Here is a 72089-nt window from a genome sequence, read left to right on the forward strand (position 1 = left end):
GGGAAAAATTCCTGAATAGAACAGTAATGGCTTGTGCTGTAAGATCGAGAATTGACAAGTGGGACCTCATGAAACTACAAAGCTTCTGCAAGGCTAAAGACACCATCAATAAGACAAAAAAACCACCAACAGATTGGGAAAGGATCTTCACCTATCCTAAATCAGATAAGGGACTAATATCCAATATATATAAAGAACTCAAGAAGGTAGACTCCAGAAAGTCAAATAACCCCATTAAAAATGGGGCTCAGAACTGAACAAAGAATTCTCACCTGAGGAATACCGAATGGCAGAGAAGCACCTGAAAAAATGTTCAACATCCTTAATCATCAGGGAAATGCAAATCAAAACAACCCTGAGATTCCACCTCACACCAGTCAGAATGGCTAAGATCAAAAATTCAGGTGACAGCAGATGCTGGCAAGGATGTGGAGAAAGAGGAACACTCCTCCATTGTTGGTGGTATTGTAAGCTTGTACAACCACTCTGGAAATCAGTTTGGCGGTTCCTCAGAAAATTGGACATAGTACTACCGGAGGATCCAGCAATACCTCTCCTGGGCATATATCCAGAAGATGTCCCAACCGGTAAAAAGGGCACATGCTCCAATATGTTCATAACAGCCCTATTTATAATAGCCAGAAGCTGGAAAGAACCCAGATGTCCCTCAACAGAGGAATGGATACAGAAATTATGGTACATTTACATAATGGAGTACTACTCAGCTATTAAAAAGAATGAATTTATGAAATTCCTAGCCAAATGGATGGACCTGGAGGGCATCATCTTGAGTGAAGTAACACAATCACAAAAGAACTCACACAATATGTATTCACTGATAAGTGGATATTAGCCCAAAACTTAGGATACCCAAGATATGAGATACAATTTGCTAAACGCATGAAACTCAAGAAGAATGAAGACCAAAGTGTGGACACTGTGCCCCTTCTTAGAATTGGGAACAAAACACCCAGGGAAGGAGTTACAGAGACAAAGTTCGTAGCTGTGATGAAAGGATGGACCATTTAGAGACTGCCGTATCCAGGGATCCATCCCATAAGCAGCTTCTAAACGCTGACACCATTGCATACACTAGCAAGATTTTGCTGAAAGGACCCAAATATAGCTGTCTCTTGTGAGACGATGCCAGGGCCTAGCAAACACAGGAGTGGATGTTCACAGTCAGCTATTGGATGTATCACAGGGCTCCCAATGGAGAAGCTAGAGAAAGTACCCAAGGAGCTAAAGGGATCTGCAACCCTATTGTTGGAACAACATGATGTACTAACCAGAACCCTGGAGCTCTTGTCTCTAGCTGCATATGTATCGAAAGATGACCTAGTTGGCCATCAATGGAAAGAGAGGCCCATTGGACTTGCAAACTTTATATGCCCCCAATATAGGGGAATGCCAGGGCCAAAAGAATGGGAATGGGTGGGTAGGGAAGTGTGGGGCGCTATGGGGGACTTTTGGGATAACATTGGAAATGTAATCGAGGAAAATATGTATAAAAATATTAAAAATTAAAAAAAAATCTATTAAAAAAAAGAAAAAGAAGGAACCAAATAGTATTTAAAAAAAAAAAAAAAAAAGAATGTGGTGTAACCAGTACAAGGTCCATCTTAAAGGATATTCACTGTCCCCAATAAGATGTCAGCACAGGAGAAGAGTTAGTTAAAGGTGTTTGCATCTGTTTCCCTCGGTGTTGGATCAAATCACCACAAATGTATTGACTTATCCCAACACAAACTTGTGATTTTCCAGTCCCGGAAGTCAGAGATCCCAAAACATGTCTCACTGGGCTCATCAAGGGGTAAGCAGGTTGTGTCTCTTCAGCAGGCTGTCAAAGCTGCCTATACTTATTTGCCTTATTTGACACTTGATTCCAGTTGTCAAGTCAGCAGCTCTGTACCTCCAACCCTTTTCAACTCTTGTCTTGCTTCCTTCCTTCATTAATAAGTACTTTGATTGTGCCCATCAGCCAATTTAGGATAATCTAGTCATCTTCACATTCTTAATTTAACAATTGTCTGTTCCCCAGAAAATACTCATATTCCAGAGACCAACATGTGGCTTCCTCTGAGGGTGCCCACTATCATATTTACTGGGTACAATAAAATATCAAGCAGATTACGTTTGAGGACTGGATAGCATCTGATGTTGTAGCTCACTTAGAGTTTCTGACTAGCACGCATGAGACTTTAGGTTCCATTCACATATACCTAATCCCAGCACTCAAGAGGTTTACCCAGAGAGGTGAGAAGTTCAAGGGCATTCTTGACTACATAGTGAGCTGGAGGTCAGCATTGGGTACTTGAAACCCTGTTTTCAAAGCTAGAAAAGAAGGGAGAGGGCTTCAGAATGTGAAAACAATTGTTTAAGGAGTGAGGGAAGTAGCAATTTTGGAGAGCTAGTTTAAAGAAAGGACTCTGTGATCTGTTAACATATATTAAGATGGAAACATTTCATGTGGCTAGTTATAATAAAGACATCAATTATATTTCTGTCTGTGATATTCACGGTGACCACTGAGACCATGAAGTCAGTTCCAAGAGCCAGTGAGACAGACTACTGAGGGCTGTTCAGGAGACCCTTCTCAACAAAACCCCTCTACTGCTGCTAGTGAGCCTCATAGCTGAACACCTTTGTCTCCAAAGTAGAGAAACAGCTAGAAAGGGACCGTTTCTGTTATAGTAAAAGGCTGGAGTCAGTGCTTTGCTCAAATATTATTTATCAGTGAAATCCACTTAGAATGGATTGTACTGCCTGGAAGAAGACAGTCCATAAACATGCAAGCCTGAGGCACCATTCACTGGCAGCAGATGCCTGCTTTGTTTTGTGGAAAAACCCAGCTAATTATGCTGAAATGGTAAAATTATTATGTGAATTAAAAAATATATAATGCGCCCAGTTGGAGGACAGTGACCTGCCCTGCAGGGAGCGCCATCTTGGCTCCGGGACTCCGCCGAGCTTAGTCTGTACAGGTCAGAGTGGGGACCACGGGGGCAGACGGCTTCTGGGACAGGCGGGAGCCACAGAGCTGCTGAGGCAGCACCCTTTTGGGGCCGCAGACATCCGGCACCCTCCTAGCTGGAAGACAGTGATCTGCCCTGCACAGGAGCCCTCTGCCTCAGGAGCAGGGAGCACATCTTGGATCCAGGACTCCACTGAACTTAGAAACTTAGTCTGCACAGCTGAGAGTGTGCACCACAGAAGCCTACAGCTTCTGTGACCTGCCAAAGCAACACAGCATCTGGGAAAGGTCCTGTTTTCCTCCTTCTTCTTTGGCCAGGAGGAGGTCCAAACGCCAGATATCTGTACACCTTCCCTTTAAGAGGAAAGCTTGTCAGCAGGGAGTGCTCTAACCACTGAAACTCAGAGGAGAGAGCCTGTCTCCCAGGTCTGCTGACAGAGGATACTCAGAATCACCAGAAGAACAACCTCTGAACAGAGACAACTATAACAACCCCAGAGATTACCAGATGGCGAGAGGTAAAGGTAAGAATCTTACTAACAGAAACCAAGACCACTCACCATCATCAGGACCCAGCACTCCCACTTCGCCCAGTCCAGGGCACCCCAACACACCTGAAAAACTAGACCTGGATTTAAAAGCATATCTCATGATGATGGTAGAGGACATCAAGAAGAACTTTAAAGAACTACAGGAGAACATGGCTAAAGAGTTACAAGTCCTTAAAGAAAAACAGGAAAACACAACCAAACTGGTAGAAGTCCTTAAAGAGAAACAGGAAAACACATCCAATCAGATGATGGAAATGAACAAAACCATACTAGACCTAAAAAGGGAAGTAGACACAATAAAGAAAACCCAAAATGAGGCAACACTGGAGATAGAAACCCTAGGAAAGAAATCTGGAACCATAGATGCAAGCATCAGCAACAGAATACAAGAGATGGAAGAGAGAATCTCAGGTGCAGAAGATTCCATACAGAACATCGGCACAACAATCAAGGAAAATGTAAAATGCAAAAAGATCCTAACTCAAAACATCCAGGAAATACAGGACACAATGAGAAGACCAAACCTACAGATAATAGGAGTGGATGAGAATGAAGATTTTCAACTCAAAGGACCAGCAAACATCTTCAACAAAATTATAGAAGAAAACTTCCCAAATCTAAAGAAAGAGATGCCCATGAACATACAAGAAGCCTACAGAACTCCAAATAGGCTGGACCAGAAAAGAAATACCTCCCGACACATAATAATCAGAACAACAAATGCACTAAATAAAGATAGAATACTAAAAGCAGTAAGAGAAAAAGGCCAAGTGACATATAAAGGCAAGCCTATCAGAATTATACCAGATTTTTCACCAGAGACTATGAAAGCCAGAAGATCCTGGACAGATGTTATACAGACACTAAAAGAACACAAATTCCAGCCCAGGCTACTATACCCAGCCAAACTCTCAATTAACATAGATGGAGAAACCAAAGTATTCCACGACAAAACCAAATTCACACATTATCTCTCCACGAATCCAGCCCTCCAAAGGATAATAACAGAAAAAAACCAATACAAGGACAGGAACCACGCCCTAGAAACAACAAGATGGTAATCCCTCAACAAACCGAAAAGAAAACAGCCACAAGAACAGAATGCCAACTTTAACAACAAAAATAACAGGAAACAACAATTACTTTTCCTTAATATCTCTTAATATCAATGGACTCAACTCCCCGATAAAAAGACATAGACTAACAAACTGGCTACACAAACAAGACCCAACATTTTGCTGCTTACAAGAAACTCATCTCAGAGAAAAAGATAGACACTACCTCAGAATGAAAGGCTGGAAAACAATTTTCCAAGCAAATGGTCTGAAGAAACAAGCTGGAGTAGCCATTCTAATATCAGATAAGATTGACTTCCAACCCAAAGTCATCAAAAAAGACAGGGAGGGGCACTTCATACTCATCAAAGGTAAAATCCTCCAAGAGGAACTATCAATCCTGAATATCTATGCTCCAAATACAAAGGCAGCCTCATTCATTAAAGAAACTTTAGTAAATCTCAAAGCACACATTGCACCTCATACAATAATAGTGGGAGACTTCAACACACCACTTTCACCAATGGACAGATCATGGAAACAGAAACTAAACAGGGACACAGTGAAACTAACAGAAGTTATGGATCAAATGGATCTGGCAGATATCTACAGAACATTTTACCCTAAAACAAAAGGATACACCTTCTTCTCAGCACCTCATGGTACCTTCTCCAAAATTGACCATGCAATTGGGCACAAAACAGGACTCAACAGATACAAAAACATTGAAATTGTCCCATGCATCCTATCAAATCACCATGGACTAAGGCTGATCATCAATAACCAAATAAATAATAGAAAGACAACATTCACATGGAAACTGAACAACACTCTTCTCAATGATACCTTGGTCAAGGAAGGAATAAAGAAAGAAATCAAGGACTTTTTAGAGTTCAATGAAAATGAAGCCACAACATACCCAAACTTATGGGACGCAATGAAAGCATTTCTAAGAGGAAAACTCATAGCTCTGAGTGCCTCCAAAAAGAAACTAGAAAGAGCACACATTAGCAGCTTGACAACACACCTAAAAGCACTAGAACAAAAGGAAGCAAATTCACCCAAGAGGAGTAGACGGCAGGAAATAATCAAACTCAGGGGCGAAATCAATCAAGTGGAAACAAGAAGAACTATTCAAAGAATCAACCAATCAAGGAGCTGGTTCTTTGAGAAAATCAACAAGATAGATAAACCCTTAGCCAGACTAACTAGAGGGCACAGGGAAAGTATTCTAATTAACAAAATCAGAAATGAAAAAGGAGACATAACAACAGATCCTGAAGACATCCAAAACACCATCAGATCCTTCTACCAAAGGCTATACTCAACAAAACTGGAGAACCTGGATGAAATGGACAAGTTCCTAGACAGATACCAGGTACCAAAGTTGAACCAAGATCAGGTTAATGATCTAAACAACCCTATATCCCCCAAAGAAATAGAAGCAGTCATTAATAGTCTCCCAACCAAAAAAAGCCCAGGACCAGATGGGTTTAGTGCAGAGTTCTATCAGACCTTCAAAGAAGATCTAATCCCAGTTCTTCACAAACTATTCCACAAAATAGAAACAGAAGGTACTCTACCCAACTCATTCTATGAAGCCACAATTACTCTGATACCTAAACCACAAAAAGACCCAACAAAGATAGAAAACTTCAGACCAATATCCCTTATGAATATTGATGCAAAAATACTCAATAAAGTTCTTGCTAACCGAATCCAAGAACACATCAAAACAATCATCCATCCTGACCAAGTAGGTTTCATCCCAGGGATGCAGGGATGGTTCAATATACGGAAATCCATCAACGTAATCCAGTATATAAACAAACTCAAAGACAAAAACCACATGGTCATCTCGTTAGATGCAGAAAAAGCATTTGACAAGATCCAACACCCATTCATGATAAAAGTCTTGGAAATATCAGGAATTCAAGGCCCATACCTAAACATGATAAAAGCAATATACAGCAAACCAGTAGCCAACATCAAAGTAAATGGTGAGAAGCTTGAAGCAATCCCTCTAAAATCAGGGACTAGACAAGGCTGTCCACTTTCTCCATACCTATTCAACATAGTACTTGAAGTCCTAGCCAGAGCAATTCGACAACAAAAGGAGATCAAAGGGATACAAATTGGAAAAGATGAAGTCAAAATATCACTTTTTGCAGATGATATGATAGTATATATAAGTGACCCTAAAAATTCCACCAGAGAACTCCTAAACCTGATAAACAGCTTCGGTGACGTAGCTGGATATAAAATTAACTCAAACAAATCAATGGCCTTTCTCTACACAAAGAATAAACAGGCTGAGAAAGAAATTAGGGAAACAACACCCTTCTCAATAGTCACAAATAACATAAAATATCTTGGCGTGACTCTAACTAAGGAAGTGAAAGATCTGTATAATAAGAACTTCAAGTCTCTGAAGAAAGAAATTCTAGAAGATCTCAGAAAATGGAAAGATCTTCCATGCTCATGGATTGGCAGGATCAACATTTTAAAAATGGCTATCTTGCCAAAAGCAATCTACAGATTCAATGCAATCCCCATCAAAATTCCAACTCAATTCTTCAACGAATTAGAAAGTGCAATCTGCAAATTCATCTGGAATAACAAAAAACCTAGGATAGCAAAAACTCTTCTCAAGGATAAAAGAACCTCTGGTGGAATCACCATGCCGGACCTAAAGCTTTACTACAGAGCAATTGTGATAAAAACTGCATGGTACTGGTATAGTGACAGACAAATAGACCAATGGAATAGAATTGAAGACCCAGAAATGAACCCACACACCTACGGTCACTTGATCTTCGACAAGGGAGCTAAAAACATCCAGTGGAAGAAAGACAGCATTTTCAACAAATGGTGCTGGCACAACTGGTTGTTATCATGTAGAAGAATGCGAATCGATCCATTCCTATCTCCTTGTACTAAGGTCAAGTCTAAGTGGCTCAAGGAACTTCACATAAAACCAGAGACACTGAAACTTATAGAGGAGAAAGTGGGGAAAAGCCTTGAAGATATGGGCACAGGGGGAAAATTCTTGAATAGAACAGCAATGGCTTGTGCTGTAAGATCGAGAATTGACAAGTGGGACCTCATGAAACTGCAAAGCTTCTGCAAGGCAAAAGACACCATCAATAAGACAAAAAAACCACCAACAGATTGGGAAAGGATCTTTACCTATCCTAAATCAGATAAGGGTCTAATATCCAATATATATAAGGAACTCAAGAAGGTGGACTCCAGAAAGTCAAATAACCCCATTAAAAAATGGGGCTCAGAATTGAACAAAGAATTCTCACCTGAAGAATACCAAATGGCAGAGAAGCACCTGAAAAAATGTTCAACATCCTTAATCATCAGGGAAATGCAAATCAAAACAACCCTGAGATTCCACCTCACACCAGTCAGAATGGCTAAGATCAAAAATTCAGGTGACAGCAGATGCTGGCGGGGATGTGGAGAAAGAGGAACACTCCTCCATTGTTGGTGGGATTGCAAGCTTGTACAACCACTCTGGAAATCAGTCTGGTGGTTCCTCAGAAAATTGGACATAGTACTACCGGAGGATCCAGCAATACCTCTCCTGGGCATATATCCAGAAGATGTCCCAACCGGTAAGAAGGACACATGCTCCACTATGTTCATAGCAGCCCTATTTATAATAGCCAGAAGCTGGAAAGAACCCAGATGTCCCTCAACAGAGGAATGGATACAGAAATTATGGTACATTTACACAATGGAGTACTACTCAGCTATTAAAAAGAATGAATTTATGAAATTCCTAGCCAAATGGATGGACCTGGAGGGCATCATCTTGAGTGAGGTAACACAATCACAAAGGAACTCACATAATATGTATTCACTGATAAGTGGATATTAGCCCAAAACTTAGGATACCCAAGATATAAGATACAATTTGCTAAACGCATGAAACTCAAGAAGAATGAAGACCAAAATGTGGACACTGTGCCCCTTCTTAGAATTGGGAACAAAACACCCAGGGAAGGAGTTACAGAGACAAAGTTCGGAGCTGTGATGAAAGGATGGACCATCTAGAGACTGCCGTATCCAGGGATCCATCCCATAATCAGCTTCTAAACGCTGACACCATTGCATACACTAGCAAGATTTTGCTGAAAGGACCCAAAGATAGCTGTCTCTTGTGAGACTATGCAGGGGCCTAGCAAACACAGGAGTGGATGCTCACAGTCAGCTATTGGATGGATCACAGGGCTCCCAATGGAGAAGCTAGAGAAAGTACCCAAGGAGCTAAAGGGATCTGCAACCCTATAGTTGGAACAACATGATGAACTAACCAGTACCCCGGAGCTCTTGTCTCTAGCTGCATATGTATCGAAAGATGGCCTAGTCGGCCATCACTGGAAAGAGAGGCCCATTGGACTTGCAAACTTTATATGCCCCAATATAGGGGAATGCCAGGGCCAAAAGAATGGGAATGGGAGGGTAGGGAAGTGGGGGGCGGTATGGGGGACTTTTGGGATAGCATTGGAAATGTAATTGAGGAAAATATGTAATAAAAAAAAACAGTGAAAAAAAAAAAGAAAGAAAACATACAGTGTGTGAATGGAAAAAAATATATATATATATATAATGCACCTAAACTACTTACTACAAATCTTGGAACTCTGATGTCTCTTTCCCACTCGTTTTAAAGCAGGGTGTGCTTGTTCTTTCAGGGTTTTTTTTTTTTTTTGGTGGTTTTTTGAGACAGGGTTTCTCTGTGTAGCTCTGGCTGTCCTGGAACTCACTTTGTAGACCAGGCTGGCCTCGAACTCAGAAATCCGCCTGCCTCTGCCTCCCGAGTGCTGGGATTAAAGGCGTGCGCCACCACGCCCGGCTCTTTCAGAGTTTTAAGGGTGATGTCTCCTCCTCTCTTCCTGTCTCCTTGCTGCATCAATTTAACCTCATGCCTTTCTCCTTGTTGCTGTTTTGATCCCAACAAACTTCCTAGTTCTTCCTTCATTCCCATGTAGTTCTTTCTTTGACTTTGGTGCCTCCTTTCAGCCTCTTTTAGTCTTCATTTCTCTTCCACTCTTAATCGGATCATTCACATTCCTCGCTCTATTTAATCACCATTTAAAGATTCTCTTTGGTGATTTTGTTATGGAAACTGCTGCGCTACCATTGGGAAATTATTAGCCATTTTCTCATTGCTACACAAGAAGTAGGATTCTTAATGGAGAAAGGATTCATTTTGGCTTACAGTTGAAAGTGATCAGTCCATTAGGGTAGGAAAGGCATGATGTAGGAGTATGAGGCAGCTGTCATGTCATATGCACAGTTAGGAAGTCATGAGCAGAAAGGAAATGGGGCCAGGTTACCAAACAACAAGGCCCACCTCAATTGACCTATTCCCTCCAACAAGGTTTTACCTCATAAAAATTGCAGCTTTCTAAAATAGGGTCATTAACTGGGGACCGAGTGTTGGAACACATAGCACAATGGGAAAGATTTCATATTTAAATCACAGCATTGATCTTATCACAGAGTCCATGGCCATCTAGTAATCTCCAACCTGCTAAATTTCTCCAAAGTGTTTCATGTTACTGATCTTTTGTGATGAATATGACCACCTGTCTTTGTACTTAGACACACCCCATAGAAATGACCCAACGACCAAACAAACACTGAGTGGTAATACAGACCATAACCATCCTCAGAAAGTGGAGGTAAGATAAAAAACAGGCCAGGTCTTTGGACTTGGTGGAAATTGATGCTACCTTGTGGCTATCACAGTGCATATGGCGATACAACAGTATGACAGTGAAGAGGGTTACCAAGCAACACTGCCCAAGGGAGATGTGACCTCAGGCATGTTCTACTAGGAGGTCACTTGAGGTCTCAGGTTGGAGTGGCTTAGAGAATTACAAGTTTACATTGCTTATGAATGATGAAAGTACAAGGGCCTGAAGAAAGGCCTGCTGATTGAACTGAAGAACACCAGAGAGCATTAGGAGGGGGTTACAAAAAGAGCTTGTTCACCAGGGTATTATGAATCTTAGTCATCCCGTTAAGAAGCAATGGGGAACTTTAAGAATTTTAAGAACACAGATGATTATTTTAGTTAGGGTTTCTATTTCTGTGAAGTGACACCATAACCACAGTAACTCTTATAAAGGAAAACATTTCATTGGGGCTGGCTTGAAGTCCAGAGGTTTAATACATTAGCATCATGGCTTGGGACATAGTGGCACAGGGGCAGACATAGTGACGGAGAGAAGCAAAGCGTTCTACATCCCAAATCCTCAGGCAGCAAGGAGAAAGAGTCAGCCACTACATCTAGCTTAAACTTCTCCCCCCCCCATTTTCTATTAGATATTTTCTTTATTTACATTTCAAAATGTATCCCCTTTCTCCATCCCCCCTTGAAAACCCCCCTATCCCATCCTTCCTTCCCTCTGCTTACCAACCCAGCCACTCCCGATTCCCTATCCTGGCATTCCCCTATACCAGGGTATCGACCCTTCACAAGGCCAAGGGTCTCTCCTCTCATTGATGTCCCAAAAAGCCATCCTCTACTACATACGAGGCTGAAGCCATGAGTCCCTCCATGCGTTGGTGGTTTAGTCCCTGGGAGCTCTGGGGGTTCATATTGTTGTTCCTCTTATGAGGCTGCAAACCCCTTCAGCTCCTTGGGTCCTTTCTCTAGCTCCTCTTGGAGACCCTGTGTCAGTCCAATGGATGGCTGTGAGCCTCCACTTCTATATTTGTCAAGCACAGGCAGAGCCTCTCAGGAGACAGCTCTAGCAGGTTCCTGTCAGCAAGCACTTGTTCGTATCCACAATAGTGTCTGGGTTTGGTAACTGTATATGAGATGGATCCCCAGGTGGGACAGTCACTGGATGGCCCTTCCTTCAGTTTCTGTTCCAAACTTTGTCTCTGTATCTCCTCCCATGAATATTATGATTCCCCCTTCTAAGAAGGACTGAAATATCCACACTGTGGTCTTCCTTCTTCTTGAGCTGCATGTGGTCTGTGAATTGTATCTTGGGTATTCCAAACTTCTGGGCTAATATCCACTTATCAGTGAGTGCATATTATGTGTGTTCTTTTGTGATTGGGTTACCTCACTCAGGATGATATTTTCTAGTCCCATCCATTTGCCTAAGAAGTTCATGAATTCATCTTTTTTAATAGCTGAGTAATACTCCATTGTGTAAATGTACCACATTTTCTGTGTCCATTCCTCTATTGAAGGACATCTGGGTCCTTTCCAGCTTCTGGCTATTATAAATAAAGCTGCTATGAACATAGTGGAACATGTGTCCTTATTACATGTTGGAGCACTTTCTGGGTATATGCCCAGGAGTGGTATAGTGGGGTCCTCCTGGAGTACTATGTTCAATTTTCAGAGGAACTGCCAAACTAACTTTCAGAGTGGCTGTACCAGCTTGCAAGCCCACTAGCAATGGAGGAGTGTTCCTCTTTCTTCACATCCTTGCCAGCATCTGCTCTCATCTGAGTTTTTGATCTTAGACATTCTGACTGGTGTGAGGTAGAATATCAGGGTTGTTTTGACTTGCATTTCCCTGATGACTACTGATGTTGAACATTTTTTAGGTGCTTCTTAGCCATTCGGTGTTCCTCAGTTGAGAATTCTGTGTAACTCTGTACCCTATTTTTAATAGAATTATTTGGTTCTCTGGAGTTTAACTTCTTGAGTTCTCTGTATATATTGGATATTAGCCCTCTATTGAATGTAGGGTTGGTAAAGATCTTTTCCCAATCTGTTGGTTACCAGCCATTTTGTCCTATTGACAGTGTCCTTTGCCTAACAGAAGCTTTGTAATTTTATGAGCTCCCACTTGTTAATTCTTGATCTTAGAGCATAAGCTATTGGTGTTCTGTTTAAGAAAATTTCCCCTGTGCCTATCTGCTCGAGGCTCTTCCCCACTTTCTTTTCTATTAGTTTCAGTGTCTCTGGTTTTATGTGGAGGTCCTTGATCCATTTGGACTTGAGCTTTGTACAAAGAGATAAGAATGAATTGATTTGCATTCTTCTACATGCTAATCGACAGTTGGACTAGCACCATTTGTTGAAAATGCTCTTTTTCCACTGGATGGTTTTAGCTCCTTTGTCAAAGATCAAGTGATCATAGGTGTGTGGGTTCATTTCTGGGTTTTCAATTCTATTCTTTTGATCTACCTGCCTGTCACTGTACCAATACCATGCAGTTTTTACCATAGTTGTTCTACAGTACAGCTTGGCCACAATTCCGAGTACAAAAACCTTAAAGGAGTAAAGCCTTAACTTTGGCTCATACTGTGGTGGCTATGTATGTAGATTGCTTTCAGCAAGATGGACATTTTGACCATATTAATCCTGCCAATCCATGAGCATGGGAGATCTTTCCATCTTCTGAGATCCTCTTTAATTTCTTTCTTCAGAGACTTGAAGTTCTTATCATACAGATCTTTCGCTTGCTGGCTTAAACTTCTCAATCACTGAAGCTCACCTCCAATGGCACACTTTCTCCAACAAGGCCACACCCTCTCCAACAAGGCTACACTCACTCCAACAAGGCCACACCCAGTCCTACAAAGCCACACCTCCTAATGCCACTCCCTAAGCATTCAAATATATAGGTCTATAGGGCCATGCTTTTTCAAATACTACACTGACCAAGTAGAATAACAGGCTAGATGGGAGCAGAAAGTATGTGGTGGTAAAGGACTGAACTAGCAATGATTAGCATCCTGGACAGTGGAAAAAATATCTCTGTACCTTTTGTTTCTGATAAACACCTCCTACAGTCTACACATGGCTGCTGTCACACGGCTATTGAGTAGAACACTTGAGACAATTTTGTGGCCTTATCCTTCTGCCCACTCCTGCCATTTTTGCCTCCTCTGATTTGCTGACCTCATTAAGCTGCCCTATCTTTATCTCTCATGGCATGCATCACACTATGCAACATTTACTGATTTGCTTGTTCATCACATCCACAAAACCCCAGGCTCCTTGAATATGAACAAATTATGACATCAGCACTCCAACTTAAGGCTCGTGAAAACTGCCTCAAGAGTGTATTAAAATGCATAGTCTGACTCATTAGTTATAAAGTGGGTCCTGAGGTGATTCATTGCTAATGATACCCAGATGTCACCAGTACCCCTGTCTTGCAGGAAATACAGTGGCGGGAAGGCCTTTTATCACACTTTTTATCATGATTCTTAGTGTCTGGCACATTACGGAATTTTGACAAATACTTCCTGAAAGATAACCCTAGTTTATTTTTTAAAACAAACGGCTATTATTCCCCTTCCCACCCAAAGCCCTAAGTATTATCTTAGTGGCACAGGGTCTTCCCAGATCCTCAACCCAGTTCTCTTGCTTTCTGTGTGGATTGGTGGCCACAATTCCAAGTAAAAACAACCTTAAAGGAGTAAAGTCTTAACTTTGGCTCAAACATAGCCTACTGTGGTGGAGAAGCACGGAGGAGATCACAGTGGTGGGAGAGTGTGATAGGACTTCTTCACATCCCTGGGGGTAAGGAAGCAAGAGGGTGGACAGGCCAGAACCAGGATGCTGTATCCCCTAGTGACTGACTTCTACCATATGGACCCTACCTCCTAAGAGCTCTACAACCTTCAAAATAGCCATGGGTTGAGGCCAGAGCAGTAAAAACATGAGCCACGGAGGTGTTTCAGACTCATACCACAACACTGTGTTATTCTTACCTGGAAAACTCACTCTCCTCTCACACTGGAAGCAGTTACTACCTCAGCACTGTACCCTTCACTCTCAACTCTCTGCCTAGAGAAGCAGTTTTCTATACTCCTCATCTAATTTTCTTTCCCATAAATGCGTCAGTCAGGCAGACACACTGTGGCTAATTTTTTTTTTGAGACAGGGCCTCATATATGCAGGGTGGCCTAAAAACTGACTGGCTATGTAGTTGAGAACATCCCCACCTCCAAAATCCTAACATTAAACATGTGTGACCCTACGCCCACTTTATACAACTGGTGGATTGAATCCAGGGCTCTGTTGCATGCTAAGCAGACAGTCTACCAAGCCCATGAATAATTTATTTTCTAATTACTTTGAATGTAGTAGCACCTAGTGAGTTTTCATGGAACAAATGCACCGTGGAAAAGAGACAGAGCCTCTGTTTCCCTTCTGAACTGCTCATATCTGGGTTCACTCAGGGGAACTTGTAACTATTAGATGAGCCTTCTAGCATGTAGGTTAGGGATAGGGCTTGGGTTAGGGTTCAGGTTAGGGCTCGGGTTCGGATTAGGGTTAGGGAGTAGTTTATTAATGGCCTGGAAGAATCAGTTTTTGTTGTGTGGGTGTGAAGAGAGCCTGCTTCCCATTACTTGCTCTTCCTGTTCAGGAGATGTCATCACCCTGAGTCAAGTCAATACCTGTTCTTATGAAACTCCTCCACATGACTGGAAAACAGGTGTTTCTGGAGGGGAGGGGAGCAGGGTGACTTTGTTCCCTGAGATACAGTGGCTTACATTCCAGAAACAAAATTAACTATAAATACAATCTCAGCACCGTCAATGTATATTATATAAATGAAGAATATGACTTCAAGTCGACAAATAACTCTAGCCAAAGTGATCAGCCTTGTTTAATTCTTTGTGGTTCCTGATAAAATGGGTTACACTTTCTGTTTGTAACTTAGACTTCTTGTATTTAATTGGCAAGGTGAGGTTTTGTTTGGTAAGTTGAATAGTGTCTCCCGCCATCCTTCCTCTTTTTCTCCCTCCCTCTCTCCCTTCTCTCCATTCTCTCCCTTCTCTCCCTCCCTCCATTCCTCCCTCCATCCTTCCCTCCCTTCCTCTTTTCCTCACTCTCTCTCACTGTGGGTTGTCACTATTTCAGAGCTGATGGGATAGACATAGTTGGGGTTTCCTTCTTTACCCACAGCCTTTCTTTCTCAGGTTGGTTTTCAACAATTTATACTGACAGAACAACCCAATGAAAGTGGAATCTTAAATAACAAAATACATAAACAATCCTATTCCTTTATCCCCCCCTCCCCCCTCTCTCTCCATCCCTCTCCCTCCTCTCCCTCTCCCTCCTCTCCCTCTCCCTCTCCCTCTCCCTCTCCCTCTCCCTCTCCCTCTCCCTCTCCCTCTCCCTCTCCCTCTCCCTCTCCCTCTGCCTCTGCCTCTGCCTCTGCCTCTGCCTCTGCCTCTGCCTCTGCCTCTGCCTCTGCCTCTGCCTCTGCCTCTGCCTCTGCCTCTGCCTCTGCCTCTGCCTCTGCCTCTGCCTCTGCCTCTGCCTCTGCCTCTGCCTCTGCCTCTGCCTCTGCCTCTGCCTCTGCCTCTGCCTCTCCCTCTCCCTCTCCCTCTCCCTCTCCCTCTCCCTCTCCCTCTCCCTCTCCCTCTCCCTCTCCCTCTGCTTTTCCCTCTCCCTCTCCCTCTCCCTCTGCCTCTCCCTCTGCCTCTGCCTCTCCCTCTCCCTCTCCCTCTCCCTCTCCCTCTCCCTCTCCCTCTCCCTCTCCCTCTCCCTCTCCCTCTCCCTCTCCCTCTCCCTCTCCCTCTCCCTCTCCCTCTCCCTCTCCCTCTCCCTCTCCCTCTCCCTCTCCCTCTCCCTCTCCCTCTCCCTCTCCCTCTCCCTCTCCCTCTCCCTCTCCCTCTCCCTCTCCCTCTCCCTCTCCCTCTCCCTCTCCCTCTCCCTCTCCCTCTGCCTCTGCCTCTGCCTCTGCCTCTGCCTCTGCCTCTGCCTCTGCCTCTGCCTCTGCCTCTGCCTCTGCCTCTGCCTCTGCCTCTGCCTCTGCCTCTGCCTCTGCCTCTGCCTCTCCCTCTCCCTCTCCCTCTCCCTCTCCCTCTCCCTCTCCCTCTCCCTCTCCCTCTCCCTCTCCCTCTCCCTCTCCCTCTCCCTCTCCCTCTCCCTCTCCCTCTCCCTCTCCCTCTCCCTCTCCCTCTGCTTTTCCCTCTCCCTCTCCCTCTGCCTCTCCCTCTGCCTCTGCCTCTCCCTCTCCCTCTGCCTCTCCCTCTCCCTCTCCCTCTCCCTCTCCCTCTCCCTCTCCCTCTCCCTCTCCCTCTCCCTCTGCCTCTCCCTCTCCCTCTGCCTCTCCCTCTCCCTCTGCCTCTCCCTCTCTCTCTCTCTCTCTCCACCACTGGAAGAAAAATGCAGAGTGGACCACTTTATTTTTCTTTGAAATAGGGAAAGTATTTGCTTTCTCCATTAGGAGAAGAGAAAATGGAGTGGGGAGGAGTCACAAGCAATCAAGCAATCAAGAGCTATAAACTCAGTCTACAAAAACATCAAACTGAGTAGAGTTTGAAACACTGAAACGTGCTAACAAGGCAGAGGGGAGGCAGGCTGGAGGGAGGAGTGATTTGCTAGCCAGAGCCCTTAGCACAGAGGGTAATTTTAGGATTCCAGGCAAGTCAGATCTCTGCCTCTCTTCCCTTTTCCGCTCCCAGTTTGCCTTGCTCTTTGACACGCTATTTAGTAAACTATGATAAAGCTCTTCACCCTCCCTCATCTGTTTGCTTTGTATGTCAGGCGCTGCTCCTGCCTGCCTTTCCACCCACTGCTTCCTGCCTGGCTTCTCTGCTTGCAGGTGATCTTGGTCTGCTGGCCTTTCCACCTACTCTTGGTCTCCCACAGCTTGGTTCTGCCCCTCACGAGGACTTCATAAGCCCACAGAGCATTTAGCAAGGATAAAAGTAACAGGTGCTGCTCGGTGGATGACACAAGAGCCACTCTCTCTGTGTCGTGGGAAGAAGGTATTGTTTCATAGGCTCTGGGCAGTTTTGAACACATCAACAATGTGCTGCCATTCCCTAGGCAGTAAGACTTTTTCCCATTAATTAATTAATTAATTAATTAATTAATTAATTCACTTTACATTCTGCTCAAAGTCCCCCGTCTTTCCTCTCTTCCCAGTCCCATCCTTCCACCCCTTCCCCATAATCCCCCTTCTCTGAGCCCTGCGGCCCCAATAAGTAGCATCAGGACTAAACACATTCTCTCCTACCGAAGCCAGACAAGGCAGCCCAGCTAGGGGAAAGGGGACCAAAGGCAGGCAACAGAGTCTGAGTCAGAGACACACTCCCCCACCCCCAGTTGTTAGGAGACTCGCACGAAGAACTTGATGCAGTCTTAAGAGTGTGTTTGTCATAAGGAAACACACGTCTTTCCCACCGTCTATTGGCTGACCTCTCATATTTTTCATGTCCCTGAGATTTCTGCTTGCCCTTTGCGAGTGTCTCTGTGTGCCTTTTACCAACTTCCTCTAAACTTGGATTTGACTTTCGAAGTCTGGCTTCCAATGAGGCAAATACATAAATAAAAAGCTATTCTGTCATTGTGGCTTTATCATCAAGGCAGGAAATACTGAATAATGAAGATACAAACACCCATTTTATGGTCCTATTGCAATCTTCCCTGTATAATTAATATCTATCATTAGAGGGAAGCCATATCATTTGCAATTTGATGCAGGTTTCTTTGGAGTTTCCTGATGACTTCAAGGTAGTTTATATGCTAGCTCACCTGTTGCTTACAATCAGGTTTATTAGATAAATAGTCATCTACCCTTCTCCACTTATCTTCTCTAAGGGCCTCTTGGGGGTGAGTCCTTCTTCTAGCTCCTTTGTATGATAAAACTGCATCTCTCTCCCCCTATATCCCTGCCTCCCGCCAGAAGGAAATATTGCCTCTGTCCTATTCTAAGGGCATGCTGACAGAATGGCCTTGTTATAAAGCACAGAGACAGGGGCATATAAATCTAACACATACCGTAAAAAGAGCCTGTCTCACACTAGGCTCAGGGCACTGTGCTTGAGTTCTCTGTTTTATCCTATTTATGGAAACATGAGTTGTTGCTGACATTGAAAACAGCTTCGCATAGTTTCTTATCTCGTCGCTCAATTGTATAAAGCCAGAGAGAAAATGGGTCACACGTTCTCAGGGTTTGCACAGGCTCCTGCTCTTTGTCTTTGCTCTAAGGTTGCAGAGGCTATTGCTAATCTCGTATATCATGACAATACCACCTCTTGAATTCCAGTGCCCTCAAATACTTGTCATCGCTCACAGTGGGACAAAGGAACGGAGAACACACAGAGACCAGTGCCAATCCATCACCTCTGCTGCCTGGCAATTCAATGTCATGCCCTCCAGATGACGGGTCAATGGCTCAGGCCTCACCTGTGAAGGATGGCCTATCTGTCATCCAGCAGCACTTTCCCCTGCCCTGGAACATCATGGATGAGTAAGCGCATCCTAAAACGCAGAGGGCAAGTGCTTTAACTGCCTTCCCACAATCCACACGGTCTGTTGCACAATGTCTTTATTTATATAGCCTTAGAGCCCTCCTTTTCCCGTGAAGTTGAAAGTTTCTCTGGAGTAATAGCTATGAGGGGTGAGAGAACACACTGAGGGACAGTCCCATGAACTTTGTGTGATGTGATGTGGAGATGCATTCTCTAAGCTAGATTCCAGAGAACACAAGCTTTATCCAGAAAGTGGGTCTCTCTTCCCGAGTTCCGTTCTCCTCTTTTCACTCCTCCCTCTCTTTCTGTCTTTCTAATCATTTATTTTTAAATTTTGTTTTGAGAGAAGGTTTCCACACAGCTTACACTGGCCTGCCCGCTGTGTAGGATTCCTTGATTGCCCTGCTCTTGCTTCCGGATTGCCCTGCTCTTGCTTCCGGGTTACTGAGGTTACAGGTGTTCACCGTTTATACAGTGCTGGGGATCAGACCTGGGGCCTTGCACATGCTAGGCCCTTTTTCCTTTTTTAAAATTACATTTTGGACCTTGTACACCTAAGTAAATTTCTCCTTTTATATTACTTAGAAATAGGCTCTTTAAAAAATATATTACCTTATTTGTGGGTGAGGGTGTGTGTGCATGCTGTGGTGCACATTCGGGGTCTGAGGTCAGCTTGTAGGAATCTGTTCTCCCCTTCACACCATGGGGCTGCACTGGGGTCATCAGGCTTGGTGGGAAGCACCAATGCTTGCTGAATGATCTCCCCAGCCCGGAAATGAGCTTTGTTAAATGTGTTACCAAGGAGATAATCAGTTTGGTAATAGTGGAGACTATTGTGGGTAATGTGCAGACATCCACCTGAGTCTGTCCATCCCTGCCCTGTGTTGGAGGTGGAACTCAGGGTCAAGGTCTTGTGCGTACAGGGTAGGTGCTCTACCACTGACACACACTCCAGTCTTTGGTCTTCTTTTCCCGTATACTGTAATAAACTTTTGGGTAAAGCATACTTAAATTGTCTAAGCTCCTTTTCCCCTCATCTCCTGACTGGGGATAGTAGTATCCATCTCAAAGTTTCCATGCACGAATCTGTAATGGTAGCATAGAAAGTGAAGCCTCAGAGACCCAGAGTTGGGAGAAATCCTGGATCCATCTTCTAAAAACTACACCATATTAGGCAAATATTAACATCTTAGGACTGGGGGACTTCTCACTTCCAATTAGAATAGTTTTGGGTTAAAGATTAAAATAATGTACATCTTTATGTGATTTTGTATATCACAGTTAACCAACAATCATCAGCTTTCTTAAGTTCAATCATTAGTGATGACATGTAAGAGTTAAAACACAGACGTGGAGAGTAGAGTTGAACTCAGACTGCATAATTATAGAGCGGCGAGATCTCCATATGGAACTTAAGCACTTTTTGTTTCGTATGTACATTTTGACACATACAATTCCCTGTGAGTTTCCATCCATGTGCACAGCTATACTAACATGTGCAGCCACCTTTTTCTATGCGTCACTCCTGTTCCCTCCCCTACCACCTTTCCATTCCCGAAAGCCCCTTTCATTTATTTTTTGCTACTTTTCCTTGTTTCCCCTCCCCATATCTAGCACCCTCTTTTTCACTGTTTACTTCTAAAACATTGACCCACGGAAAGGGCCATGCATGGTGGCACATGCTTATAATTTTAGTGTCAGAGGTAGGGACAGGTGGGTCCATGGAGCTTGCTACAGCCAGTCTAGTCAAATTGGTGTGCTCCAGATTTAATGAGAGACCCTATCTCAAAACACAAGGCGAATGGTGCCCAAGGAACAGTACTCAACATCGATCCCTAGACTCCATGCTATAGACACTATACTTGCACACACTCCTGCCCACACCTATATGCCCCCCCATGAGCACATGCACAGCACAATAGTCACTCATTTTAATGAATTAATAGTCAAATTATTGAAAGTGTCTCATACAGTGAATGAATTATCTTTTCCCCTAAATCCTTATGGGCAGTGTCTCATAAGTCACTAGTCTAACTGGCTAGACGTCAGAAAGTGCATATGTAAACACATATTTGAACACTTTCTTTCTAGATAGTAAGAACATTCTAGAGATAATGAATGCTTTGCAGCTGGTAACTTGCCTATCTAGGGGCTCCAGTTCTACCGTATTCTCACTCTACAGATGGGCCATAATTTATGTAGCCATTCTCAGAGGGTCATTTGGGTTAGCTGCTTTTTTATGCTATATTACATGGCACAGCGATTGACATTCTTCTGGATGTCTTTGCCCCCTTCAGAGGCATGGTGGCCCAGTCAGAGAAGGTTATGATGGCTGTTGTTGGAAGGCTGCATATCTCTTTGTAATGGCACCATCATTGTAGGGGGTAGAAGGAAAGTATTCATTTCTCACACTTTCTTCTCAAAGGACAATCATTGAGCCTGATACAAAGGCTCCCAAGGGGCAATGCATATATGGTTGTCCGATTTTTCCTCTGAGATGCACCGAGTAAAGAGATAATTTAGGGAAAGCAGGAGGGAGGCTGAAGATGTAGCTCAGTTGGTGGAATGCTTGCCTAACACGAGTGAATCCTGAGTTCAATCCCAAGCATTGTATCAACGGAGTGTGGTGATGTATGCCTGTACCTCTATCACTTGGGAGGTGGCATGGAATTAAGTGCTTAGTTGTATGACTTAGTTCAGTTTCCCCCTTTCATTTCAATTGCAGGAATCTGATCCACTGCTGTTCATGCAGCCAAGTGAGGAGGTTTAACACAGATCAACAGCTTCCTTGTCCAAAACAGCAATGAAACTGTGATGTAAATGATATGCATGTCCTTCATTCAGCAGAATGGACTTCTGGGAGTGTAGTTTTAGATTCAGAGCAAAGTGGAGAAGGCAGCATAGTATTCCATAAGCCTGCCCACCCAGTACATGCAGAACCCTGAGTTTTCTCCATGCCCCAGACTGGTCCATTTTGTACAGTCCTCAAAGCTGCACCAACACATCATTACTCAGAGTCTACAATGAATATTACTCTTGGGATTGCAGATTCTGTGGCTTTAGACAAATGAACAGCAAGAATCATTCCTCACAGCGTCACGGAGAAGCTGCACAGCCTTCAGATCAAGAAGAACTTGAAGTTTTAAAAAAAGCATCATTTGCTTTTAGAATTTAAATTTGTTTAAAAGGAGAAAAGAACAGCTTTGTTTGCTGTCCATAGTAGAAAGCTTAGGTAGATGCAGAAAGCTAAGAATACAGACCTGACGCTCTGTCACCCTGCAAGAGATAACACAGGCTGGGAGTGTGGCTCAGTGGTACAACACTTCACTATACACATCCACTAGGCCCTGGCTTTGACCCATGCACCTCCCCTCCTCAAAAGAAGACAGGGAGCAGCAGGATATGCCTGCAGGAGCCCAGGAAGCCTCTGGGAGGACGTTTCTACCATAAGCCAATGGTCCTGGAAGGACCCTGAGAAGGATCCAGAAGGATTTTCTACCTTAGCATAGGTAAACACAGGAAGAGTGGGTGACTAGGCTCTAGATGGGAGGCTGGGATCTTGTGAGTGAAGTGCAGGCTGAAGGACTCCTAAGCCTACTCATGAGGGAGGCTAACCTCACCAGCAGGTAAGGGTGGACAGCTTTCCCTGAAGTTTGCCAAACTCTAAGTTCCATACAACGTCAACCTTCTGTCAACATGGGATGAATTACAATTAATGTGAGAAAATGAAAACCAACGTTAGACCAAGTTAAGAAATAATTCAAAACATTTCAACAAATGGTGCTGGCACAACTGGTGGTTATCATGTAGAAGAATGTGAATTGATCCATTCCTATCTCCTTGTACTAAGGTCAAATCTAAGTGGATTAAGGAACTCCAAATAAAACCAGAGACACTGAAACTTATAGAGGAGAAAGTAGGGAAAAGCCTCGGAAGATATGGGCACAGGGGAAAAATTCCTGAATAGAACAGCAATGGCTTGTGCTGTAAGATCAAGAATAGACAAATGGGACCTCATAAAATTGCAAAGCTTCTGCAAGGCAAAAGACACCATCAATAAGACAAAAAGACCACCAACAGATTGGGAAAGGATCTTTACCTATCCTAAATCAGATAGGGGACTAATATCCAATATATATAAAGAACTCAAGAAGGTGGACTCCAGAAAATCAAATAACCCCATTAAAAATGGGGGTCAGAGATGAACAAAGAATTCTCACCTGAGGAATACCAAATGGCAGAGAAGCACCTGAAAAAAATGTTCAACATCCTTAATCATCAGGGAAATGCAACTCAAAACAACCCTGAGATTCCACCTCACACCAGTCAGAATGGCTAAGATCAAAAATTCAGGTGACAGCAGATGCTGGCAAGGATATGGAGAAAGAGGAACACTCCTCCATTGCTGATGGCATTGCAAGCTTGTACAACCACTCTGGAAATCAGTCTGGTGGTTCCTCAGAAAATTGGACATAGTACTACCGGAGGATCCTGCAATACCTCTCCTGGGCATATATCCAGAAGATGTTCCAACTGGTAAGAAGAACACATGCTCCACTATGTTCATAGCAGCCTTATTTATAATAGCCAGAAGCTGGAAAGAACCCAGATGCCCCTCAACAGAGGAATGGATGCAGAAAATGTGGTACATTTACACAATGGAGTACTACTCAGCTATTAAAAAGAATGAATTTATGAAATTCCTAGACAAATGGATGGACCTGGAGGGCATCATCCTGAGTGAGGTAACCCAATCACAAAGGAACTCACACAATATGTGCTCACTGATAAGTGGATATTAGCCCAGAAACTTAGGATACCCAAGATATAAGATACAATTTGCTAAAAGCATGAAACTCAAGAAGAACGAAGACCAAAGTGTGGACACTTTGCCCCTTCTTAGAATTGGGAACAAAACACCCATGGAAGGAGTTACAGAGACAAAGTTTGGAGCTGTGACGAAAGGATGGACCATCTAGAGACTGCCATATCTGGGGATCCATCCCATAATCAGCTTCCAAAAGCTGACACCATTGCATACACTAGCAAGATTTTGCTGAAAGGACCCAGATATAGCTGTCTCTTGTGAGAATATGCTGGGGCCTAGCAAACACATAAGTGGATGCTCACAGTCAGCTATTGGATGGATCACAGGGCCCCCAATGGAGGAGCTAGAGAAAGTACCCAAGGAGCCAAAGGATCTGCAACCCTATAGGTGGAACAACATTATGAACTAACCAGTACCCCAGAGCTCTTGACTCTAGCTGCATATGTATCAAAAGATGGCCAGTGGGCCATCACTGGAAAGAGGCCCATTGGACTTACAAACTTTATATGCCCCAGTACAGGGGAATGCCAGGGCCAAAAAGTGGGAGTGGGTCGGTAGGGGTGTGGGGGGGAGGGTATGGGGGACTTTTGGGATAGCATTGGAAATATAAATGAGGAAAATACCTAATTAAAAAAAAAAAAGAAAGTTTACTAAAGGAGATTTAAAAAACATTCAAAACAGTGTAAAGGATTTGGTATGTTCTAAGATATGTGCCTAAGTAGTTCTTTCCCATTAAATCTTTTTTTTTTTTTTTTTTTTTTTTTTTGTGGTTTTTCGAGACAGGGTTTCTCTGTGTAGCTCTGGCTGTCCTGGAACTCACTTTGTAGACCAGGCTGGCCTCGAACTCAGAAATCCGCCTGCCTCTGCCTCCCGAGTGCTGGGATTAAAGGCGTGCGCCACCACGCCCGGCTTTTTTTTTTTTTTTTTTTTAAAGATTTATTTATTATATGTAAGTACACTGTAGCTGTCTTCAGACATTCCAGAAGAGGGCGCCAGATCTTGTTACGGATGGTTGTGAGCCACCATGTGGTTGCTGGGATTTGAACTCTGGACCTTCGGAAGAGCAATCGGGTGCTCTTACCCATTGAGCCATCTCTCCAGCCCCCTCCCATTAAATCTTATTCAGATAATTTTAGTATTGTTAATATTCACAAGTAGGGGTGGTTTGTACTCACCTGTAGAGATGGTCACTTTTTGTAAGGTTATAATACTACGAAGATGGACATTCCAGGACTAGAACTCAGAGAACTGCCCTATGAGTTCATCCTGGCATAAGAAACTCCTACCCTGAGTCCTTGTAGTGGGCACCACTAATGCCTGGTGTCCTTTGGTTGTGTGGAAGGTCCAAAGCCAAAGAAGAGCCTGTCTCCTGAGCTTCTTTTCTTGACAATTCAAGTTCCTTCAGGGAAACATGGTTTCCTTATAGTATGGCCAGAGATGAGAAGAAGGCTCATACCTGCTGAGCATCAACCTACAACAGTTGCCACTCCACAGCCATGAGTCTTATTCTTGCACACACCCATTGTGGTATACACAATGTGATTGCCATTTTACAGATGATAAAATGGAAGTGCAGCAAGATGACTTGCCCAGAGTTGGCAAATAGACTCTGTTGGACTTCCATGAGGCTTGTATTACCCCAGGGCCATGGTCTCTGAGGTTCATACTGCCTGACTTCTATATAATAGAAAAGGGTGGACAGACTGATCTCTCTTTTTTTTTTTTTTAGAGGAACAACTTCATTTTATTTTTTCTTTCAGCTATTGATTTAATTTTTTATTAGATATTTTCTTCATTTACATTTCAAATGCTATCCCAAAGGTCCCCTATACCCTCCCCTTGTGCTGCTCCCCTACCCACCCACTCCCACTTCTTGGCCCTGGTGTTCCCCTGTACTGGGGAATATAAAGTTTGCAAGACCAAGGACCTCTCTTCCCAGTGATGGCTGACTAGGCCATCTTCTGCTACGAATGCAGCTAGAGACATGAGCTGGGGGAGGGGGGGGTGTGTACTGGTTAGTTCATATTGTTGTTCCACCTATAGGGTTGCAGACCCCTTCAGCTCCTTGGGTACTTTCTCTAGCTCCCCCATTGGGGGCTCTGTGTTCCATCCAATAGATGACTGTGAGCATTCACTTCTGTATTTGCCAGGCACTGGCATAGCAAAAATATGGAACGCTTCACGAATTTGTGTGTCAACCTTGCACAGGGGCCATGCTAATCTTCTCTGTATCATTCCAATTTTAGTATATGTGCTGCCGAAGCGAGCACGAGAGACTGATTTATAATATATATTTTTTGGTGGTGGGGCATTGTGGTCATTTAAAAGTTCATTTGGGAAGCATTTAAGAATTATGAAAATTACATTTTTAAAAAAAATTAATGAAGTAAGGAATTTGTGGCATACCATGACACACATGTGGAGGTCAGAAGACATGCTTGGTTTTCCCCTCCTACCAAGGGGTCCCTGGGGACTGAACTCAGGTCGTCAAGCTTCTGTCACCTGGTGGCATTCTTCATTACCATTTGAGGCATCTTACCTGCCTTCATTTGGAAAGAATTTAAGATGAGTGATGGGGCGATTGCCTCCAAGTCAATGGGCAATGGCACCTGCTACCAAGCCTGATGACCTGGTTCACTACCATAAGCATTCCTGGATTAGTGCCTGGCCACAAAAGATTTAAAAGGCTATGGAATGCTAAAACAGTTTACAGAAACAAAACTCTGCTCTCCTGGAAACAGAAGAACATCAAATAATAAAAATGTTACACTGCCTTCCCTGACCTATCTCCTGCCTTAGACACTTCAGCCTTGTCCATTCCCTTGGTTCAACATTAAGACTCTAATGTAGTCCACTCTCCCACGATGACCCTGCCTACCCACCCGTGTTTTAACTCACCTGCTACTTTAATAACCAGGGGCTTCCCTCTGAAGCCTGGGTTATTGAAGCCTCCACCAGTATCCACTCCAAACCCTGCATCCTAACCTTTTCTCCACTGCCAGGAGACATTTCTAAAATGCAAAGTAGATGCTTATTCCTACTTGAAAATCTAATTGGCCCACCCTGCAACAGACAGTATGGACAACAACTGAGGCTGAAGAGCCAAAACCAAACAAAACCAAAAAATAACAACCACAAAAATATATGCTAGAAACACCACTCCATTGCTTGATAGGCTCACGAAGATACAAGGTGCTACTAAGCCTCTGTGAGAGTTTTCTCCCTGTAAAATGGCATGGGGGATGACTGTATTACTGCTGCATAGGATTTTTTGGGGGGGGGCTAGGATTAAATGAGTAAGTATCTGTAAGTAGCATATAAGAACCCCTGGCACGCTTGTGTCTAGAAATGTTCGAGAACTAAATAAAGCTTAAGCATAGAATATGTGAGTCGGTAGCTCTTTGCTCTATGCCTATTTTTCCATTGGTATCTATTTCCTTTTATGCACATGGAATACACCTCCAGGCCTTGGCACTGTAAACATCGGATTCTTGTCACCATGATCTCTTGAATACATGGACTCAGATGTAAAGTCCATCCTAGGGTTACCTCCTACTGAGAACTCTGGAGCAGTCAGGGCTTCTCTGTGCTTCCCCCAGACTCTTTGACCTTCTGACTACATTGTGCCACTATGTTCTTGTCTGTAAAGTTTATCACACACACACACACACACACACACACACACACACACACACACACACACACCATACTCCCAATATCATTCTGTTTTGAGCAAGTTCACAATTTTCTGTTAGGTTATATTCATAGCTATTCTTGGCTGCATATGGCCGTGGGTGGGACACTTACGAATCCATTACCACACTTGGCTATATTGTTGCAACCTTAGTTTACAAATATGTCCAAACCTGCTGGAATGTTAGGTCTGGGACTACAAGAACCTTCATTGTTTCATTTTGTTTTTCCCAGGCTGTGAAACTGTCAGGCAGATACTTTCTTTGGATTTTTTTTTTCTTGTTGTTTATCATATTGCAGTCAGAGGAACTGAAAAGGCCAGGCTAACTTCACTTGTTTTTAAACGTTAAGACACCCAAGACAATGAGACCAAGAGCCTTGCTGGAGGTTTCCTTGCAAGCAGCAAGACAGGAAGCCGTTCCTCCCTCCCGACTCCTTTCCTTTTCTCGGCTTTATGCATGGAAATCCTATTCCTGGCTCTGCCAGGAGTTGTAGACCAGGTGACAGACACAAGCTCACCTGTGTCTGTCAGGTTAACATATTTGTGGGAACTTGGGCTAGCAGAGACTCTAACCCAGAGACCACACTCCACCTGGTGGCGATTACCTGAACTTCAAGGTCCTCTTGCATTGGTGACTTGCCTCCTGGGCTGTCTTCTGTAACAGGTTCCTCTTTCTTGGTTTCTGTTGTATATGTATCTTCTCAGGAATGCTTAGTAAGTATAATTTCTTCCAGTTATTGGCCCTCTTATCCTAGATGTTCTCTCCATGGGTAGGGGAATTAATTTATGTGCCATACACACACAGAAGCATATGGTGGTTTGGGGAGGTATTTGGATCCCTGGAACTGGAGTCACGGCAGTTTTTAATAGCGATGTGGGTGCTGGAAGCAGAACCCAGATCCTCTGAAAGAGCACCTAGTGCTCTTAACAATTGTAATGTTTGTAGTACCAATTATGTACTTTATAATGTTTGATACACATATACATTGTATAGGGTATCAAACCATGGTATTGAGCCCCTCCTCAACACAAACACCATTTCTCTGGTACAATCACACTGAAAACCCTTTCTTTTAGTTTCTCAAGTGTACAACTGCAGTACAGTTGACCCCGCTCGCTCACACACTGTGAAAGTTAACACCAGACCTAAGTCCTCCTGCCCCCTTCAATTCTATATCTGCTGAGCAATCTGTTTCTCTCTCCTGCCCCAGTCTCTGGTACTCTACCCCAGCAGCTCTTGTCTTAGCTCAGGCCTTTAGCATCATAGGCTTGCATCATTGCCTCAGGGTTCTCCCTGATCTTTCCAAACCTTGTGCAACTTTGATCTAGAATATAAATATAAATTTGGTCATGCCACTGATTTGCTGAAAAGCTCAATTCTGTTTCCTGTTGCTTCGAGGGGAAGTTTAAATTCCCTGATTAGAGAGTCCCTTAAGACCTGGGCCTTGATTTCCCTTTAAGGTCCCTTCTCTCCTTTCCTATTCTTATTCACTTTTATTAAAAGTCAAACATTTCAACAAGTTTGGCTTAAAGACCAAACATAATTCTCTTAGAAACCCATTATCCAAGCTACTGCTGTCTGCAGAGTGTAAGAGTCCTCTGTAGGCTTGGCAGGGCTGTTAAGAAAGCAGGAAAATCTCCCAACAAATTGGTTTACTTTAAAAATGATAGATTGTTAACAACTAATGAGAAAGAACATAGTAAACCCAAACCAACAAGATAGGATGTAGGCACATGATGTTAAATGCCTGAGCTAAGTCAGGAGCATCTGGGGTAGGATACCAGAGACTGGCAAGAGCAGGGCAGGAGAAGGAAACAGGTTGGTCAGCAGAATTGAAGCTGGGCAGGCAGACTTAGGTCTGGTGTGCTCAGGTCTCCTCTGCTGTGGTGGTTGATTGAGAATCCCCTTACCCCCCATATCTTTAAATACTTGGTCCCTAGTTTGTGGAGCTGTTTGGGGGGAAGATCAGGAGATGTGATCTTGTAGGAGGAGATGTGTCACAAGTGTTGAGGCTTCAGAAGTCTTCCACCAACCCTAATGCTTTCTGTCTACTTCCTATATGTGAGTCAAGATGAGAGCTCTTAGTTGTTTCTGCTGCATGCCTTTGGTGGGCCATCGTGGACTTTGACATTCTGAGGCTGTGAGTCCAGTTAAAAGCTTCTTTTATAAGTCCCCTGGTCATGGTGTATTGTCATAGCAACAGAAAAGTAACTAAAGTACAAGAATAAATGAGGCAAACTATTACAAAAATAGTTTATTTGTAATTTTGAAATCTTCAAAGTGATGGCAGATGCCAACTGTTTTACCAAAAGGACAAGAAAGCAAGGCAAATACTGTATCTCAGAAGTGAAACGATCCAAGGAAGTCAATGGTAGAGGACACAGTCTGACTTAAGAGCTTTCAGAACACGGTAGCCAGAAGTTGCCACACTCAAATGTTTTTCATTTACACACTCAACTTCTTTCTTTTGGAGAGGGTATGGGGAGGGTATTATTGTAAGTGTTGGCTGGCTTTGAACTCACAAAGATCTACTTGCCTCTGCTTCCTGAGTGTTGGTGTTTGTGCTATCTTGCCAGGTTTACTCTCAGTCTCTTATTCAGGAGATTCAATCCTTCAACTTAAGAGCCTTATGCTCAGTTCACCTGAAATAGCTTCTGTCCTCACTCTCCCATCCTGGAATCAGAAGCGAGAGTCTGGTCGTACAGAACATGTGAAGTTGGTTGCACTTGGCAGAGGAAGGATCACAGTTGGGTGAGGAGGAGGCATGAAGGCTGTTTTCTTTTTTTTTTTTTTTTTTTTTATATTTTTATTACATATTTTCCTCAATTACATTTCCAATACTATCCCAAAAGTCCCCCATAGCGCCCCCCACTTCCCTACCCACCCATTCCCATTCTTTTGGCCCTGGCATTCCCCTATATTGGGGCATATAAAGTTTGCAAGTCCCATGGGCCTCTCTTTCCATTGATGGCCGACTAGGCCATCTTTCGATACATATGCAGCTAGAGACAAGAGCTCCAGGGTTCTGGTTAGTACATCATGTTGTTCCAACAATAGGGTTGCAGATCCCTTTAGCTCCTTGGGTACTTTCTCTAGCTTCTCCATTGGGAGCCCTGTGATACATCCAATAGCTGACTGTGAACATCCACTCCTGTGTTTGCTAGGCCCCGGCATCGTCTCACAAGAGACAGCTATATTTGGGTCCTTTCAGCAAAATCTTGCTAGTGTATGCAATGGTGTCAGCGTTTAGAAGCTGATTATGGGACGGATCCCTGGATACGGCAGTCTCTAAATGGTCCATCCTTTCATCCCAGCTACGAACTTTGTCTCTGTAACTCCTTCCCTGGGTGTTTTGTTCCCAATTCTAAGAAGGTGCACAGTGTCCACACTTTGGTCTTCATTCTTCTTGAGTTTCATGCGTTTATCAAATTGTATCTTATATCTTGGGTATCCTAAGTTTTGGGCTAATATCCACTTATCAATGAATACATATTGTGTGAGTTCTTTTGTGATTGTGTTACTTCACTCAAGATGATGCCCTCCAGGTCCATCCATTTGGCTAGGAATTTCATAAATTCATTCTTTTTAATAGCTGAGTAGTACTCCATTGTGTAAATGTACCATAATTTCTGTATCCATTCCTCTGTTGAGGGACATCTGGGTTCTTTCCAGCTTCTGGCTATTATAAATAGGGCTGCTATGAACATAGTGGAGCATGTGTCCTTTTTACCGGTTGGGACATCTTCTGGATATATGCCCAGGAGAGGTATTGCTGGATCCTCCGGTAGTACTATGTCCAATTTTCTGAGGAACCGCCAAACTGATTTCCAGAGTGGTTGTACAAGCTTGCAATCCCACCAACAATGGAGGAGTGTTCCTCTTTCTCCACATCCTCGCCAGCATCTGCTGTCACCTGAATTTTTGATCTTAGCCATTCTGACTGGTGTGAGGTGGAATCTCAGGGTTGTTTTGATTTGCATTTCCCTGATGATTAAGGATGTTGAACATTTTTTCAGGTGCTTCTCTGCCATTCGGTATTCCTCAGGTGAGAATTCTTTGTTCAGTTCTGAGCCCCATTTTTTAATGGGGTTATTTGACTTTCTGGAGTCCACCTTCTTGAGTTCTTTATATATATTGGATATTAGTCCCTTATCTGATTTAGGATAGGTGAAGATCCTTTCCCAATCTGTTGGTGGTTTTTTTGTCTTATTGATGGTGTCTTTAGCCTTGCAGAAGCTTTGTAGTTTCATGAGGTCCCACTTGTCAATTCTCGATCTTACAGCACAAGCCATTACTGTTCTATTCAGGAATTTTTCCCCTGTGCCCATATCTTCAAGGCTTTTCCCCACTTTCTCCTCTATAAGTTTCAGTGTCTCTGGTTTTATGTGAAGTTCCTTGATCCACTTAGACTTGACCTTAGTACAAGGAGATAGGAATGGATCGATTCACATTCTTCTACATGTTAACAACCAGTTGTGCCAGCACCATTTGTTGAAAATGCTGTCTTTCTTCCACTGGATGTTTTTAGCTCCCTTGTCGAAGATCAAGTGACCATAGGTGTGTGGGTTCATTTCTGGGTCTTCAATTCTATTCCATTGGTCTATTTGTCTGTCACTATACCAGTACCATGCAGTTTTTATCACAATTGCTCTGTAGTAAAGCTTTAGGTCCGGCATGGTGATTCCACCAGAGGTTCTTTTATCCTTGAGAAGAGTTTTTGCTATCCTAGGTTTTTTGTTATTCCAGAGGAATTTGCAGATTGCACTTTCTAATTCGTTGAAGAATTGATTTGGAATTTTGATGGGGATTGCATTGAATCTGTAGATTGCTTTTGGCAAGATAGCCATTTTTACAATGTTGATCCTGCCAATCCATGAGCATGGGAGATCTTTCCATCTTCTGAGATCTTCTATAATTTCTTTCTTCAGAGACTTGAAGTTTTTATTATACAGATCTTTCACTTCCTTAGTTAGAGTCACGCCAAGATATTTTATATTATTTGTGACTATTGAGAAGGGTGTTGTTTCCCTAATTTCTTTCTCAGCCTGTTTATTCTTTGTGTAGAGAAAGGCCATTGATTTGTTTGAGTTAATTTTATATCCAGCTACTTCACCGAAGCTGTTTATCAGGCTTAGGAGTTCTCTGGTGGAATTTTTAGGGTCACTTATATATACTATCATATCATCTGCAAAGAGTGATATTTTGACTTCATCTTTTCCAATTTGTATCCCTTTGACCTCCTTTTGTTGTCGAATTGCTCTGGCTAGGACTTCAAGTACAATGTTGAATAGGTATGGAGAAAGTGGACAGCCTTGTCTAGTCCCTGATTTTAGAGGGATTGCTTCAAGCTTCTCACCATTTACTTTGATGTTGGCTACTGGTTTGCTGTAGATTGCTTTTATCATGTTTAGGTATGGGCCTTGAATTCCTGATCTTTCCAAGACTTTTATCATGAATGGGTGTTGGATCTTGTCAAATGCTTTTTCCGCATCTAACGAGATGACCATGTGGTTTTTGTCTTTGAGTTTGTTTATATACTGGATTACGTTGATGGATTTCCGTATATTGAACCATCCCTGCATCCCTGGGATGAAACCTACTTGGTCAGGATGGATGATTGTTTTGATGTGTTCTTGGATTCGGTTAGCAAGAACTTTATTGAGGATTTTTGCATCAATATTCATAAGGGATATTGGTCTGAAGTTTTCTATCTTTGTTGGGTCTTTTTGTGGTTTAGGTATCAGAGTAATTGTGGCTTCATAGAATGAGTTGGGTAGAGTACCTTCTGTTTCTATTTTGTGGAATAGTTTGTGAAGAACTGGGATTAGATCTTCTTTGAAGGTCTGATAGAACTCTGCACTAAACCCATCTGGTCCTGGGCTTTTTTTAGTTGGGAGACTATTAATGACTGCTTCTATTTCTTTGGGGGATATAGGGCTGTTTAGATCATTAACCTGATCTTGATTCAACTTTGGTACCTGGTATCTGTCTAGGAACTTGTCCATTTCATCCAGGTTCTCCAGTTTTGTTGAGTATAGCCTTTGGTAGAAGGATCTGATGGTGTTTTGGATGTCTTCAGGATCTGTTGTTATGCCTCCTTTTTCATTTCTGATTTTGTTAATTAGGATGCTTTCCCTGTGCCCTCTAGTGAGTCTGGCTAAGGGTTTATCTATCTTGTTGATTTTCTCAAAGAACCAGCTCCTTGATTGGTTGATTCTTTGAATAGTTCTTCTTGTTTCCACTTGGTTGATTTCACCCCTGAGTTTGATTATTTCCTGCCGTCTACTCCTCTTGGGTGAATTTGCTTCCTTTTGTTCTAGTGCTTTTAGGTGTGTTGTCAAGCTGCTAATGTGTGCTCTCTCTAGTTTCCTTTTGGAGGCACTCATAGCTATGAGTTTTCCTCTTAGAAATGCTTTCATTGCGTCCCATAAGTTTGGGTATGTTGTGGCTTCATTTTCATTGAACTCTAAAAAGTCCTTAATTTCTTTCTTTATTCCTTCCTTGACCAAGGTATCATTGAGAAGAGTGTTGTTCAGTTTCCACGTGAAGGTTGGCTTTCTATTATTTATTTTGTTATTGAAGATCAGCCTTAGTCCATGGTGATCTGATAGGATGCATGGGACAATTTCAATATTTTTATATCTGTTGAGGCCTGCTTTGTGACCAATTATGTGGTCAATTTTGGAGAAGGTACCATGAGGTGCTGAGAAGAAGGTATATCCTTTTGTTTTAGGATAGAATGTTCTGTAGATATCTGCCAGATCCATTTGATTCATAATTTCTCTTAGTTTCACTGTGTCCCTGTTTAGTTTCTGTTTCCATGATCTGTCCATTGGTGAAAGTGGTGTGTTGAAGTCTCCCACTATTATTGTATGAGGTGCAATGTGTGCTTTGAGATTTACTAAAGTTTCTTTAATGAATGTGGCTGCCTTTGTATTTGGAGCATAGATATTCAGGATTGATAGTTCCTCTTGGAGGATTTTACCTTTGATGAGTATGAAGTGTCCCTCCCTGTCTTTTTTAATGACTTTGGGTTGGAAGTCAATCTTATCAGATATTAGAATGGCTACTCCAGCTTGTTTCTTCATGCCATTTGCTTGGAAAATTGTTTTCCAGCCTTTCATTCTGAGGTAGTGTCTATCCTTTTCTCTGAGATGAGTTTCCTGTAAGCAGCAAAATGTTGGGTCTTGTTTGTGTAGCCAGTTTGTTAGTCTATGTCTTTTTATCGGGGAGTTGAGTCCATTGATATTAAGAGATATTAAGGAAAAGTAATTGTTGTTTCCTGTTATTTTTGTTGTTAAAGTTGGCATTTTGTTCTTGTGGCTGTCTTCTTTTAGGTTTGTTGAGGGATTTCCTTCTTGTTGTTTCTAGGGCGTGGTTCCTGTCCTTGTATTGGTTTTTTTTCTGTTATTATCCTTTGAAGGGCTGGATTCGTGGAGAGATAATGTGTGAATTTGGTTTTGTCGTGGAATACTTTGTTTTCTCCATCTATGTTAATTGAGAGTTTGGCTGGGTATAGTAGCCTGGGCTGGAATTTGTGTTCTTTTAGTGTCTGTATAACATCCGTCCAGGATCTTCTGGCTTTCATAGTCTCTGGTGAAAAATCTGGTGTAATTCTGATAGGCTTGCCTTTATATGTTACTTGGCCTTTTTCTCTTACTGCTTTTAGTTTTCTATCTTTATTTAGAGCATTTGTTGCTCTGATTATTATGTGTCGGGAGGTATTTCTTTTCTGGTCCAGTCTATTTGGAGTTCTGTAGGCTTCTTGTATGTTCATGGGCATCTCTTTCTTTAGATTTGGGAAGTTTTCTTCTATAATTTTGTTGAAGATGTTTGCTGGTCCTTTGAGTTGAAAATCTTCATTCTCATCCACTCCTATTATCCGTAGGTTTGGTCTTCTCATTGCGTCCTGTATTTCTTGGATGTTTTGAGTTAGGATCTTTTTGCATTTTACATTTTCCTTGATTGTTGTGCCGATGTTCTCTATGGAATCTTCTGCACCTGAGATTCTCTCTTCCATCTCTTTTATTCTGTTGCTGATGCTGGTATCTATGGTTCCAGATTTCTTTCCTAGGGTTTCTATCTCCAGTGTTGCCTCATTTTGGGTTTTCTTTATTGTGTCTACTTCCCTTTTTAGGTCTAGTATGGTTTTGTTCAATTCCATCATCTGTTTGGATGTGTTTTCCTGTTTTTCTGTAAGGACTTCTACCTGTTTGATTAGGTTATCCTGTTTTTCTTTAAGGATTTGTAACTCTTTAGCAGTGTTCTCCTGCAATTCTTTAAGGGATTTTTGTGCTTTCTCTTTATTGTCTTCTGCCTGTTTAGCAGTGTTCTCCTTCATTTCTTTAAGTGTGTTATTAAAGTCCTTCTTGAAGTTCTCTATCATCATCAGGAGATATGCTTTTAAATCCGTGTCTAGCTTTTCCGGTGTGTTGGGGTGCCCTGGACTGGGCGAAGTGGGGGTGCTGGGTTCTGATGATGGTGAGTGGTCTTGGTTTCTGTTAGTAAGATTATTACGTTTACCTTTCGCCATCTGGTAATCTCTGGGGTTAGTTGTTATCGTTGTCACTGTTTAAAGATTGGAGCAGAAGCTGTGTTCCACTCACCAGCAGTCTCTAAATCCTGCGGCGGGGGTCGTGGGTAGCTGATGGTACCCCGGTGCTGGTCCAGCCGGAAGAGGCCTGTGGTCCTACACAGGCCGTTTTTCTGCTTCCCTAACTAATGCAGTCTCTGGTCCCGCGTGCAATTGGATTGGAGCAGAAGCTGTGTTCCACTCTCCAGAAGTCTTAAGATCCTGTGGTGGGTGTTGTGGGTAGCTGGTGAGTGTCAGCCGACCCTGCGCCCCAGCTGCCCCGGTGCTTTTCTGACCGGAAGAGGGTTGTGGCCCTATGTAGGCCGGATTTCTCTCTCCCCAACCAGAGCAGTCTCAGGTCCCGCGTGATTGGACTGGAACAGAAGCTGTGTTCCACTCACCAGCAGTCCCAAAATCCTGCGGCGGGGGTCGTGGGTAGCTGGCGGGTGTCAGGCAACCCTGTGCTCCCGCTACCCCGGCGCTGATCCGCCGGATGAGGCCTGTGGCCCTACTCAGGCTGGTTTCTGCTTCCCTAACTAATGCAGTCTCAGGTCCCGCGCAATTGGATTGGAGCTGAAGCTGTGTTCCACTCACCAGCAGTCCCAAAATCCTGCGGCGGGGGTCGTGGGTAGCTGGCGGGTGTCAGGCAACCCTGCGCTCCCGCTACCCCGGCGCTGATCCAGCCGGATGAGTCCTGTGGTCCTACTCAGGCCGGTTTCTGCTTCCCTAACTAATGCAGTCTCAGGTCCCGCGCGCAATTGGATTGGAGCAGAAGCTGTGCTCCACTCACCAGAAGTCTTAAGATCCTGTGGCGGGTGTTGTGGGTAGCTGGCGAGTGTCAGCAGACCCTGCGCCCCAGCTGCCCCGGTGCTTTTCTGACCGGAAGAGCGAAGGCTGTTTTCAAGATGAGCTGTTTTGTGGTTTGTTTGCCTTTCAGTGATGGGGCGTTCTAACCCAGACCCTTCCTAAGCAAAAGTTTGAGCACTGAGCCACATCCTCAGCCTAAGATAAATTTTTAATGTTTTATGGTCTTGAATGGATTGATTGGTGTGTGTGTGTGTGTGTGTGTGTGTGTGTAGCCTTGAAAACTCTGTCGTTCTGCTGAATGTCTCTGGCTCGTAGACAAATCAATCCTCTTGATCCCCAAAGATGAAATAAAATGAGTTAGTGAGAGTATTTAAGGATGATATCATTCTTGGTGTTAAGGAAAAGAGTCACAAATATTGAGAATAAGTTTTAATGCCCTCTAAAACTGTCAGCATCAAAATGGCACATCAGAATGACATGCAAGGAAAACTTTAATTTTAATGATATTAAGGATATGAATTCAAGCACCAGGCTAAAGATTTCTTTGTCTGAGTGAACATTTTCAAAGCTAATATTTAAGTCAATTGTGTACATAAGTGACAGAGTTTCAGATACTATAGCTTGACCTTTTCTTCTCTGCTCCTAAAACAACATTGAAGACTCAAGAAATCCTGTTGTAGCTTTGATAAGGCCAGGTAAGACTTCTTTCTGCGTATAGTCCACAGCTCATAAAGGACAATGTGGTTAGGGTATGTGTAATAAGTTTTAGTATAACTTTATATTAGTGCTAACCAAAGGAGCCCCTAACTCATTCCTGTAACAACAACAACAGCATTGCTGCCTTTTATTTTATGCAATGGGGATTGGCTGCATGTGAACCATGTGCATGCCTGCTTAAGTCAGAAGAAGGTACTGGATCCCCTGGAACTGGAGTTATAGACCACTGTGCACGGTCATGTGGATGCTGGGAATGGAGCCCAGGTCCTCTGGAAGAGCAGCAAGAGCTCTAACCACCGAGCCTCTCCTGTGCTTTTGACAACAATGTTGCCAAAGTGTCAAGGTTCTACCAGCCCATAATAGTCTTTTACTTTTCACAAAGCTTAGGTAAAATGAAGAGTTGTATCTCTCAAAATGAATGTTACACAGCAACGTGAAATCTAGGAGTCCACTATAAATATCACCGGAGAGAAGAAAACTATCTCAAACTAGAGATACATGGTGTCTAACTTAAAAGATGAATGTGTCTGTCTCTAAACAATACATTTTGAAAGTATTTTGAAGAGAGACATCACACCCAAAGTCTACAGTTAAAAAGAGTCACTTGTGAAAGCAGGGATGGGCTTGTGACTTAGTGTTTTGACTCTTGAAGAAGGTCTTTGCTCAGAATAGCTTGAGCAGAATGGCACCTTCTCTTTACAGCAGGGCTGCAGTAGAATTCCTGGTGAGTAAGCTTTTCCTCAGTGAGGACTGTGAGAAGCAAGAATAAAGTCACCATGACCTTTCAAATTGAAACCATATCAGAGGATGTTAATAACCTAAGTACAGAGATGTCCATTCTGTGTAGATGGAACCTTGCCTGGCTTAGTAGAGATGGTTATAAGTCTCAATGCACCATGAAGGGATGCCAGGTGATGTGAAGTTTTCCCATGCCCTGATGTAACCTCTACATCCCCAAACCCTATTTTCAGGCCTTTGTGGAATACCTGTCATTCCCTTCTCTCACAACCATAATCCTGTAAATTGGATCTCCAGGACAATGAATTCAGCTCACAGACATGTCTATTCTCCTAGGTATCCAGACTCAATTTCTAAACAATTTCTTGAACCTCACTTCTGAGCCCACAAGTCACTGTGCTCTGGGGTCTTGTGGGCTTCTAAGCTTTGCTATTTCTTCCCTTTGTTTAAAGCCATCTGAAGCTTGCTCCTTTCTTGCCTGGATTGCTACAGTCACTTCGCAGAGGCACTTTGCTATGACAGTAAAATAAGGCTTAGAAATCAAAAAATTACACATGCCCATCATCTTCATTAAGTCTGCAAATGCTAATATTTTTAATGTGTTGAACTGTCCTAAAGTATCCATCTAAATTAAGCAAAAGCATATAGACATGATAAAGTTAGATAATTACTAAATAAAAAAATAGAAGGTTTTGTGGTTGATTAATCCCTATTGGAGATGAAGGTGGTGAATTTTTTTGATCATCTTGCAAATCTACAAATTAATATATTAACAAGAGTATGTATGTATTCTCTATTCCTTCTCCCACTTTCTCACTTCCCCTCTCTCCTACTTCCTTTATTTCCTCTTTCTCTTTCTTACCATCTCATGTACCCTACCCCAGTTTCCTTCCTCCATCTTTTCGTTGTAATCTCAGGTCTGTACTGAGAAACTAGTTGACAAAGTTCAGGGAAGGGGGGGCGGTTTCAAATAGGAATATCTAACCCAGTTATTTGAAATCCCTTTTAAGTTCTATGCCCCACAATCTAATAATAATCATCAAAGTATTATTAATTATCGAGAGGCTGGTGAACTCATGTAATTTTGCAAGTAGCCAGTACTAGAAACCATCTGATTTGCAGAGTTTGCTATGCAGTCATCAAATTCATTTCATGTCAACTTGGCACAAGCTACAGTCATCTGAGCTCCATGGAGAAAATACCTTCGTAAGATTCAGCCATAGACAAGCCTGTAATGCACTTTTTAAATTAGTGGTTGCCGTGGGGAAGCTCCACTCATGTAAGTGGGGGCACCCCTGGACTGGTAGTCCAGGATTCTATACAAAAAGCAGGCTGAACAGCCATGGAAAGCAAACCAGTAAGTAGCACCTCTCTATGGCCTCTGCATCAGTTCCTGATTTCAGATTTCACCCCTGTTTGAGTTCCTGTCCTGATTTCCTTCAGTGATGGACTACAGTATAGAAATGTAAGTCAAATAAACCCCTGCCTCCCCAACTTGCTTTTGGTCACAGAGTTTCATCATAGCGAAAATAACCCTAACTAGAACAATTGGGAAATGTTCTAAAAGAATTTTTTGGTAACATAGCAGGTATTTTTTTTCCTATTAGGTTTTAACATTTAGGTTTCTTTTGTTTGTTGACATAAAATTACATGAAACTGGGAAAAGATTCTCACAAACCTGATTGTTTTGTAGGTCAGTAACTTATTCACTGTAGTAATGCCAAAGCATCTCAAAGCTGATACCCTCAGGGGTCAGGTCATGACACCTGAGAAGAACCATATTAAGATATGGATAAATTCTAATTTTATGTTCTGATAGAAAGCAGTTTTTATAATTGACAGAACTATAATGACCTTGAATGTTCAGAAGAGGAGCAGCCAATTCTAGTTAAATGAAGCAGGTATTTGAGATGGTATTATATTAAGATATGTAGTGAAGAGACATTTGTTCATATACTTATATACTTGTGATGTATTACGTTATGTACTTAAATTACAGTTTAAGGCATATATCCTGGAACACCATCTAGAAGCATCTTAACACTGACAAGTACAGCTTGGTTTGGCTTTTGCTTTTGTGGAAACCGATGTATAAAACTGCATGAACTTCACTGATATAGGGCTTACAAAAATCTTATAAAATTAAAGAGTACACTAAAGAGTTTAAGTTAATGCTTCATTGTAGAATAGATGACACAATTTCCTTATTTTAATCCTAACTTCAAAGTTCAAGGAATATATAAACATAGGGTGAATTGATTAGCACAGCCATAGGGGAATATTTGTATCCAAATGAAGCAGAAATATATACTTACAGTATCTGTTGTGTAATAAAACTTTCTCTGGGAAGACTTACACACAGTTCTCTCCACAGTAAGGGATCCCTCAACAGACCAAAGTATAGACATCAAATTCCAACTTGGAGAACTGTGTCCTATCCCCAGCCTTGAGCAGGCTAAACAGACCCTAATTGTTTGTCACAGTCAGTCTTCCGCTAACCTAGCGCACCTAGGGTTGAGTCTTCTGATCTAGGTTGAGGTCTTTTGCCTTACCACACCTGCAGTTTCCTGCAGGAGTAGACTGCCTGTTGAACTTGTTTTATAACATTGTCCAGTTGAAACAAAGCAACATAATCTAGCAGAAACAAAGAATGGGTCTGTGGGGTTTTTCCCTATATAAACACAGAGCTGAAAATTAAACTTTGAGCCTTGATCAGAAAACCTTTGTCTTGGCTTCATCCTTCTCTTGCCGGCCTGTCCTTTTTCATTTCCAGCCCTCCTTTCAGGTACTCAGTTCTTCGTGGCTGCTGGACAGCTACAGTGAACCAATGATTTAGGGTTACTTACGGGGGTATGGGTGAGGTGTTACTTATGGGATCAGAAACACATCAAGAGAAAGCTATATTACCAAGGCCCACCCCAGCATGAGCCATAGCTTATAAAGCTGGGAACATAAAGCACACTGCACAGTCTGCAGCTCAGCAGGTCTGAGAGTGTCCTTTCCTTTCTAAGTGACTCTGGTCTAACTGCTTCCAGGCAGCTCAGCTGGTTCTGCTTCTTCCAGGCAGCTGGTCTGGGCTCAGAGTCTTCTCTGCAGCTTGGGTTGCCTGAGAGTGTTCTTTCTAGCTTAGCTCCCCTATCTAAAAGGGAGAGGAATTCTTAGCTTATATTTCTTTAAAAAATAAAAACCTAGTGAGTCTGGTCAGTTTTGGGAACTTCCTGGAGCTATTTTGACTTGTCTTCCTGTTTAAGGAGTTTTCCTGAAGGTTGAAATGTTTTAATCTTGGGGAAAATTGTTACACAAAAGGATTTATAGTGTCTTCAAGATTTTAGTTAAAATGTTTTTTGCTACTTTTGTGACAATATAAGAGAATTTAAAATGTGAATTTATTACCCTATATTTCTTTAACTTAAGGAGCTTCTGTCAATTATCATGCTATAGGCTAATGGCTCTTAACCTGAGGTTCTACACCACTTGAGGGGTCACATATCAGATATCCTGCACATCAGATATTTACATTATAAATCATAACAGTAGCAAAATTATAGCTATGAAGTAGCAATGAAAATGATTTTATGTTTGTGGATCTGTGTTACAGGGAGGCAGCCTAGGAAGGTTGAGAACCACTACTCCAGATGCAATCATGGACATTTTGTCCATTCTGAAGTCATGTAAAATAGTGTGCAGAAGGCAGTGTATTGCTTGTATCCTCCATGAGAGCAGAAGCCGAGTGCAGGATTTGTGTAGAAGTGAACTATTCTGATAAATGACTGCCAAAGATGGGAGTAGAGGATAGGAAGGCTTGAAAAGGAGACATGAAGAACTGATGAAGCCCATCCCTAAGCTGACCACTCTGGACAACTGGAACTTGGCTCTGCCAGGGATACTTTGGGAACCCAAGTGCAATATGCCCACATTCAGAATATGTTAAAGGAGTATTTATCTTCTGCTGTAACTTTTACTGAGATACATTGGTGGCCTCTACGGTGTTAAATCCATTTTCCAACTTTGTGCACTCATGAGGAATGTGTCAGGCTGCTTAGACAGTGTAGAGGGCAAAAGTGCTGGCTGCTGAGCTTCAAGACCTGAGTCTGATCTACAGAGCCTATGTCGTGAAAGAAGAAAATTGATTCCTGAAAACTGAAATCTATGCACATGTGTGCTGTGGCATATGAGCACATGTAGGAACACACATGTACACACACACACACACACAAACACACAACCACAACCAACCACACTCCAACTGCTACTACCAAAAAACCCCCACCATCACTGCTGAAAATAGAAAAAATTATAGCAAGGTTAGCCTTGTATCAAATTGATGTTTTCTTATAAATACTCTTCTAAGATGCATATCATAAGGCCCGAGACTCTGCTATGTGTTTATTGCCATTTAGGTAGAATATATTGACCCTCAGGTTTTATCTCTATTATTTTCTCAGGTCTCCTACAGTCTGAGCACAATATTGCTGAATTTTGTGGCTTTAGTTAGGGTAAGAGAGATGAGGACCAAAGAGAATGGTCTTCGCTTCCATTTTCCCATTGTAGAATGTGATGAACATGGCGATCAAGATGTCTTTACCCACACTTGTGCTTGGAAACTAATGGCATGCCACAAGCTTTTGCTTCACTGCTCAATTTACCATCGTAAAAAGGTAAGCCTTTGATTCTGGAAGTGAGAACCTCAAAGTACAGGGCAGTTGCCAAAGTAGAGGGATAAGAGAAACAGGGCATATTTCTGAAGGTCCTGGGAGGCCAACCTCTGGAAAAAGTGTCAATGAGAGTTGAGGATGTTGAAATAGATTTCCTTGAAATGATCCATAGCTGTGTGCACCTCAGAAAAGCTTCTATCTTCTCTAGCTTCCATCTTGTCTTTGCTGGCTGTTTGAGGCTGTCTACTGTTTGCCCCGATGTTGCTTCCCACAGTGATTTCTTCTCTTGAACAGAAGTTCTTGTGAACACTCATGGGAAGGTGAACTGTGAAGAAGCAATCTAAAACACAAAGTTCTTTTCTTTATAAATGTTACTCTTCTGGAATTGTCAAGTGAATCAAAGTGGTATTCTTGTCTTCAAATTCAACAGCTTGCCCCTGAAAGCCTTATTCAGGTCCTTCCCTGGGATTTGTTTCTCAAATCATCATTGGAGGTTATTCACCAAAGTCACTGAATCAGAAATGTCCTCTGTCAGCAAGAGAATGTGACTGATGTGCCCTCATTATTTCCATTGGAAGCATTTCCCCTGAACCTCTAAATACATTATTACATTTCAGATGACATTAAGTGATAAGGCTTTAGTCGTGGAACTGAAGGAGTAGGGGTGGGGAAAGCAGTTTTGGTTATTTTCTTTATTATTGTTGTTAAAATGGGAATCCTGCCCTTCAGTTGATGAATTCTCATTGAAGCTTCAATTGAAGGAGAAGATGAAATAACATAAATGATAGCTATAATTAATTTTATACTAAGCTTCCTTGATGAAATTAATATTGTCAGATGGAAATGTAATTTAAGCAAAATATGCTTATATGCTCATGTAGGCTGAGTTACACATTTGGACTTTAAGAAAAAAATCAGTCTTGCATTTCACAGAACCGCTTACAAAATGATTTAGCTTAATTGTTTGTACAGCTTTCTAGACATTATAGCTTCTTAAAAGGGAAATAAGGGCAGGCAAGACGAAAGGGAGAAAGACAATGGGTCATTTCGAATTTGTTTCCATTTGTTTGAAAAATATAATCATACTGAATACTTTTAATTTTTAAAGAAACTAGTTTTTAACACATGTGTTAGTATGCTCTGATGGTAGTATTCATTTCTTTAAAATCTACACCTAAACTGAAATGAATTATATTGACTTGTTAAGTAAGCTTGGACATGTATTGACTTATCAGGTTAGCTAATGTTAGTGGGAAGAACACAATATCCACTCATGCCTGAGTTCTTTCCCGTTAGATGACATTTGAAATATCTTAGTATCTAGTCAAGGAAAACAAAACTAAGAAACAGTGAGACAGCTCAGTATTTCCAGGTAAATTTTCTGTGTTCTCCAAAATCTACAAACATCACAAATTGGTATTGATTATTCTAGAAAAAAAAATGCCTGCGACTTGTTTTTTGAGCTAAAAGCAAACATCCTGTCACCTATAGTGACTGGGGAGTGTGAGCTAAGGGGACTGTCAGGTCAGGCAGACCTTGAGATGACTATCTCTTGTCTTCTGTGATGTTTCTGTCAGATGTCCCCAGCTTTCTTCAATGGTGGTGGACTTTCTCTGCTCCAATCACACTGGGTATTTTTCAAATCTGGTGGCTCCCCAGTTTGTCTGCAGCTGGCATCATTTCTCTATCTGTGTGGTCCTGCCACATGTTGGAATACCACATGTAAAGGTAACTTTTATTCTCTTTTAGTAATTGCCATCTCTGAAGGTTACTGCCTCTGTCTGCTAACCCAGGCCTACTCCTGGAAGTCTCTAGCCTCCATACAGTATACTTTAAGTCTAGAATGTTTTCAGTTTCTGAGACTTACTGCTGAGTAAGCTCACTCTTCCTAATTCTTTTTGAACTCTTGCTGGCTTGTTCAACTCAATTGTTCCAGCTCAAACTCCTCTCCAAGCTGACTGACTCAATCTGGCTTCTCTCTTAGGCTCTGATTGAATTGCTTTGTTTGGCTTCAAACTAACTTTGGCAATCTGTTCTAATCTTCTGGATCCTTCTCACTTTCTGGCTTGTTCTGCCTTTACTCATGTCTAGCTTGTTCTCTCTTTCATCTGTCTCTGTAAAACTCTCCCAGTAAAACTACCTCCTTCTCTATCTCTACACTGCTCCCTCTTATAGCATCCCTTTCCTCTCTCATGAGTGTTGAGAATATCCTACTCTGTCAAATCTTTCTCTGATTCATCACTTTGTCTGCCAGTTAATTAGACATCACTTTCAAAGATGGTTTCTTTCTTCTACAAACTAACTTTACCTACATTGTTTGGAATTAAAGGTGTACTAAGGGTGTGGCTGTATTTTAGTCAGAAGAATTAAAGGTATGTGCTAAGAGTTGAACTGTACCATAACTAGAAACATGGTTGGTTTTTTTTTTTAACCAAGTAAATAACACAATCACGGGGTTCACAGTGTGATCAAATATCTTTCAACATGACTACATTAGGCCCCTAAGTGCCTGCCTATGAACCATTATTCTCTGAGCAGTGATAAGTTAGTGGGGTTAAAATTAAACAAAATACAAGAATGCAATACTACAACAGGAGTCTTGTTCCTCAAAGACATTGCTTTATATTCAAATTATTTGTAAATAGAATAAATTTCATTATTTGGAGTCAGTTCTGTGATCAACAGTTGTTACTACTTGAACAAAGATAGAATGAGACATGCATTTGAACACTTTATCCTCAGCTACTAGTGTAGAGTGTTGCCTTGTTAGCTTGTTGAGCCCTTGGGGAGGGAGGCATGGCTGGAGGAGATGGGTTACCACCTGTAGGTAGGATGTCATAGGCTATAGTGTGATGCCACACTGGCCCAAGCTCTTTGCTCCCTGTCTGTTGCAGTAATGTCACTACATTGCCATGGACTCCTTAGTTACTGTCTTAGTCAGGGTTTCTATTCCTGGACAAAACATCATGACTAAGAAGCAAGTTGGGGAGGATAGGGTTTATTCAGCTTACATTTTCCACATTGCTGTTCATCACCAAAGGAAGTCAGGACTGGAACTCAAGCAGGGCAGGGAGCAGGAGCTGATGCAGAGGCCATGGAGGGATGTTACTTACTGGCTTGCTTGCTCTGGCTTGCTCAGTCTGCCGTCTTATAGAACCCAAGACTACCAGCCCAGAGATGGTCCCACCCACAAGGGGCCTTTCCCCCTTGATCACCAATTGAGAAAATGCCTTACAGCTGGATCTCATGGAGGCACTTCATGAGAAGCTCCTTTCTCTCTGATAACTCCAACCTGTGTCAAATTGACACAAAATTAGCCAGTACAATTGACCCCCTGTCAACTTGACACATAAACACATCACTAGTAAGCCTTAGCCCTTGGCCTCTTATTCATCCCCAAGATCTAAACAACTTTAAAAGTCCCACAGTCTTTACATATTAAAAGTTCAATCCTTTAAAAATATCCATTATCTTTTAAAATCCAAAGTCTTTTTACAATTAAAAGGCTCTTAACTGTGGGATCCACTAAAATATTTTCTTCCTTCAAGAGGAAAAAATATCAGGGCACAGTCACAATCAAAAGCAAAAATTAAACTCCAACTGTCCAATGTCTGGGATCCAACTCACAATCTTCTGGGCTCCTCCAAGGGCTTGGGTCACTTCTCCAGCCATTCCCTTTGTAGCACACACATTGTCTTCTAGGCTCCAGCTGCCTGTATTCCACTGCTGCTGCTGTTCTTGGTGGTCATCTCATGGTACTGACATCTCCAAAACGCTGCTGTCTTCCACTGTAACTAGGCTTCACCAATAGCCTCTCATAGGCTCTCTTCATGGTGCAAAGCCTAAACTCCTTTGCATGACCCCTTCAGTCCTGGGCCATCAATTGCAACTGAGGCTGCACCTTCACTAATGGCCTTCCATGGCCTCTCACAGTGCTGAGCCTCAGCTGCTTTGCATGACCCCTTCATGCCTTCAAAACCAGTACCACCTGGGTAACTCTTACACATTGCTAAGTCCAGCCACAGCACAAGGTAAAACCTTGGCTATCTTTTGAGCACAGCCTCTGTGCTCTCAGAAAACACTTCCCAGAAGATGTTACCTCAATGATGCTGGTCTCTTCTTAATCACTGCCAATTTCTTAGCTCCAGCTAATCAGCATCAATAGTCCCAGTAAGGCAAAGGTTTTGCTTTAGTAGTTCTGGTATTTTGTTAATCACAGTTTATTCTTCAGCCCCAGCTAACCAGAACCACAGAATCTTCACAATCAGAATAGTAACGGCCCTGAAAAGAATCTTTAATCTTCCGTCTGAAATTTCACAAGCCAGGCCTCCATCTTCTGCACTGTTCTCAACATTATCTTCCAAACTCCTACACAACATCCCATAGAGCTCTTAACACTGAATGAATCTTCTAGCCCAAAGTTCCAAAGTCCTTCCACAGTCCTCCGGAAAACATGGTCAGGTTGTCACAGGAATACCCTACTATGCTGGAACCAATTTGTCTTAGTCAGAGTTTCTTTTCCTGGACAAAATATTATGACCAAGAAGCAAGTTGGGGGAGGAAAGGGTTTACTCAGCTTACATTTTCCACATTGCTGTTCATCACCAAAGGAAGTCAGGACTGGAACTCAAGCAGGGCAGGGAGCAGGAGCTGATGCAGAGGCAATGGAGGGATGTTACTTACTGGCTTGTTTCCCCTGGCTTGCTCAGCCTGCTCTCTTATAGAACCCAAGACTACCAGCCCAGAGATGGTCCCACCCACAAGGGGCCTTTCCCCCTTGACCACCAATTGAGAAAATGCCTTACAGCTGGATCTCATGGAGACACTTTCCCAACTCAAGCTCCTTTTTCTCTGATAACTCCAGCCTGTGTCAAATTGACACACATCTAGCCAGTACAGTTACTATGCCTTCCCCATCATGATGAACTGATATTCCCTGAGTGATGAATCCAAACACCTTCCTCCACCAAGTTCTCTCTGTTAGGTCTGTTATGTATAGTGTAGAGAAAAATAACCAATACACTAGTAAAATCAGGGAACTCTATTATATTGAAACTAGAAAAAATTCTTTAAATAACTGTTTTTGTCAACAGAGTGAGTCAAACAATTCATGTGGCTACCACTCCTTCCAAGCCTGTAAACACAACGAGCACTGAGGCTCAGTTACCTATTAAAGACATTATTTTTGGCAAGGTTGTAGATGGTATCCCAAATCATGAGGTACTGAGAAAAGACAAACAGATTTTATTACGTATGTGTTTGGTAGACCTGAGGCAATGATTTGTTACCTTCATTGCTTGTATACTGGCTTTGGCTTAAACACTTTATAAGAAGTACAGCTCCCTGGGCTTCAGCACCTGTCTGTCATTCTTATCCATTAGGATTTAGTGGAAGAACCAGAAGTTTTCACAGGCATTTCAGACACTAAGATACACAGTGCAGGTATGTATATGCTTATAGAGTTGTTGAAAAAGAAACAGGATTAGGCTGAGATTCCAGGATGATCTAGAACTGGCCCACCACACACACACACACACACTCACACACAGAGAGGAGGGGGTTCAACATATCACTGTGAATGTGACAAAAGTTCAAGAAGTTTCTGTTGCAAGCTTGCTTATGGTGAGATGGCCTCAGCACCCAGGAAGCTGAAAATGGACAGGTATGTGGCAGAGGTCAGAAAACCAAAAGCAAAAATTCACTGATGCCATAACTTGCAGCAGTGTGTCAACATCAGGAGCTGGGTGTTGAGAAGAAAAGCTGTTTCTATAGCCTCATTGGCTGAGTTGCCTCTGCTCAGCTTCATCTTTTGTCAAATGCTTTCCATGTGATAGGCTAATGGTGGATTTTTCATCTTTCTACCTAAGAAGGAGACTGAAAGGATAATCAAGTTATCATGCAGTGCCCTTGCAATGTAGATACCCTTTTTGGAGGTGTCTTTCTATATCTTATCCTAAAATGTATGGAAATAAATACTATGCTATGCAGCTTTTATAGAGAAGAGTGTTTAAACATATAGTAGGAGTTAGGTACAATGCAAACAAAATATAGCGTGACACTTTTGTCCCCTTCAAATATGTCTTAGCTTTCTTTATGAGGCTGTATGGATGTAACAGTTTTAAACAGTGCCTGTTATTTGCCTGTGTGTTGTTTTTAGTTCTGCAGGAAGTCATTCTGCTATAGAAACATGCCTATACATGCATGCTGGCAAACCTGGAAACTGTGTTATAGTATAGATTCAACAGTGATCCATATTTGAAATTGTTTTACAGGCTGCCAAATTGGAACAGGAAGATATGGCACCCAAGTATTTTCCTTGGGCAGGTCAGGAGGTTCCTTGCTCATAGTCTTGCTGATGCTGAATATTTATCTCTAGCTACACTGAAGGGTAAAAAAGTAATAGTTTTCACTTTTTGTAACAAGGAGGATGAACCTTACTGTGTGCTCCTATATTTTAGGTTTTACATTCATGTAGGCTGCCACTTAAAAAGTAGTTATTTTCTATTGTTTTAAATAATTTCCCACACTACAAATAGCATTTTTGTCTACTATTAGTTTTAAACATTTCTTATCTGTCATTTATTACTTTGTTTCATGATGTTCTTTTGTTTTTTATACAGAATGTTTACATATCTACACCATGAAATGCATTTTTTTTTTTTTTTTTTTTTTTTTTTTTTTTTTTTTTTTTTTTTTTTTACTTTCTGTGGTGCTTTGAATGAAAATGGTCTCCATAGGTTCTCATATTTGAATGCTTGGTCCCTAGTTGGTCAAACTGTTTTGGGGAAGGACTCAGAAGTGTGGCATTGTTGAAGGAAGTGTCACTTGAGGTGGGCTTTGAGGTTCCAAAGGTCTACTTCAGAGCCATTTATGCTTTTTCTGCCTGCTGCCTGTGGATCGTGATGTAAAGCTCTCAGCTACTGCTCCAGTGCCATGCCTGCCATCACCTTGTCACCCATGGTAGGGATCACAGACTAACTTCCTGAAATTATAAGCAAGCCACCTTTATCAGTGTTGTATTATTGTGAAAAGATATACAACCAAGGCAGCTTCTATAAAGGAATACATTTAATTGGGGATGGCTTAGATTTTCAGAGGTTTAGTTCATTATCTTCATGGTGGGAAGCATGGCAGCACTTGGGAAAAAATGGTGTTGGAGAATGCGCTGAGAGTTCTACATCCAGAGGAGCAGGCAGCAGGAAGAGAGAGACTCTGGGCCTGGCTTGAGTTTTTGAAACCCCAAAGCCTACCTCCAGTGACACACTTCCTCCAACAAGGCCATGCCACTCCAACAAGGCCAAGTTTACTAATCTCTGTCCAGTAGCATCACTCCCTAATGAGAAAATGTACAAATATACAAGCCTATGGGGACCATTCTTATTCAAACTACCACAACCAGTTAAATGCTTTCTTTGATATTCGCCTTGGTCATTGTGTCTCATCACAGCAATAGAACACTGACTAAGATAGTTTCTGTATTTTGAACTGTATTACTAAGATTTTGTCAAAGCTAAGATTACTAAAATATTATTACCCTTTATTTTCTTCTTGTATGTTATGATGAGTTTCTGAAGTTCAAAGTTAAGTATATAGTCCCTTACAAAACTGTTTTCATTTCAGATGCCACCTGTAAGTTTGCTGTAGGGCTACCCTTACTTCTGATTGGCTGGTCATAAGTTTATGAGTTCCCATGACTATTTTTGGATTTGATACTTTACTGAAGTAACCTAGTATGCCATATATAAAACATATCCTTTTTTTTTTTTAACAAAAAGATACAAATTAAAGGCAGCCCTCAAAGATGATTAAGTGGTACCCAGGAGGGTCTGTCTTCTTCCTGGTTACCCAGAATGGTACTTCTTCCTTTCTGCTTTCATGTGATAATACTGAGTATTGCCAAATGTGGAAACTCATTCAAGTCTTGGTTTCTAAAGTTCGATTGGGTTCCCCAAGCCCAGGGCAACTGAATTGTTGGCTACGTGTTGCAATTCAGTTTTCATACCATCTTCCAGAGAACTGACTGGAATCAGCTCAAAGCCCTTTGTGCACATGGATAGGATTTCTGGAATTCCTAAATACTTTTTTTTTAAACAAAGCTGGACTAGGTGTGCCTCATGATGAAACTTGCTATATAAGCTATCAGGTGTGGTCTATTTATAAATGACAAAAACACTCTAATTATATCAAAAATGATTTTTAATAGCTGGACTAAAAGCCAGGCTTATATTGGGGGTAGTTTATTCTTTGATATGCAGATTTAATGTTATAGAATATTATTTTCCCAGATATAGCTGTCTCTTGTGAGACTATGCTGGGGCCTAGCAAACACAGAAGTGGATGATCACAGTCAGCTATTGGATGGATCACAGAGCCCCCAATGGAGGAGCTAGAGAAATTACCCAAGGAGCTAAAGGGAACTGCAAACCTATAGGTGGAACAACATTATGAACTAACCAGTACCCCAGAGCTCTTGACTCTAGCTGCATATGTATCAAAAGATGGCCTAGTCGGCCATCACTGCAAAGAGAGGCCCATTGGACTTGCAAACTTTATATGCCCCAGTACAGGGGAACCCCAGGGCCAAAAAGGGGGAGTGGGTGGGTAGGGGATTGGGGGGGTGGGTATGGGGGACTTTTGGGATAGCATTGAAAATGTAAACGAGGAAAATACCTAATAAAAAATAAATAAAAAAAAAAGAATATTATTTTCCTTAAATGAGTAGCTAAATTATCTCAATACTATTTATTGATGTTGTAGCTTTTATCATTTGTTTTGAAATGATATGAAGTGTGTGTATGTGTGTGTGTGAGAGGGAGGGAGAGAGAGAGACAGAGACAGAGACAGACAGACAGACAGACAGACTCTGGGGTTAAATGTGTGTCTTTAAGCATGCTAATCAGGCATGCTACTGGTGATCTATCCTTAAAGTGCCATCATTAGCATGTACTAGGTTTATTTATTAATGTCTATTCTGGTTCATTTAGCGTTTTCTATGTCTGCTCCTACATCACACTGGTCTGATACTTATAATTGTATAGTCTTTTAAAATGTTATATGCTATGACTAGCAGCAGCTCAATTTTTAATTAGTTGTTCTTTTTATGAAATACTTGGTACTATCTAATATATGTTTTTTTTTTTTTTTTTTGGTTAGATTGTACAAATACATGTCAAGAGGAGTTTTGTTGGGATTTTATTGACTTGTGAATGTCTTTACAGAGGCCAAATTATTGAAATTTCTTACTCAACATGATAGTATACTCTGCTGTCCACTTAGCTCCTCTTAAAACTATCTCTCAGAAAAAGTGTTTTCTATAAATATTTATTGTATTTTCGAAAGAATCTTTTCTAGCCATGTTGCCTCTTGGTTTGAAGTTTGGAATAGATTTTTTTTTCTTGGTTTCTGGTTATTGTCTTCAGATGGATTTATGTATTAAAGCCAGTTCAATATTAAATTATATTTGTTAATTCTAGTAGTTGTTTCCAATTGATCATTTTGGATGTTTGTGTATGTGTTCTTACATGTGTGCATATGGGTACACAACGTGTGCATAATGTGCTTGCATGTGAAGGCCAGAAGTCAACATGAAGTATTTCCCACCAATTACTTTCCATGTTTGTTTTTGAGACAAACTCCTGTAGTTATTGTGCATTGTGTCACGATTTTCCTTGCATTATTAAAATGCTGATTTCTGTGCCTTCATATCTGGTTGCAATCCCTATTCTAAGAATCTACTGTCTCAATCTTGTATAAACATGGCTCCCCAACTGATCCTGTCTGATCAATAAAGCTAGCTGGTCAGCTAGTAACTGAGCAGGGGGGAAAATGGGGCTAGACTTCCTCTTAGCCAGGAGAGGGGGCAGATGAGAAGTGGAAGTGGGGATTCCCCATAGGGAGAGAGTCCAAGTGATACCATGAGCAAACACCTGGAGCCCAGAGAGTCAGGTCAGTACCAAAATGCAAGTGTCACAGGGATTTTGGCTGGGAGGTAGCCAGATTATTTTAGAGAATTAAAATAGAGTAATACCACTCAGTTGTTGTGCCATTAAAAATTATTAAGCAAACATCTTGGTTCCCGGATCCCTCAAAGACTAGTCTGAGCAGGTGAGAGTGTGGACTACAGAAGCTACACAGCTTCTGGGACAGGCCCTGTTTCGGGCCTTCATCTTCGGCCAGGAGGCAGAACGCCAGATATCTGTACACCTTCCCTCCAAGAGGAGAGCTTGCCTGCAGAGAGTACTCTGACCACTGAAATTCAGGAGAGAGATAGTCTCCCAGGTCTGCTGACAGAGGCTAAAAGAATCACGGGAGGAACAAGCTCCAACCAGAGACAACTATAACAACTAACTCCAGAGATTACCAGATGGTGAAAGGCAAACATAAGAATCTTACTAACAGAAACCAAGACCATTCACCATCATCAGAACCCAGCACTTCCACCTCAGCCAGTCCTGGATACCCCAACACACCCAAAAAGCTAGGCTCGATTTAAAAGCATATGTCATGATGATGGTAGAGGACATCAAGAAGGACTTTAATAACTCACTTAAAGAAATACAGGAGAACACTGCTAAAGAGGAGTCCTTAAAGAAAAACAGGAAAACACAACCAAACAGGTGATGGAATTGAATAAAACCATACAAGACCTAAAAAAGGAAGTAGAAACAATAAAAAAAAAAGTGAGACAAAACTGAAGATAGAAACCCTAGGAAAGAAATCTGGAACCATAGATTCGAGCATCAGCAACAGAATACAAGAGATGGAAGAGAGAATCTCAGGTGCAGAAGATTCCATAGAAAACATGGACACAACAATGAAAGAAAATGCAAAATGCAAAAAGATCCTAACTCAAAACATCCAGGAAATCCAGGACACAATGAGAAGACCAAACCTACTGATAATAGGAGTAGATGAGAATGAAGATTTTCAACTTAAAGGGCCAGCAAATATCTTCAACAAAATTATAGAAGAAAACGTCCCAAACCTAAAGAAAGATGCCCATGAGCATACACGAAGCATACAGAACTCCAAATATACTGGGCCAGAAAAGAAATTCTTCCTGACACATAATAATCAGAACAACAAATGCACTAAATAAAGATAGAATATTAAAAGCAGTAAGGGAAAAAGGTCAAGTAACATATAAAGGCAGGCCTATTAGAATTACACCAGAATTTTCACCAGAGACTATGAAAGCCAGAAGATCCTGGACAGATGTTATACAGACACTAAGAGAACACAAATGCCAGCCCAGGCTACAGTACCCAGGCAAAGTCTCAATTACCATAGAAGGAGAAACCAAATTATTCCATGACAAAACCAAATTCACACAATATTTTTCCACGAATCCAGCCCTTCAAAGGATAATAACAGGAAAAAAACCAATACAAGGATGGAAACTATACACTAGAAAAAGCAAGAAAGTAATCCTTCAACAAAAGGAGACACCTAGGGTCACTTGATTTTTGACAAGGGAGCTAAAACCATCTATTGAAAAAAAGACAGCATTTTCAACAAATGGTGCTGGCACAACTGGTGGTTATCATGTAGAAGAATGCGAATTGATCCATTCTTATCTCCTTGTACTAAGTCAAATCTAAGTGAATCAAGGAACTTCACATAAAACCAGATACACTGAAACTTATAGAGGAGAAAGTGGGGGGGAAAGTGTCTAAGATATGGGCACAGGGAAAATTTTCCTGAATAGAACAGCAATGGCTTGTGCTGTAAGATCAAGAATAGACAAATGGGACCTCATAAAATTGCAAAGCTTCTGTAAGGCATAAGACACTGTCAATAAGACAAAAAGTCCACCAACAGATTGGGAAAGGATTTTTACCAATCCTAAATAAGATAGGGAACTAATATCCTATATATATAGAGAACTCAAGAAGGTAGACTCCAGAAAATCAAATAACCCTATTAAAAATGGGGCTCAGAGCTAAACAAAGAATTCTCACCTGAGGAATACCAAATGGCTGAGAAGCACCTGAAAAAATGTTCAGCATCCTTAATCCTCAGAGAAATGCAAATCAAAACAACCTTGAGATTCCACCTCACACCAGTCAGAATGGCTAAGATGAAAAATTCAGGTGACAGCAGATGCTGGCGAGGATGTGGAGAAAGAGGAACACTCCTCCATTGTTGGTGGGATTGCAAGCTTGTACAACCACTCTGGAAATCAGTCTGGCGGTTCCTCAGAAAATTGGACATAGTACTACTGGAGAATCCAGCAATACCTTTCCTGGGCATATATCCAAAAGATGTTCCAACTGGCAAGAAGGATACATGCTCCACTATGTTCATAGCAGCCTTATTTATAATAGCCAGAAGCTGGAAAGAACCCAGATATCCCTTAACTGAGGAATGGATACAGAAAATGTGATACATTTACACAATGGAGTACTACTCAGCTATTAAAAAGAATGATTTTATGAAATTCCTAAGCAAATGGATGGACCTAGAGGGTATCATCCTGAGTGAGGTAACCCAATCACAAAAGAACTCACATGATATTTACTCACTGATAAGTGGATATTAGCCCAGATACTTTGAATACCCAAGATACAAGATACAATTTGCAAAACACATGAAACTCAATATGAACGAAGACCAAAGTGTGGACACTTTGCCCCTTCTTAGAATTGGGAACAAAACACCCATGGAAGGAGTTACAGAGACAAAATTTGGAGCTGAGATGAAAGGATGGACCATCTAGAGACTGCCACAACTGGGGATCCATGCCATAATCAGCCTCCAAATGCTGACACCATTGCATATGCCAGCAAGATTTTGCTGAAAGGACCCTGATATAGCTGTCTCTTGGGACGCTATGACAGTGCCTGGCAAATACAAATACAGCTATTGCCTGGCAATAGCTCACAGTCAGCTATTGGATGGAACACCGGACCCCCAATGGAGGATCTAGAGAAAGTACCCAAGGAGCTAAAGGGTTTTGCAACCTTTAGGTGTAAGAACAATATGAACTATCCAGTACCCCTGGATCTCATGTCTCTAGCTGCATATGTATCAGAAGATGGTCTAGTTGGCCATCATTGGGAAGAGAGGCCCCTTGGTCTTGCCAACTTTATATGCCTCATACAGGGTAAAGCCAGGGCCAAAAAGTGGGAGTGTGTGGGTAGAGGAGTGGGGGGGGGGGTTATGGGGGACTTTTGGGATATCATTTGAAATGTAAATGAAGAAAATACCTAATTTAAAATAAATTGGATCCCTGAAAAGGGCATCATATTCTCAGCATGGAGAACTCCTTAAGTACCCAGTTTCCTGATCATCAGCCTAGGAGAACTAGTGCTGCAGAAATGATAGGAATTAGCAATTTGCTTTGACAAGTCTTACAGGTGTCAAGATACGTGCTCAAATTGGAAGACTACTCTTTAAAAGCGTGCTTAAAGTATGCAGCAGTGGTTCACACCCATCCTTGGAGGTATAATTTTCCAGGTAGGGGATTTAGAGTTGTTGAGATGAAAAGTCAGATGAGTGAGCATTGGTCATCTGTGTATCAATAGGTTCTCAACAACTTACAATAATTTGTCTCTTTCTCTACTCTGGTAACATCCAATATATGCTAACTTCAGGGGTCTGGGTCCTGGCTGAAAATACGTAAAGAAAAGCTTTGTCCCTTCTTAAACTGGAAGACAAAATAAACCCTCCATCCCTTAGTAGCTTCTTGTTATATACTTTATCACAGCAGTAAGAACAACTAGTCTATCAGTGCAGGGGTGTGGTGTTATTTCTGCGTTTTAATTTGTAATCCCCTAATGACTGACAATGTTGAGCACCTGAGATTCTGGCCCAGGCCTCAGGCCAGGGATTTAGAACATATTATTTGACATATGGATTGAATTGTACAGTCACCTTTTCCTCTATTTCTCCATTGACTCTGCCCTTCGTAGGTGTTAGATAAAGCTTACAGGTAGGAGATATTGTAGGGTGGGTTTATTTAGATGCCATGGTAGGTATGTAGATGTGTCATTCTAAGTATTGTCTCTGTCAGGCTGCAGTCACCATTTTCCAAGAAACCTAGTCTTTTCATTTCTTTATCAAAATATGGGCATCTTTTACCCTTGAATTAATTTATCTCTTTTTTCAATACATTTTCTACAATCAAAAAAAATTATTAAGCAAATATAACAATTCATTCTCAATTATTTGGAAGCAAGCTTGGCTAGGAGGAAAACTGCAACACTTCTAAAAATACCAATATCAGGGTCCCTCACTGAACCTGGAGATCACCAATTAAACAAGACCATCCTGCCAAGCCCCAGCCTACACAGTACTAAGATTATGAACACATGCCATTGCGCCCCAGCCTTTTCCATGGATGCTGGGGATTCGAACTCAGCCCCTGATGCCTGTACACATGTGCTTTACTGAGTGACCCATCTCCCCATCCCTACTTTTGATATTTATAGATAGGTAACTATATTACCTGTACAATGACACTACTGTCCCTATGAAAAAGTATTGGAACATGGGATCGAGTAAGCACTGCAGGCTAAACATAGTCAAAGAGGCACAGCTATTCAGTCCATAACTTCATGCAGCCATTTGTATTGCTTCACTTTATAAGTAGGACACTGGATGTAGTAACTTTCTATATCATATCCTGGCCTTTAGAAAGCCATTTCTATGCCTAGCACACTGCAACTTCAGTCAAGAATTAGAGCTTAATTTGAAGTACATTTAAAATGCAGCAAACACGTTTTATTTCATTTGTAATATTTTATTAAATTATCCTTTCATTTTCTGGCAAATAGCTAATTGAGTCCTATGTGGTACTAGTTAGCATGCTGTAGAGTTTAATTTGCTACAATGCTATTTAGAGTTGTATACGATTTTAATCAGGAAATTCTTCAGCACCCTTGTAGCATAGGGTCAACACCAGAGCAAAGGTCTCCTCGGGGAGTAAGTTGGATATGCAATTTAGAGCGGACCACATGGTTTTTCAAAGACAGTAGAAAAGTGTTGAGGTAATTCTCCAGCCCAAATATGCCCTGGCAATGAAAACACAATTAATATGAATGCAAGCTGTGTGCTGCCTAGATTGGGCAGATCTACCACTACATTACTATCTTCCCCATGTATGAGACCCCTTAGAACTGCAGTTTCTCCACTTCCTCCTCTGTCATCTGTTCTCTCTCTCTCTCTCTCTCTCTCTCTCTCTCTCTCTCTCTCTCTCTCTCTCTCTCTCTCTCTCTCTCTCTCTCTCTCTCTCTCTCTCTCACACACACACACACACACACAGGTCTGTCTTCTCTCTCCCAACTTTCAGCTCCACCTTCCCTTTCTCTGCCCAATCACTGGCTCTAACCTTTATTTTTACAAATTAAGGTGAGAAGAAGGTTTACAGGAAATCACCTGAGTGCTGACTCATTCCTTGTTCACAACCCCTCACAGGAGAACAGAATTAGCATTAAATTACAAATAGCCTCAGGGCTATCTGCAACAGAAATTATCTCTAAAGCAACCCAAGGCTTATGCATTTTTGCAGGAGTGAAACTTTAACCAACTTTAACATTTCTTCTTTGTTGAACTATTGAGCATTCTATTTTAAAGATGGTCTCTTCAACCTGATATATATAATTTTCCTTTGGAATCACAAATATTCACTGTATCTGTATGGATTTATATAATTTTGTTCTTATTGTCTTTTCTAGTTTGGATTTGCTTTAAATTCTGTTTAATAGGGTGATTAAATTTGTAAAAGGCATATATAACTGATTCACATTGAATCAGCTTTTGGTAGATTGTTCATATATATACCATTCATTTGCCTCTTATACAAATTTCTTCACTAGTTTCACACACACACACACACACACACACACACACACACACACACACACACACACACACACGGGTAGGGCCGGAGGAAGTGGAAGGGGCAGGCAGGCTGCATGTCACTTACTATCTTCCTGCCTCTTATCTCAACATGATGGGCTGCAGATATGTGCCACTAGGTCTGGATTTCCTTCTGTTGACTTTGATTTGGCTAATTTTGTGATTTTCTTTCTAATGACCTGGTTGTATATTTAATTTTTTTTATTTTTTAACTTTGTTTGCTAGAAAATCCATTTAAAACTCTACAGTTTCCTGTTCACTCACATCATACAGTTGTGTTTTACAATGCATCTATTTTGTTATTTTCTGAATAAATTTCAGTTCAATCTTGATTTCTTCTTTTACTTAAGATTTATTTATATCTGGTTTGAAGATAAACATGTGATAAATTCTAACTTTATTATATTATGATCAGGAAAAATTTGGCTTGTCTTTCATGGACTCATGCATTTTTTGTGTGTTTATGGTACTTATGAGGAACAAGTGTAAGCATGGGGAATGGAGATAAGGACAAAGTATGTAGAAGAGGCTTGGGGAAGACAGTGAATTCAGCTTGTGGCATCTGAGCCTGGGAGACTCCTTGAACATTGAAATGGAGTTGACCACATACGTGGTTGAATATAACTCATGTGAGCACAGCCTGTAGAGTGCTTCTAGAGATACAAAGTTAGGGGCTATCAGGTTATTGCTGGACTTTAAAATGACAGGGTTTACTGAACTTACCAAGAATGTTGTTGAAGTAGACTGAGAAGCGATAAAAACTGAGTGCTTAGCGTCTCCATCACTGAGGAAATCAATGTGGTGGCAGCTCCTCAGAAAGTTGGGAATTGATCTACCTCAAGACCCAACCATGCCACTCTTGGGCATCTACTCAAAGGACACTCCATCCGAACACAAGGACACTTGTTCAACAGTATTCACTGTGGTTTTATTCATTATAGCAGAAGTTAGAAACAACCTAGGTCTCCCTCAACAGAAGAATGGATAGAAAATGTAGTACATTTTACACGAGGGGGTGTTATTTAGCTATTAAAAAAACTAATATCATGAAATTTGCAGTCAAATGGATGGATCTAGAAAAAAATCATCTTGAGAGAGGTAATCCAGACTCAGTGAGACAAACATAGTATGCATTTACTTATAATTGGATATTAGCCATTAAGTAAATAATAGCCAAGCTACAATCTGTAGATCCAGAGAGGTTACATAAAAAAAGAGGAGAGGTCCAGGACATGGGGCATATGGGTCTACCTGGGAATGGAAAATAGAACAGATTTTACAAGTGGATTGGCATGTGGACAGGAGAAAGAGCAGGAGGGATCAGGTGTGTGTGTCTGGGGGAAATAGGATAGAAGGAGAAAGTAAGAGGAAAGATGGCTAAATTTGGGGATGCGTTTCTGGGGTGGCATGGAAATCTTATGCACTGGAAACATCCTAGAATCTATGGAGGAGGTTCTAATGACGATTCCTAGTATTGAGGGAGTATGAAGTCTCAACAGGTCATTTCTTATAGCCAGGTGGGATTGGGTTGTATTCAATTGGGTTATTCACCAAGGGGGTCCCATGGAAATTCCCAAACAACACAGGCTGATGCTAACACAAAAGGGTTCTCTCTACATTGATGAGTACAACATCCACACAACTCACTGAACATGAAGAAGTCAAGCTGGTGCTTACATAGAACCTTTACCCCTATGTTCTAGACTATTTGGTGTGGAAGAATACACTGTAGGATATCATAAGACAAACTGACTCCAACCCAGCCACAAAACCTTTGACCCACAACCTGTCCTGCTTGTAAGATGTTAGGGTAATGATGGCACAGAACCCGTGGGAGTAGCCAACCAGCATCTGGTTCAACTTAAAGTCCACTCCACAAGAAGGAATCCACATCCAACACTGAAGTCTGTAACTAAGGACCAGAGACTAGATAGCCCAGACACCTGGTTTAAAACATTGGTTAAAAAAAACCAAAAAACCAAAACAACAACAACAACAAAAAAAAACCCAACAAACTGACTCCTACTGATATTCTGCTATACTCATAGTGTGGGTCCCCCACCTCCATTGGTTGTTGTCTCAGGGTGCAGAAGAGCTGGGAGCAGGGTCTTAGGGCAGTGGTGAGTCCGTGGGAAACTGTGTCAGAGGACAGCTCATTTATTGACATAGTGGGGCTAGTTTATATATAGCTTGAGTGTGGGGGGGGGAGGTGAAGACAAGGGAGGAAGTTCTGGTGTCAGGGGAATTGGGGCAAGGGTCTTTGAAACATATCAGCTAGACTAGCCGACTTCCGGTCACATGATTTCTGAGAAGCCAGTTATCTGGCAGGAAAACAGCGGCCTAACTGACTTTAGTAGGATGTGGCCTTTGACTCTATTGAGTTGAGTAGGCCCAAACCTGATTTGGGTAGGGGGTGGCCCAGCTCCTGCCATGCTCTCTGCTAGATGATCTGAGAGCTGTCGAGGGTATGAACAATTCTTTACATTGTTCAACTGTTTTGGGAACCCATTTTATAGATCAGTGCTTTTACCCAGCCATCATCAGGGAGGCTTCCTCCAGCAGCAGTTTGGAACAGATACAGGGACCCACAGCCAGACATTCTGAGGAGAGAGTCTAAACTGGAGGTTTCCATCAAATTCCTCTCTTCAGACCTCAGGGAATCCCACAGAAGAGGAGGCAGAAAGAGTGTTAAGAACCAGAGGGGATGGAGGACACCAGGGGACAAAGCCTTCTGAATCAACTAAGCAAGGTGTATATGAATTCACAGAGATTAAAAAAGCATGCACAGGGCCTTCATGGATTTGCACCCAGTCCGCTGTGTATATTGTATTATGTAATAATATAATATAATAACTATAGTTATTGGTTTAGTTTTTTTGTTTGTTTTATAGGATTCTTGACTGTGGGAGCAAGTGGGTTTCTGTCTCTTATGCTTGCTCTTGGGACTCTTGTCCTCCATGTCCAACTTTAATATAATAGATTTTGCTTCTTTTTATATTTCATTTTGTCATGTTTGTTGTCTCTTGTAAGCATGTTCTTTTCTAATGAGAGATAGAAAGGGAGTGTTATTTGGAGGGTAGAGGAGGGGAGGAGGAACTGGGAGGAGTGGAGAGAGGGGAATCTATAATCAAGGTATATTAATGAGAAAAGAATCTATTTTCAAAAAAAAAATAAAGAAAAACAGAAGTGTGTTTTGATGGCTAGTACTGAACCCCAGAGCTTTAAGTTTGTGTAGGCTCAGGGCTAAGAAAGCAATATTGGGACATCTATAGAAATGAAATTTCCCAGAGAGGAAACTGAGAACAGCAAGGAAGTGGTAACTTAGCTAAGTGATGGTGAGGTGTGCAGAGACATGGGAGAGCAAAGTAGAAATGAAAGGGGTGAGACAGAAAGACTTCTGAAAAAATGCCAAGACTTACCTTGGGTCTGGCATCTTACTTCCCAACATATTCACCTTGGACTCCTCATCTCTGCTTCCCAGAAGCTTATATACTGTTAAAGCACTTGCAGGAGCTGCCATTGATAGAAGATGGAACTGTTGAGTTCCCAAGAATTAATAAAGAAAAAAACATTCTTTATTGGAAATAGTTTTTGTTTTAGATGCTGCCTTGGAAAGAAGGGATTCTCTTATATACTCTTAGCAAAGCTCCTCTGACCTCCTTGATACAGCCTGAGAGAATTTACTAACTAAAAACTGAATGTAAGTAAAAGAGCTCTGGTTTCCACAAATCTGCTAGTGAAAGAGATTTCCAAAGTTTGGCAGTTGAGACTCTTCAGGTTCTCGGATTCTTGGAGAGTGAAATCAGAATATACAGTGTACCTGTTTGAAGAAAAGTTAGAAACATGTGTTGTAAAGTTGTGCATTTGTGGAGGGGAAGAAATCTCTCCTGGAGGAAAAAAAAAAATCAATGACAGGGGAGCTAGAGAAGTGGCTCAGAGATTAAGTATACTTGTTCTTCCAGAGGAACTCAGATTTGTTTCCCAGAACCTACTCTGAGAAGTTCACAATTGCTCATAATTCCTATTCCAGGGCATCTCTGGCCTCTGTGAGCACCTGCACACATGTGGTGCCTATACGTAACCTCAAGTATCACACACACACACACATACAGAGAGAGAGAGAGAGAGAGAGAGAGAGAGAGAGGAGAGGAAGAAGAGGAGGAGGAGGAGGAGGAGGGAGAGTAATAATAATAAATCATCTTTGAATAAACAGTGAGAAGAAAGGAGCTTCATGGAACATGGAAGAAGGGTAGTGAAGTTATAACAGAGACTGGACATGGGACAGAGTGAGAACTCTTCTGTGTCTCGGGATGAAACCAAATGCTGGCCCATTCCTTATGTAGCATCAATTTCAATGTATGATTGCATCAAAGTCAAATTTGTTGAATCAATGGGTTAGGAGTTACTTAAGGATGATCCCAAAAAGTTATACACCACAGAAATCTCACCTCAGCATGAGTGACAACTTCCCCTTACTGCTATTCAGTCAACCTTCCACAGTGTGTGTATATATCTTCCATATGGTCGCCTTTCAAGATCACCATACTACATGGAACTAGTGCAGAATTACACGAGACTGTCAGGAAGGTGAAGACAAGGCTAGAAGCTCAGGTGAGGGTCCAGTGACTCTTTTCAGTCTATTTCTCTATGAAGGAATATCAATAGTCAAGGAGCCTGATCTCATATAATCTGTCACAGCTGTTCTGAAGAAGACCACAGCTGTTATTCTGGAAAGACAGCACTCTACAGTGTATAAGCTATGGTATTTAAACAGTAAAATTAGCTCACTGGCAAAATCACAGTATATTAATACTGAAGAAAATGTCCCTTTTTATGTTCAACATTGTCATATTTGGACCCATAAAATGAGGTACTCATAAATGCACCCTTCTAAAAATAGGAGAAAAAAATTCTAATTTCTCCAGGGTCTTATAGGCTAAGAGAGACAGCAATTGGGTTAGATACTACGTAATGAAGAAACTTAAGCACCATTAAAACACTCTTGACACTCTCAAAACAATGAATTTTTTGATGTAGAAACACTTAGATTAGCTCCTGTATTTGTTACAAATTGTATATTCTGGAGGCAGGGCTAAGTTCAGGGTCAGTCAGTTCTTTTCTTTTGGGGCTAATGGGTCAGCCACTAAGCTATCTTAATTCAGAGCTTGTTGATTAAAACAAATCGAGGAATTACCGATATGTAGATTGTCACCTTTAGACTGATTCACAGCCAACCTTACCACAGTATGTAGTTTCACATACAGGATCCTCTATGTGCCAGGGTTTGTAAATCACCTCATGGAGATTGTTGTTTCAAGAGAACTCCAGAGCTTGTGTGTAGTTGAGAAGCATATGAAGACATGTTTAAGGGATGGTGTGAATGCACAGTTTGAGAGGAAAACTTGCTTAGCTCACTGTGTCTCCTTGGGCAGTCAGCTAAGTTCTTAGGGTCTGTTCCTTAGGTAGTTGTTGGGATGATGGTATGAGAGCAGAAGGGTGCTGGTTTGAGGTGATTTCTAATGTCACCTCTGGTTGTAAAATATGATGAGTCTAAGACCAGGAAAAAAAAATAAAATTCCTCTGACACCAGGGCCCTTGCACAAAAGACAATGGTTGCCATTCATGCGGCTTCTCTGTGGATACAATAGAATTAAGTCACCAAACAAAGCCTCCCCAGATTTGGTTAGAGACAGAGAAGATGCTCCAGACAGTGAGGGTTAGTTATGGGCATGAATTCAAAGGGAAAATGGGACGTCGGAACAGGAGAGATCTCCCTCCATCTCTCTAGACAAAGCATCCCATCTGAAAACTGTATTTGTATTGTAGTGAGGTGGAGGAGAGCCTGCTGGCCACGGAGCGATTCCTGTTCTCTGTTAGCCCCATAGCCTGAGGTGAGATTTGTCAATTTATAGTTCTAAAGTTTGCCAAGCTTATGCTCCCTGTAGTATATACAGCAAGTCTGATGACTGTCAGTGGCTGCCAGTTAGTGTACTTTGTATTTTTGTATATGTGCATGTGGAGTTCAGAGTATAGCCTTGCAGGTCACTCCCTCCCCTTGTTTAAAATAATCTCTCACTGGTCCAGAACTCTTCGTGTAGGCTAGGCTTGCTAGCTAGCAAAACCTGGGGACCCACTGTCCGCCCCCCTGTAGTGTGAAATACTAAAAAAGCAATCTACACTATGCCAGCGAGGCACTGGTGGACAGGCCTGCCTGTTCTCATCTCAGCAGACTCTCCGACTTGTTAAGTTCCCACCTCCAGGTTGCTGTCACGCCAGCCCCACACTTCTAAATTCCCATGGCTTCTTGGGGTGCACTTCTTGCAAACCCATGCTTTGCTGCAGCACCTTTCTCTCTGGAACCCAGTTGAGTCGCTGCGTGAAGGAAAACACCACACAAACTTAGTTTAGGAACAACAGGTAACTCAATCACTGGGCGCAGCAACAGCAACTAGCATCCTAATTTTGTAAGCTATAATAAATATAACGCCTCCATGGCGAATTCTGGCGGATCGGCCATCCAAACCAAGGGCCTCTTGTTAGCTACATTTCTACTCCAAGCTCTCCCTATCCAAAAGCAAGATACCTTTTCCTGTCTCTCCTCTTCACCTCTCTGATCCGGAAGTTCAGCCTACTCCTCGACCAGTGATTGGTTTCTAGAAATCTTTATTCATTAGGGGAAGGTTCACAAGAAGCCACCTGAGTAAGAGATTACCTCCTCATCCCAGGAAGCCCTTCTTGGGGAAGTGGAATTAGCATCAAAATACTCATAGCACCAGAGCTATCCTCCCACCGCCACCCTCTCCCCTCCCCTGCCACCCCAAGGATTGATATTGTTAAGTTTGTACCATCACACCTGCTCCTACTCTCTATGTGGGTTCTGGGGATTGAATTTAGCTCTTCTTGCTTTCAAAACAAAAACAAGGTTTGGTTTTTATTTTGTTTTTTTTTGGAGACAGGGTTTCTCTGTATAGCCCTGGCTGTCCTGGAACTCATTCTTGTAGACCAGGCTGGCCTCGAACTCAGAAATACGCCCTCCTCTGCCTCAGAAATCCTGGGATTAAAGGCGTGGGCCACCACTGTCCGGCCCCAAACAAGCATTTTAACAATTTACCAGCCCACTACTGTGTTTTGTTTGCACTTTGACCCATCACAACCAGTAAGGAGGGTGCTAAGCAGGGCTATGGACCCCAGTGTTCATCTAGTAGTTATCATTGTGGTTGGAAAGACAGTAAATTCATGCAGGATGAGACTGAAGTGGCTGATCGTGGGTCTATTAGAACAGTCAATCTTCTTCCGCTTTCTTGGCCCCTTCCTCCGATTCCCAGTTCATATAAGCGATATACCTGGAGGAATGACACAAAGAAAACGAATCATCCCGTCAGTATCAAGGGTCCGGCTGAGCTGTGACTGTGAGCTGTAGCATCTCAGGATGTGCTGCTCACTGGTGAGGAGGGAATCTCAGCCCCTCACTAGGACAGTCATTTCGCAGGCTGCATTTGCATGGCTGCTGTTCTCTCTTTTGATTTTGCATCTTATTCCTGCTGACTCCGGGTTCACTCTCTCTTAGACTCAGACTTGTGGTCCGAGCTTCAGTTTGGGTTATTGTGGTTTGTATCCCTCCCTGCCCCCTCCCCCCGCGCCTAATGGGCTTTTTATTGAAACGATTTCAACACCTCCCTGGGTATTCTTATGTTTTCCCTTAGTGGCTGTGGCTTATTATTTCATTTGCATTCATTCTGCATTCAGGTTGGAACTGTGTTTGCCCCACTAGGGGGCCGCAAGCGCTGTAGTCAGAGCCAGCTGTTGTCTGCTTTCTCAGCAGAATTCTAGAAAGTTAAGACCAACGGTATATATATGTTAGGAAGGACAAAGCACAGCCGTGACCCCGAGGAACTTCAGATCTGTGTTTTGATGCTGTAGCCGATGTTATCTTCAGTAAATGGAGAGGACAGCTAGATACAAAAACCTAAACACGGTTTGTTGTTTGAAAAGATACTCGAGCTGGGTTTTGCTCTCTTTCAGAGGAAAATAGGGGATGTCATAAAAGTATGTGGGTGATGTGTGATGCTAGGCGGACAGGTGCCAAGGTTTCGAGGGCTGGATGCTTGGACTCTTGTCTGCCTCTGCCCTCTCCCTGATGCTTTATTCTTCCACAGCTGCCTGCATGTATATAATATGGCTTTGGCCATTCTCACATTCCATTATTGTCTCTTATTCCCACGTCCACTAAATCCTTCTTCCTAGCAGGCCCTCTCCTCCGTCATGCCATTTTTGGTGCGTGAGCCTGTGAGTTTAGTCAGGGTTATGTGTATTTGCCTAGAAGTTTATTTACTGGAAGATAGGCAACTTAAAAGTGGCCACACCAACCAGTAAAGAAAATGACTCTCCCTCTGCTGGGAACCATTACCTGTCAGTGGGTCCTCAGGGAGGGTTCAGGCTTGTAGTGGTCTCCTACAGGTAACCACTGCTACTTTGAGTTCACAAGTGCAAACGTCCTGCCATGTCCACAGGTGTTTCACAGAGCCCCTCCCTTTCCTTGGGTACTGACATTTTTCTCATCCTCTTTCCTGAAATGATAACTTGATTTCTATTCTACTTTGAGACACCTTTCTCTCTGTGGCTTATTTTTTCTAGGAAGTGACAAAGATCCAGTACTCTGGAAGACACTTGATTCTTAGAAATGAATAATTCTGGAAGAGAAAGTCATCACGCATTTCCAAAACCGCAATTGTGGCACTGAAGAGTAAAGATGAAATGGAGCCGCATCAAGGTCTCCGGACAAAATTTCCTCTTAAAAATAACTGTGCTGCACGCAAAACACAACTCAGTCAGCGGTATGTTATTTCCTTCTGAGATTAGCCAACCTCATAGTAATAATTAGTTAATTTTCATAGGTTCTTTCTGGAAAAATGAATGAATAAAGCAGTTTTCTAACCTTTCGTCACAAAGATAGACATTAAAACAGTCTATGTAGTATAGTAAAGTGGAATAGAATGTCCCAGTAGTTAAGAGTTTAAATTAATCCAAAATCACCAACTGAACACAGTAGACCACACCCTCAGCAAAAGTGGCAGATGAAAGTCAAACCTCTGGGGGCTGGAGAGATGTTTGTTTCAAGTGTGGTCAAATATTTTTCCTCTGGTTAGATTTGTGGAGGATCTAATAGAAGATTGACTAACTATATTTTCCCACATCTTTTTAGTTTTATTATTATCTAGATCAATTATTTTAGGTATATAGGAAGTGAGTTTATATTAGGAACCTGGTTCAGAGCCCTGTGGCTTACAGATAAAGTAATATCAGCTACTGCCAAAATCCAGCTAACATTTTGTTTACTGGTCTGAACGTGGCTGTCATTGCAAGTCTTTGGAGGTTCTGAATCTTCCTCTTCTAATGAGAAATGAAGGCAGTGAATGTGTGCCTAAGATCGTTAATAGTTGCTATATGTAGAATGGTCAAGAAAGAAATGAATGCTGATATCCCTAAGATACCACAGCGTAAAGAATCTGCTTCCTGAACAACGTATGAAGACTTCTCATCTGGAGACTCAAAGTAGCTGTGGAAACCTGTCTGTTTCCGAACCTGACCTTAATGTATTTATGGCCAGATTCTCACCATAAAGCAGGAATTTTTTTTTCTGTATTCCAGTTGTATAGAGAGCTGTATGTGAGTACTCAGGACCTTGTTGCTCAGTGAGGATGCACTCGTCAGTCAATTACACATTGAGTTTTGACTTTGGTCCAACATTGTGACAGGCACTGGGATTCCAGTGATGGGGTGCAGGTCCCTCTTCAAGAAACTCATACTCTAGAGCATCTAAGTTCATCCCCCACAAAGACCCTTTAAAAAGAAAGTTGTGCAGGATGATATAATGCCATTTTTTGCACGTATGTACTATATTTTGAGCATACTCTCCTCATGCCGACTGCCCTCCCTCCAGTTCATGCCCCTCCCACTGATTCCCCGTTGTTCCCCAGTGTTGGTGCTTTCTTCATGCCTTCTGTCCATATATAAGTTATACATTTATTATTTATAAGACTTAAAAAGGAGAGAAAATGCATGGTATTTAGTTCTCTGAGACTGTCTTAACTTGTTTAATATAATCATCTGTTTGTATCCATTTTCCTGCAAATGACATAACTTCATTTTTCTTTATGACTGAAAAAGTTCCACTGTGTCTATAAAACACACTTTCTTTTTTCGAGACACAGTTTTACTATGTAGCCCTAGCTGGCCTACAACTCACTGTGTTGACCAGGCTCTCCTTGAAAGCCACCTGCTTCAGTCTCCTAAGTGTTGTGATTAAAAGCATACATCCACACCTGCCCTAAGTCACGTTTCCCTTCCCTTCCCTTCCCTTCCCTTCCCTTCCCTTCCCTTCCCTTCCCTTCCCTTCCCTTCCCTTCCCTTCCCTTCCCTTCCCTTCCCTTCCCTTCCCTTCCCTTCCCTTCCCTTCCCTTCCCTTCCCTTCCCTTCCCTTGGTGGTTGGTCACTTGGTACTATGGTAAATATTGACATACAAGTGTCCTTTCTATGTGATAACTTGTCATTTGTCTAATATCTAGGGATGGTGTAGTTCGGTCACATGGTAGGCCTACTGTTAGTTTCTTGAGGAAGTTCCATGCTGACTTCCATAGTGGCTCCACTAGTTTAATTTACAGTCCCATCAGCAGTGAACAAAGGTTTGTCAGAAACTCCTGCCAGTATTTGTCCTCATTTGTTTTATGGATGACTGTTGTTCTGATTGGGGTGAGACAGAATCTCAGAGTTTTTATTAGCATTTCTCTGTTTACCATGCCCTTTCCTTGTGTAAGCAGCCTACTTCTCATTCTAGTGAGAAATAGTATCAGTGGGAATGACCCCTTGTCTGGTTCAAAAGTGGGCTTGTGGCAATGCTTCCTAAATGGACTTGCCACCCAAGGTGGTTACTAAGAGTCGCATAGAGAGTTTTGCTAGAGTCCAAGAAGAAAAGTCATTCTGCCAGTTCCAGGGATGGTCAGTGGGGAGGAGAGGATCTGGAAGCTTCAGGGGAAAGGGACTACTCAGGAGAATAGGGCACACATAGAGTTTGGAGAGCGGGAGAGAGGGTGAGGGAGATACTGACCTTGATAAGCTAGCTGAACTCTGATTTCTCAGCTCCATGAGGTAATGAATGAATTCTCTTTTTTGCTTAAGTGAATTTGATTTGAATTTCTTTTCCATGTAATAAGAAGAGTGCTAACTTATCTACCCACGCCTTCTGACTTCAAGCCCTATTATAAAATTTCCTAACATTTTTATTGGTATGAAAAATGTGCACTTTTACAAGGACAAGACACAGCACAGTGGTGTATTTTTAACCCCGGCATAGCATATGTTTAACCCTTGTGAATTCAGATACAACTTTGATGAACAGAGTAACTTATGCAAATTACATGAAGCACATGAAAAGTTCAACTTGTTCTTGCATAGCTTTTGCTGTAGGAATTATGGCATGGGTCTCTTCTGTTTATATATTTATTGTAAGCTCCTCAAGGGTAGGAGCTGTGCGTTCCCATCATCTATCTCTAGCAATCAATAAAAAATAAAATAAAATAAAATAAAAAAACAGCACAGATGCTGCTTAATATTTACTGAGTGTTTGCTGTGTGTGCAGGCACAGGTTCATATTTTAATTGGTTTAATCATAACATATATATACCCCAGGAGGTAGTACTATTTTATAGGTGTGAGAATCCCAACCTACACAAGATGTCTCTTAAGAAGTGCCCCATGTTTCCTCTAAGTCATAATTAGGTTCAACAAATATTTGTTAAATAAGAGAATAAGCATATTACACATTGGAATGGGAGACATTTCTTTCCTCTGAGATGAGATTTCACCATGTTGCCCAGGCTGGCCTCAAACCCATGATATTCCTGTCTCACTCTGCTGAGGAACTCAGGGGTAGGAAATGTGATGCCTAGTTGACATTTGGGGAAACCAAGTGAGTGTTAAGATAAACACAAGCCTGCATCTCTGGATTCCTATTGGGACAGTTTTTCATTATTCAATAAAGACAGATGGGGGAAAATACAGACAGGTATATATTTTATATAGAAGCGTAAAATCATGCATGTATATAATGTAGAAGCAAAACTCTGGGGAACAGAGGGGACTAGTGAGACAAGAAAGGGAAAAATCAGAGAATAAGGAGATGTGGGGAAAATATAGTCAATATACTTATATGAAATGTACTTATATAACAGTACCATGTACAATGAATTCACACATGGAAACTATACTACACATACACACACAGACACAGACACACAGACACACACACACACCTCTGTTTGTTTGCTTTGGGCCTGAATATTTGTTTCAAGATGCCCTGAAACTCTGAGACTGGCATCAATTCTCAATCAGCCTCTTGAATACTGGTAGTATAGCTATGCATGATCACACAGAAGTCTTGTATCTTTAAAGTTCTAGATGAGAATTGTGTTTCATTAGTACAGCTTATATGTTCACAAGAGACTGTAAAAGAAATCACATGAAAGCATGGTAGGTAACTCTCTTCTCATTTAACATGTAAAAATAACAATGAGAAAGCCAGCTAAATTACAAAAAAAAAAATCTGTTTTTTTCTACCAATGAAGAAAAGAATTAACATGGTTGAAGGGCGATTAGTTGTACATAAATATAGCAGGTTACATTACTTAAGCCTCCATATGTCACAATAATAACTTGAAAACAAGCTAAACGAAATATAAGCTATTTCTTTCGTTTGCAATTTAGAAAGCCTAGAATAAGGGTCCTACAACAAAGACAGGCCATGTTCTTCATGAAAGATCCCTGGAAACTGAAATATAAGGTCTTTTAACGTCTTGTGATATAACTGTTTTTCTTGGCTTAAGCGTAGGTTTTAAAAAATGGTGCTCATTGTTTTGCTTGTAGCTCTTTAATGCATGGACAACTGTGTTGATGATGCATTCAGTTTCAGAGAATTTTCCAATGGAAAAAAGTGCTCTGGAGAAGTTTAAGCGCCATGAATCACCCAAACCTCATCTAAGTCTCGTGAAGGCACAGGCTGTGAAAGGCAGCCACAGAGAGAAGACATATTGCAGTTGTGCCGCCTGATTCAACTAAATAGAAAAATATTTTGTAAAGACACGAGGATTTCAGGAATCTGGCAGAGTGCTGAGAATAAATGCCACATTCTGGCAGAAGGGCCAAAAAGAAAAAAAAGGAAAAAAAAAAAAAACCGAGTGACCTGCTGCTCACCCTTCCTTCCCCCTCTTGTCCCCCCTTAGGAGGAGCAGACCCTGTAGCCTAGCCTCATTCAGTATGGAAAATATAAACCCAGGTCTCTGGGTCACAGGAAAGCACTGGGGACATAGTAGCCTTTTCCTGTTAACTATTCCCAAATGACTCTGGATATCACAATAGTTTGATGCG

General features: G+C 41.8%; 1 non-coding gene across 1 annotated transcript; it reads right to left on the bottom strand.

Moving 5' to 3' along the window:
• Positions 1-25788: 25788 nt before the first annotated feature.
• On the bottom strand, positions 25789-25895 carry LOC115029937 (U6 spliceosomal RNA). The gene has a single exon (XR_003835498.1). It is a non-coding gene; the product is annotated as a U6 spliceosomal RNA (small nuclear RNA).
• Between the last annotated feature and the right edge of the window lie 46194 nt (positions 25896-72089).

The sequence above is a fragment of the Mus caroli genome, unplaced genomic scaffold (assembly GCF_978045245.1).
Source record: "Mus caroli unplaced genomic scaffold, Mus_caroli_1 scaffold_19, whole genome shotgun sequence".
Classification (NCBI taxonomy): domain Eukaryota; kingdom Metazoa; phylum Chordata; class Mammalia; order Rodentia; family Muridae; genus Mus; species Mus caroli.